Raw genomic sequence first — 60948 nt, 5'->3', positions numbered from 1 at the left:
CCATCAAAAGACTACCAACCAAGAAAAGCCCTGGACCGGATGGGTATACAGCGGAGTTTTACAAAACCTTCAAAGAAGAATTAATACCAATACTTTTCAAGTTATTTCAAGAAATAGAAAAAGAAGGAGCTCTCCCAAATTCATTCTATGAGGCCAACATCGCCCTGATCCCAAAACCAGACAAAGACATTTTAAAGAAAGGAAACTACAGACCAATATCTCTAATGAACTTAGATGCAAAAATCCTCAATAAAATCCTGGCGAATCGAATACAAAAACATATCAAAAAAATTGTGCACCATGATCAATTAGGATTCATCCCCGGGATGCAAGGCTGGTTCAATATACGGAAATCAATAAATGTTATTCACCACATCAATAGACTTAATGATAAGAACCACATGATCATCTTGATAGATGCAGAAAAAGCATTCAACAAAGTGCAGCATCCCTCTATGTTCAAAACACTAGAAAAACTAGAGATAACAGGAACTTATCTCAACATTGTAAAAGCTATATATGCTAAGCCTCAGGCTAGCATCATTCTAAATGGAGAAAAACTGAAGGCATTCCCTCTAAAATCTGGAACAAGACAGGGATGCCCTCTCTCACCACTTCTATTCAATTTAGTTCTCGAAACACGGGCCAGAGCAATTAGACAGACAAAAGAAATTAAAGGCATAAAAATAGGAAAAGAAGAACGTAAATTATCACTATTTGCAGATGATATGATACTATATATAACAGACCCAAAGGGTCTACAAAGAAACTACTAGAGCTAATAAATGAATTCAGCAAAGTGGCAGGATATAAAATCAACACGCATAAATCAAAGGCATTCCTGTATATCAGTGACAAAACTTCTGAAACGGAAATGAGGAAAAACACTCCATTCACAATATCCTCAAAAAAAATAAAATACTTGGGAATCAACCTAACAAAAGAGGTGAAAGATTTATACAATGAAAACTACAGAATCCTAAAGAGAGAAGTAGAAGAAGATCTTAGAAGATGGAAAAATATACCCTGTTCATGGATAGGCAGAACTAACATCATCAAAATGGTGATATTACCAAAAGTTCTCTATAGGTTTAATGCATTGCCAATCAAAATCCCAACGACATTTCTTGTAGAAACAGATAAAGCAATCATGAAATTCATTTGGAAAAATAAAAGACCCAGAATAGCAAAAGCAATTCTAAGCAGGAAGTGTGAATCAGGCGGTATAGCGATACCAGATTTCAAACTATATTACAGAGCAATAGTAACAAAAACAGCATGGTACTGGTACCAAAACAGGCGGGTGGACCAATGGTACAGAATAGAGGACACAGAGACTAATCCACAAAGTTACAACTATCTTATATTTGATAAAGGGGCTAAAAGCATGCAATGGAGGAAGGATAGCATCTTCAACAAATGGTGTTGGGAAAACTGGAAATCCATATGCAACAAAATGAAACTGAATCCCCTCCTCTCGCCATTCACAAAAGTTAACTCAAAATGGATCAAGGAGCTTGATATCAAATCAGAGACTCTGCGTCTGATAGAAGAAAAAGTTGGCTCCCATCTACATATTGTGGGGTCAGGCTCCAAATTCCTCAATAAGACACCCATAGCACAAGAGTTAATAACAAGAATCAACAAATGGTACTTACTTAAACTAAAAAGTTTTTTCTCAGCAAGAGAAACAATAAGAGAGGTAAATAGGGAGCCTACATCCTGGGAACAAATTTTTACTCCTCACACTTCAGATAGAGCCCTAATATCCAGAGTATACAAAGAACTCAAAAAATTAGACAATAAGTTAACAAATAACCCAATCAACAAATGGGCCAAGGACCTGAACAGACACTTCTCAGAGGAGGACATACAATCAATCAACAAGTACATGAAAAAATGCTCACCATCTCTAGCAGTCAGAGAAATGCAAATCAAAACCACCCTAAGATACCATCTCACTCCAGTAAGATTGGCAGCCATTCTGAAGTCAAACAACAACAAGTGCTGGCGAGGATGTGGGGAAAAGGGTACTCTTACATTGCTGGTGGGACTGCAAATTGGTGCAGCCAATTTGGAAAGCAGTATGGAGATTCCTGGGAAAGCTGGGAATGGAACCACCATTTGACTCAGCTATTGCCCTTCTCGGACTATTCCCTGAAGACCTTAAAAGAGCAAACTACAGGGTTACTGCCACATCGATGTTCATAGCAGCATAATTCACAATAGCAAGACTGTGGAACCAACCCATATGCCCTTCAATAGATGAATGGATAAAAAAAATGTGGCATTTATACACAATGGAGTATTACGCAGCACTAAAAAATGACAAAACCATGGAATTTGCAGGGAAATGGATGGCTTTAGAACAGATTATGCTAAGTGAAGCTAGCCAATCCCTAAAAAACAAATGCCAAATGTCTTCTTTGATATAATGAGAGCAACTAAGAACAGAGCAGGGAGGAAGAGCATGAGGAAAAGATAAACATTAAACAGAGACGAGAGGTGGGAGGGAAAGGGAGAGAGAAGGGAAATTGCATGGAAATGGAAGGAGACCCTCATTGTTATACAAAATTACATATAAGAGGTTGTGAGGGGAAAGGGAAAAAAACAAGGGAGAGAATTAAATTACAGCAGATGGGGTAGAGAGAGAAGATGGGAGGGGAGGGCAGGGGGGATAGTAGAGGATAGGAAATGTAGCAGAATACAACCGTTACTAATATGGCATTATGTAAAAACGTGGATGTGTAACGGATGTGATTCTGCAATCTGTATTTGGGGTAAAATTGGGAGTTCATAACCCACTTGAATCAAATGTATGAAATATGATATGTCAAGAGATTTGTAATGTTTTGAACAACCAATAAAATAAAAGGTCAATGGAGTAGAACAGAGCACACAGATATAACCCTAAACAAATAGACAAGTGAATTTTTTTATAATGATGCAAAAGGAATTTAACAGATGAAGGATAGCCTTGCCAATAAATGGTGTCAAAGCAACTGAATATCCATAGGCATATATGAATCTTGACCCAAGTCTCATGTGTCAACACAAAAATTAATTCAAAAGAGATCATAACTCAAATGTAAAATGCAAAACTATAAAATTTCTAGAAAAAAGGGGGAAATACTGCAAATTTAAGGTTCGCTTTTACACAAGGCACAATCCATAAAAGAAAAAATTGATTAAACTTCTTCAAAATAGAAAAAAAACAAACAAACTTTGTTCTACAGAAGACTCTGTTAATAATATGAAAAGACAAGCTACAGAATGGAAGAAAATATTTGCAAACCACACATCTAACAAAGGACTAATATCTAGAATATAGAAAGAACTAACAAAACTTACCAGTAAAACAACAAACAAAAACCAATTAGAATATGGGCAAAATTCTTGAAGAGATATTGTACCACTAAAGAATCTACAGATGACAAGCAAGATTAAAAGTTGTTCACCACCAGCCGACATCAGGAAAAAGCCACTTGCCACCATAATGAAATATCACCACACACGGGTCAGAATGTTTAAAATAGTGATAACACCAAATATTGTTGAGAATTCAGAGACACTGGATCACTGGATATTGCTGTTAGGAATGCAAAGTGGTATAGCTACTCTGGGAAACAGTTTGGCAGTTTCTTAAAATCTAAACATGCAACTAACCTACAACCCAATAATTGCATGCCTGGGCACTTATTCCACAGAAACGAAAGTCTGTGTTCATATAAGAACTTGCACACAAATGTTCATAGAAGTTCTTTTTTTTTTAATTTTTTAGTGCATTACAGTTATACATGATATTGAAGTTCATTTTGATATGATTATACAATCATGAAATGTAATTTGTTCCAATTCAGTCCCTAGTACTTCTCCTCCTCCCTTTTTTTATTCTCTTTCCTCTACTCTACTGGTCTTCTATTTATTTATAGTTTTTTTAAAATCAGTGCATTATAGATATACATAAAGGGAAATTCACTGTGATGTACATGTATCTTAGGAAAGTATGTCATAGTCATTCCACTGTCTTTCCTTTTCTTATCCCCAACCCTCCCGTTCATTTCCCGTTGTCTAATCCACTGAACTGCTATGTTACACCACCCCTTGTACAATAATTTAACAGTGTTATCATTGTGGGAAGCTAAGTAAAGGGTATATTCAATTTCTCTGCATTACTTCTTGCAATTGCATGTGTGTACACAAAAAATCATCTCAAATCGAAAATTTACTTAAGTAGGACCATTTCAAAATATTTTTACCACTGTATTTAATATCCTTAAACATATGCTTTCACATAAAATTACAGAATTTATTTTAAATGACAGTCTTTCTTTTTTTTTACTTTCCCTCCCCTTCATCCTCCTCATTTTCCTACCCACATCACACCCCATTCTTAACGGTTGTCAACAGCCTTCTACAGCAAAAATGGACCATGGAGTGTTAGTAGATGAATGATTGATTTGGAAGAATATCAATGATGTAGATGGCAGTTAATATCTTTAATTCTAAGAGATCTTATAAATTCACAAGGTAAAGATCAATCACCCAAATGGGCAAAAATTTTGAAGAGGTGATTCACTGAAGATCAAATTTTAAATGGTCTAATTACATGTAATAAGTCCCCAGCAGTCAGGGTAATACAAACTGAAGTGATATTGAAGTCACAATGAATATAACTTTATTTTCATCAGACTTACAGGAAGGAAGGAAGGGAGGGAGAGATGGAGATCACTGGCAGGGATATTAGGGCAAAAGGCAATTTAATTTCTTGCTGTGGAAACATAGACCATAACAATCAAGCAACATCTATTATAATTAAATATATACCCTTTAAAAATTCACTGAATCATGCAGGTCAGAATTGTGCACTTTACTATTTATAGATTACTGAATCAAAAGTAAATGAAAAATTTAAAAATATATCTAACCTTGCTCCAGTAAAACCTTTCTATAAATCTATTCCATGAATTAAATCCACCATCTACCCATAAAGACATTGTTCTGAAATGTTTATTTCAACCTGTTTCTTGTACCCAGAGAAAATGCCCACAAATGGAGGTTTGCTTGAATATGATATAACCACACCATGGAATACTGTACAGCTATTTAAAAAGTCAGAATAATATGGGTGACTTGGAGGTATTTCCCTATGGTATTGTTGAGAAAAGCTAGAAAAATAGAAAGTAGAAAAGCATGTATAATGTGGCCCCATTTGAGTTATATCTAAGGAAGCTCATGTATATGTATGCATGTATGTTTGTTTATATGTGCACATCATTGTTATCCCTCAGTGTCCATGGGGAATTGGTTTTGGGACCACTATGGATACCAAAATTCCCTTACATAAAATGGCATAGTATTTGCACAGAATGTAGGCAATCTTCCTCTATACTTAAATCATCTTTACTTATTATACCTAACAAAATGTAAATGCTATGTAAATAATCATTGTTCTGTATTATTTAGGGAATAATGACAAGAAAAAAATGTATGAATTCAGCACAGATGCAGTTTTTTTTTTTTTCAGAACTGGGGATTGTACTCAGGACCTCATGCATGCTAGGCAAGTGCTTTACCACTGAGCTATATCCCCATTTTCTGAATATTTTTGATCTTTTCTTTTTCTTTTTGATCTGAAGTTGGTTGAATTCACAAATGCAGAACCCAAGATGCAGAGGGACAAATATATTCTTGAATTTTTTCCTTCATTCATTTTTTTTCATTCATTATTTTTATTTTTTAAAGAGAGAGAGAGAGAGAGAGAGAGAGAGAGAGAGAGAGAGAGAGAGAGAGAATTTTTTAATGTTTATTTTTTAGTTTTCAGCGGACACAACATCTTTGTTTGTATGTGGTGCTGAGGATCTAACCAGAGCCACACGCATGCCAGGCAGTGCGCTACCGCTTGAGCCACATCCCCAGCCCCATCCATTCATTATTTTTAAAGTGGGGAAGGTTATCCAGTTCAAGTCCCAGAGACAGCTGAAGGTTTATCTGGGCTTGCCCCACTTCCCATACTGTGTATGCACTTCCCGGACTCCTTATGGGGTCTTGGTGGATTGGCCCCATGGGTCTGTCAGTAAATTCTCCAGGATTCTCAAGTTAGGGAAACTTTCTTGGCAGCACATGAAAGTCTGTGTTAATGCCACCCACTTCCTTGTGGGTAAAATATACCATTTCAGTGACTTAATGTCACCTGCAAGTAGCAGAAGACTGTGGAATGGAATCCTGTTGCTAAATTGTCTGCTCACCACTCTCTCCCTGTGGCTTCTGTTTTTACTGTCTCCTTTGGGACCACCTCCTTTTCCAACTCTTCTTAAAATGCATTGAGTTTCTATTTAAGGTTGTTTTTAAACGTTTTGGAACATTCTGGGGTAATAATATAATAAGCATATGTAATGTCTATACACGATAAGAATTTAAACATTGTCTCCTGAGTGGAGGTTGGAGAATAGAGTAGAGGAAGGAGGCCAAACCTGGACCAGCTGTTGTGGAATCAAGGGCTGCTAACCTATCCTTCCCACATGTCCTTCAGGTTGGAGGTGTCCTTCCTTGCAATTTATTCTTATGGGGAGTCCTGAAAACAGGGAACAACTTTCTCTTCCCTTCAGGGAAAATATATGAATGTCAGGAAAGATTTAAAAATTCATATTTACATCCAAAATCATTTTCAAAAGTTATTCCAAAATGAATTAAAATGCCACTTTACACCTTTTACAGTAGACCAAATTCAGAACACTGACAACATCAAATGCTGGTGAGAAGGGAGAGAGCAATATGAACTCGCATTCATTGTTGGTGGAAGGCAAAATGGTACAGCGACATTGGAAGATAGTGTGTTAGCCAGCTTTCCGTTACTGTAACATATACCTGAGGTACTCAACTTATAAAGAGGAAAGGTTTATTTTAGCTCAAGTTTTTGGAGATTTCTGTCCATGATTGGTTGTCCCCACTGCTTTTGGGCCTGAGGCAACACAGTATGCCATGGTGGCAGTGTGTGGTAGAGAACTGATGGAAGAAGGTCTTAGAAACCAGGAGAGTTGGAATAATACATCCATGGATAGAGGCGTGGTCACAGGAAGAGTTCCAAGGGCTGAATGTGAGACCCAGTAGTGTACTCATAGATTTTTCATGTACATCACTGAGACAATTTTCAATAGACCTTTCTCCATTAAATTTACCCTCAAATTAAAGATTTCAATTATTTTTTCCTAGTGGAATGGGAAAGAGGGCAAGATAGTACAGAACAACAAATCCTTTATATCAGTGTTTCTAATATTGTAATGTGCGAATGAATCATGTTAATTCACATGAATTGCCCATGAATCACCTGGGGATCTTGTTAAAACAGAGATTTGGACTCTGCAGGTGTGGGGTGAGACTCTGCATCTTAAAACAAGCTCCCAGGAGATACCAGTGATGCTGCTCTGCAGACCACACTCCAGGGAGCAGGAGTCAAAAATTTTAGACTTTAAATCATTTTTATGTAACTTTTAAATTTTTTGTTTGTTTCTTAAGGAAGATCTGAGTAGGAGACTGATCAAAACATTCTTATTTGCTGGTCATTATTTTATTGGGTCACATTTTGGCTAATGATGTCCTCATTGCTCTGATCACATTTAATCATGGCTAGCTTCCCCATGATGCTGAATTCATTGTTTATAGGTACCATGGCTCATTAACTATCACACCCCCAGAACTCAATTTCTTGAAGGTATTTAAGAAAGGTATGTCAGTGGGGTAATTAGGGACCAGTTATACAATGGTTGATTTGTACAGCAGAATATCAGATTTGTAGCATTAGGAAAAAAAAAAAAAGGTAGATATCCAAGCATTGCTGCCAGAAGACGATCATCTTACCCAGCCTGTGGATGATGTGGAAGAAACCCCCTGGAAGTCAAGTCTTAAAGATGAGTATTCAGGGAAATAAGAAGGAGTTCTTGGGAGGTCAGTGAGAACAAAGCATACATCACTAGCTCTCACACAGCATCAGCATCATCAGAAGAGTGTTCACTGCTGCATGAAAGACAGCAAGAGAATGCTTTTAGGCAGGAATGCAGCAATGGGCACAAGACCCCAGAGAACAAGGGGGCGGAGTGGAGAGATTGGGATGTTGATGGAGTCATCCAGAGACAAACGCTTCCATGCCCCTTAGGCTCCCACATTTCTGTGTGTTCCACATAGACCTGTTTGCCCTTCTGTGGGACGTCTCTCTAGACAGCGAGGTCTGCAAGTTTCCATCAGGATTTAAAAATAAACTGTGTTGAGACTGAAGAAAATGATCGCTTCTTCAACTCTCTTATTTACGTTTGTAATGGGCACTATGTTTCAAGGCCACAGAACTCAGGAATTGCAAAGTGGAAATTTCCTTTGTTTTATAAAAATGAACTTCATCATCCCAAATCTCTATATCAGACACTGTTGCTGACCCACCATGTCTCCTCGGTGTTGTGGAATTATTATTTCAGTGCATGCTAACCCAATGGCTTCCTATTATACCTCTTTACCTGAGAGTTTTCTCTGGCTATTCTCTGGCTAAGGCAGGTGGGAGGGATCAGGGAGCTGACCCAGGCAGGAGCAGATTTAACTAATGACTGACCTATCTGCTCGTTGCCATTGATGGTGGGTGTTTTATTTATTTTTTATATTTATTTTTTAGTTGCAGTTGGATACAATACCTTTATTTATTTATTTATTTATTTTAATATTTATTTTTTAGTTGTGTTGGACACAATACCTTTATTTATTTATTTTTATGTGGTGCTGAGGATTGAACCCAGGGCCTCACATGCGCTAGGCGAGCACTCTACCACTGAGCCACAACCCCAGCTCCAACAGTGGGTGTTTTAGTTGGCTTTTTCCTACACTATAAACAAAAGATCTGACAATTTTTTAGAGGAAGAAAATTTTATTGGTGCTCATGGCTTCAGAGGTCTCAGTCCATAGGTAGCTAGACACCATGACTCTAGGCCTGAGGTGAGGCAGGATACCATGGCAGAAGGGTGTGGAGGAAGAAAGGACATGACAGCCAGGAAGTAGAGACATTTGTAGGACATGTTAAAATACAGATTCCCAGACCCTACCCCAGACCTCAGAACCTCTGGAAACAGGGTCTGGGTGTTTGTTTCAATCAGCTCCCAGATGATTCTGAAGACTCACCAGGACAAAATATAAACTCAAAGACATGCCCCTGCGCTGTGACCCACTAGTTCCAGCTATACCCTACCTACCTATAGTGAATTAATCCATTCAAGTGGATTAATGCACTGATTAGTTAAGGTTCTCATAACCCAATCATTTCACCTCTAAAATTTCTTTCATTGTGGAGGACACCTCATATCTAAACCATAACGGTGGGTGATTACTCAGGGGATGCTCTAAACAGTCTCCCAGGTGTCTCACAGTTTGGGCCCCCATTGTAGTAAACAGTTCATTGACACACCCTTCATGGACTGCTTTCCCCTTGTGGTCTCACATCTCTACTCCCTCACCAGTATTTTATGAGGCCACGTGCAAGATAAATCACTTGCACTAAAATCTGTGCGTGAGGGTCTGCTTCTGGGGTAACCCAATCCAAGACAGCCCCTCTTTCCTCCTAAATACATAAAACTTAATCCAGCCTTGTTCAGGTAAACACAATTATTTTCAAAGTTTTTAGTCATTTCAGATATAAACTTATCAGTTTAGGATTTTCTTCCTCTCCATGTCTCTATATAATCCTGGATCCCAGAATTCAGGGGTCTAGAGAAGGTAGAGGGTCGGAGTGTCAACACTTTGTATGTAGTTAGATTTTTGCTGATTTTCCAGTTTTTACTATGGTATCTCCTACTCTCAACTATGCCTGGTATCTTCATTTTATTCTTTCTGGGTGAAAATCTTTCAGTTCAGATGGTACCAAGGAGGAGAATCTGGGTGTCTATTTGCTTTGTAACCAAACTTGACTCATCTGTTTTCAGCATCACACTCAATCCTGCTGCCAATAATACATGAAAAAATTGGGGTTTCTGCTTACCAAAGTAGATTGCTTCTTGGATATTTTTCCCATAGTCAACTTGGGATTCCATTTTCTTGAGTCTCCTGATTTAGTTACCATTCATCCTTCTACTTCCCAGATTCCAAAATGGCAATGGTTGGGCTGGGGATATAGCTCAGTTGGTAGAGTGCTTGCCTAGAATGCACAAGGCCCTGGGTTCAATCCCCAGCATCACAAAAAACAAAAACAAAACAAACAAAAACAAAACAAAACAAAAAAACCCAAAATGGCAGTGGTCACAGATTTTCTGCCTGTCTTTTTATTTTGTACCAAAAATAGCAAAAGAATAGAATAAACTATTCTTTTGCTGTTTTTGGTACATTTCATGGAAGGTTAGAGGTAATTTTTACATTAAGTTCACTATTTAAGTTTGAAAACTCCTTCTCACCAAATAGTTCTTAAAACTGTTCAATATGGAAGGCAGCAAGAAGACCACACAGTGACTATCCATCTCCCAGAGCGCTTGTTTTCAGTCCTGGTTTGGCCTTCAGAATCACCTGGGAGCTGATTGAAACAAACACCCAGACCCTACTCCCAGAAGTTCTGATTTTAGGTCTGGAGTAGGGTCTGGGAATCTGTATTTTAACGTGTCCTACAAATGATGCTTGAAGATTATCATAGTAGAAAAACTGCCTACACAAATTGCTGACAGATGGCCAGCCAGATCTTAGTTCACACCTTCATTGCCAGCCTGTGCAAACAGTGAGATGATTTTGAATGTTAGGAAGTGATCTAATACGTGTAGCTTGAATCTGTGTTCAGTGAACCTTCTGTCATTGTTCCTAGTTTTACTCCTTGAGACAGTGCCTCATATGTATGGTTGCTGTTTGTATGACTTTGGAAGCTTCAACTATTTTCATACCTCCCTTTGAGCTCCTCTTTACTTAGGTGCTTTACTAGTTTACTACCTCTTCCTGGAGCAGGTTTTTCAGTTGCTTTACTGTCCTGGATAGCTGCTTCTGGCAACCTAACTCCAGTTTATCAACATCTTTCATGGGAGCCAAATGGAATTCAATATCCTCAGTTGTTGAACTGGAATACAAGGTGGTTGTTATGTCCCTAAAATCAGACTTTACATATATTAATGTGGTCATTGATTGTATGATTTTGCTTCACTTTTATTTTTAAAGTACAGTATTACTGATGGTTCAGTTTGCATCTTGGACAGATGCCCTGTGGATCTTCCATCTAGACCTTTTAAGTCAGGTCCCCCACTGCTACACTCAATAATAGACTCAAACAATGGGTTGAATGGATAAGTAGATGAATATATGATCCTGGGAAGGAAGTGGAAGTAGGAGTTGAAGGGACATTTCTTGATGTTATGGAATTCTGGTGAAGTCCTAAAGGTGGAATAGTAGGTGAAATTAACCTTCACTTTTAAAGAGGGTACTAGAATGAACAAGGTGAAATATGTTTTTTTCCCCTTCAAAAGGAAGGTTCTAGACATGACCAAGACAGACTTACTAGGAAATATGAGAACCAACTCAATGGCCATAGACTCCTTCTATGACCTCCAGTCTTTATGAGAAGTCAATATATTTGCAATAATTTTGGGGAAGTCATTGGTAAAGGAGAGCTCAGCTTAGTGGGGGCCTCTATGGTTCCTTTTATAATCCCCCCATGTGGCCTTTCACTTCTGGTTGGTGGCCTGATGAGATGCAGAGTCCTGTGGTCCCATCTTGGTGCAGCCACAGGGAGGAGGAAGGCAGGGGAAACTGGACCAGGGAGATTTATATGAAACGAGGTCTGGAACCCACGTCTCACAGCTTGTGCTCATGACAGAATGGTTACTTGGCACTGCCTGGGACGGCAGGGCGAGGAGGTGAGGACTCCCTGTATTTGGCGTATTTGGTGTGGCAAGCACTGGCAAGTGGAACCATGGGTTGTAGTCGTCAGGTTTAAGTCATTTTGATGGGATCTTAACCCAAGAGGTAAGGGGATTCCGGCAGAAAGAAGGTTGGAATGGATTAGTGGGACAAGAATCAGAAAACAGGGAGACACATGAGGTTATGCAGGGAGTATTGCCCATACCAAAGGACTGCATGGTATGAAGCCTTGTGTGGAACACTTCCAAAGGACTCACAGACATACCCCACCAGGAGTAGGTTGAAAGCCTGATAAACACTGAAGGCCTCTCCAGCCTTCCCTAGTATTGTTAATCTCTCTGGCCTTGTCCTAGAGGAGGGAAGAAGTAAAGGAAGAGCAGGACAGCTCACAGTTCCTTTCTTCACTGCAAGCCCTCAAACCACAGGGTAGGCATGATCTGGAAGGAGAATTGATGCTTTAAATTGCATATGAGATTGGAGTTTTGATTTGGACTGAAATTGCTTTGCAATAGCTAAAATATAAATCATTTCAGAATGAGACTGCTCTTACTGGTGAAAGTGATTGATCTGTCTCAGATGTTTTCTACGGGTAGGACAGTGAACTTTTGAAGAAAAGAATGGATAGATGTATGAATCTATTTCCTGCTTGGACTTTAGGCAGCTCAGCATGTTTAATTTGAATTAACAAATGGATTCTAGTTATTGTCCAAATCCCATATAACTGCTAGTCTCTTGGACTCCTGAGAGTCTGTGGTCAGATCATTCATTCATTCAGCTTTTAGTTGGTTCTTGTTTTGTGCCTCATTTTGGGCTAAGTCCTTAGTGTCCTTGATGAATTAACCAGGCTCTTGATATTGAGGAGCTTGTTTGGCTTTTAGAGAAGGAGGGGATTCTGCTGAGCTCTGAGGGCTCAGACCTCTCCTGGAAGAGAAAAGAAGGTATTTGTTCAAAATAAGAGTGCTATCTCTTGGAGGTCAGTGTTCCTGATGTCTCAATCTGGCCTGACCTGGCTCATTGATTCACTCATCCATTCATTCAAGAAATATGTAATGAACATCACCTACTTGGTGTCTTTCTTAGAGGACATTCCCCACAGGCAGATTGTGCAGTATGACAAGTCTCTGTCTCATTCTCTTAGAAATTCAAGTGGTTTGGGATAGGTGTTTTGTAATCTATATTTTATATGTACTACTGTGCCTTCCCCAAGTTGCTCCCAGTGCTCTATAAACTCAGACCAAATCTGGAGAACAGGGCAGGGTCGAATTATGCTGGTGTTGCCTAAGCACCGCAAAGGAAATGACAAAGGGTCAGTGTCTTCCTATTCTCCCAAATCTGGGTACTGGGGGTTAAGTTGCTGGACAGAGTTGCAGTGTTTGGACATATTTGTTCCAGTACATGTTGTTTATCTGAAATTCAAATTTAACTGGATATCCCAAATTTTAACGCATAAATAGGGCAATTCTATTTGGGAAAAGCTTTCTCAGGATGGAGAAAGGCCATGTCTCATCTCAGGTTTTCAAGAGAACCCTTCTCCTACAGCTGGTCTGTGCTGTTGGCTTTCCTCACCTAGCCCTTAGGGGGCAGCACCCAAAGTAAAGTCCTTGAATGGAAAACAGGTTCTGTTGCACAGGACAGTTTGCCTCTCTGGGCCTGATTTTTCCCACTGAAAAAAAATCAGAGGGCTGAGAAATCCATGGGCCATTCCAACATAACAGATGGATTTAGCTTTAAGGGGGTAAACAATACAGGAGCATTTGGTCATTTGTCAACTCTGTACCCACTCAAAGCTGTGTGTGTAAAGAGGCAGGATGGATTAGAGACCCTAAACTTCCCAAGATAATGCAGGAAATGGCTTGTTAAGAGTTAACAGCCGTGCTTTTTTTTGATTTTGTAGTGTAGAAAACCACACTATAGGCAGTGGGAGGAAGAGGGAGCAGTTGGGGCCCTGCCTCATTTCTGTCTCAGTTTACCTTGCCCAGAATGACCCCCACTCCCTTCATCCCTCCTCATCCCTTGGAGGAAACAAAAGTTCTTTCTTCTGTTCCTGGCATCTAGCAGGCTGGAAGGAGGAAACAAAGACACAATGGCTGGTTGTTGAGCTGAGCTTGAAAAGGCCCTGCCTCAGGGGGCCCAGTGCCTGCCACAGCCCCATCTAGGAGGCTGCTCCTGGCTATTCATTCATTCAATTTTTTTTCCCTAGAACATAAGGCAAGGAGGAAGGGCAGAGCTCTACAGAACTGGAGGGGAAGCCATAAAAATGACTACAACAAGAGGAGAGAAAAATGCACGTGTCCCACATTGCTTTTGTACCTAACTCTAGGATCACAGAAATTTTTCAGGACAGAGAGAGACTGAGAAAAGTTGAACAAAGCTCTTACCAGAGCTGGGAAACAAACCAGAGTACCCCCAGAACTACGGGGAAGGACAGAGTATCTGGAGGGTGTAGGTGACTATTGCTCTGAAGCAGAACAGTGTTGACTCTTGGTTCTAGGAGAGAGGTTGGTATGTGTCATTGTCTTAGTCTGTTTGTGCTGCTATTGAGAAACTGATGTGACTCCATTTTTGAAAATAAATAAATAACAGCAGCTTCTACCTCAAGGCCTGTCCAAGGAAGGGGGCATGACCCTTGTCCTTGGAAAAACCCACAGAGCACTCCTAGGCACATACCCACCCTGCTGAGTTGTTTGTCTACAAATAACAGGAGAGGTCTGTGGCGCCAGGTATCCCAGACTCAGGCTAGGTGAGGACCCATAGCAACCCCCTAGCAACCTCCAATCAGGATGAGACAGGGAAAATACCTGGGATGCCAGATGACTCCCCAGTAGTTTATGGTAGTTGATAACATGTTGGGAAACCATGTAGTTGAGCACGTACACCCCTTGTGGCCTAAACCAATCAGTTCAAAGGAATCCCCCTCTTGTACTAACCAATCACCCCTACCCAACTTGTTCCCGCTATTGAATGTGCTAATCAATGTTAAGAGTTGTTGTTTGACTTTCCCGCAGTGTGGAATGATTTGCTGTGTGATGTTGTGATACATAGAGTATCCCCCCAATACCTATAAAATCTCACTGGACAAAGGACTGGGACTCACTCCCTGGGACCGCTGTGTCGGGAACAGTTGTGAGTCCAGGCTCAAACTTGCAATAAAGACTCTTGTGTGATTGCATTGGATTCAGCTCCTGGAGGTCTATTGGGGATCCCACAAATCTGGCATTACACTATCACAAAATACCACAAAAATAGGGATTTATTTCTCACTATTCTGGAGGCTGGGAAGTTCAAGATCAAGCTGCCAGCAGGTTCAGTATCTGCTTCCAAGATAGTGCCTTGAACATTGCATGTCCACCTGGTGGAAGACCAGATGACTGAAACTGTCCTTACCTGGTGAAAAAGCAGAAGGGAACAAACCTACTTCCTCAAGCCCTTTTTTAAAGTCTCTAACCCCATCCATCAGCATAGAATTAAGTGATCACTTCCTAAAGGCCTGACCACTTACCACTTTTGCGTTGGTAGTTAAGTACCAACATATGAATTTGGGGACACACATTAGATCATAGCAGTTGAGGACACCATTGTGCCACTTGAGCTTCCTGGGAACCCCTTTACTATATCTCTCTGTGTATCCCCCAGTTTTGGGTACTTTGCTGCTAGTGCTGTCATCTGTGCCTTTTGGAGGGTTGTCTTGGGTGGTTGGAACTGCCTTATCTAACAGAAGACAGAGGGCCTGGGGATTTCATGTTATTCCCACCAATTCCTCCCCTTCTAGCCCAGGACAGGTGTGGGAGTGAAGAAGCTCAGTTGCCCAAGGTGAGACCGTCTGACGCATGGTATATATTCCAGATCTCCCCATAAGAGCAGACTGAGGCTAGGGATCCATCTGAAATGCGTTCCTTGCATGACTTCTTCCTCTTCTGCATCCTGCTTCCTCCAATTTCTTACTGGTTTATCCTTATTACTTTTATAATTCATTAAGGAATTTATTATTTAATAATGACCACTTACATTTGAGTCCTGTTTCAGGTCAGATTTTGATTTGATTATAGCAGTGAAGCAGCCCTTTGTTTGAACCTAAGGAAGATGTTCCAGTTAACAGCCCAAGTCCTCAAGAAAGAAGAGAGTCAGAGGGGAATCAGCTTCAACCAGTCATGACCAGCCATGAGCAGAATTATAATTTGGACAAGACCCAGGTCTCCCATGGCAGGAAGAGGTGTGGATGTTTAAGAGCAGAATCTCCTGGAGGTTGGCATCATGATCTCCAATGTTTCTGTTTTCACTTCAGGATCTTTGAAATGATTTACATGAGAAAACCTAAATATATAGAACAAGAGTATTTGTTTTAGACTCATGTACCATTTTATTTTTAAAAAATTGTGTGTATTTAAGATGTACATGATGTTTTGACATACACAGTGAAGTGATTATTACAGTCAAGCAAATTAACATCGCCTCTCCCACATGGATACCATAAAGTGTAGCGTGTGTCTGTGTCTGGGTAGTATGAGCATCAGAAATCTACTTTTCAAGAAAATTTTTTGGTATCCTACGATATTATTAACTATAGTCATATTGCTGCACATCTAGCTGTACTTATTTATCTTATATAGCTACAACTTTGTGCTCTTTGACATATATAGCACCTAATTTCTCCCTTATCCCTGGCTCAGGTAACCACGTTCCACTCTGCACTTCTGTGTAGGTACATGTCCCACTTCCACATGTGAATACCATTCCTAGCAGTATGACCTGGAGCAAGTCACTCAACTTCTCTGAGCCTTAATTTTCTCATCTAGAAAATGGGGCTGAGAGCGACTCAGACCTCAGAGAGTTGTTGAGAGGGTTGTATGAGCTAATGTATATGCCTGACATGGTGAGTATGTTGGTTCTGGTGCCTGAGTGTCAGTGTTAATATAAAATAGAAAACCATCCCGTCTTTAACCAAGGTGTCTTTCCAAGGAGGGACATGCCAACTGCTAAATAATGCATCCAGCTGGTGAGTTTTGAAGAGAGTTGTTATGGCAACTCTATTTTTAAGTCATGAAATTGGCAACAGCCATGAATTTGGGAGTAGGTGACAACAAGAAGTGATGAGGATGACATAAATAAACTTGAAAAAAAGAAGAGGAAGGAACTAAGAACACGAGAAGCAAGTACAGAAGCACATATTAAGGATGGATAATTGTGAGTCCTGGTGGCAGTCAGGAATCTGTCCTGGTCTGCACAGAATGAAAGGCAAGCCAGGGAAGGGATTTGTTACATGGTTGTGGCTGTGGCCCTCCCTGTCAAGGTTGCCTGAGCCCTTCTGCTCCTTGTTGGGCACCCCCAGAAGGAGAGGAGAGACCATCTCCCTCCACTAACCCTGCTAATAGGACTGTGGTCCTGCTTTAAGCTCTTCATTCCTATGTTCTTCCCTTTTACTTCCATTCTACCTGCCTGTCTCTACTGGGAGCTCCCTGGGAGGAGACATTCCCTCCCTGTCCTCTCTCTGGAGGTTCCCAGTGACTCCCTGACATAGAGAAGTGCCAGGGATCCTCATTCACCCCCAGGAATGGGAAGAAGACAGAGTCATGGTCTCCCTGATACCTGAGTAGTGAGAATAGCAATTGGCATTGTGGGAACCATGATGCCAGGGGGACACCTCACGTAGGTCTTAAGGGAAACTTCCCTGACAGGAGGCCAGGAGAGCTGGAGTGTGGGCTTGCGAGAGCCAAAGCTATGGTGGTTGCAGGAGAAATGAAGGACCTGCCCCAAATTATCGGCTACTGTTCTGTCTCTCCACCCAGGTGCATACTCTGCCCGTCTCTACCCCAGAGGGTGACCCTATATATGGCACTATTTAGGCTCCCCTGCCAGCTGAATTCTGGTTGGGTTTGGCCAATGAGAGGTCCCTGGACTAGAAGGCAGACAGAAGGAGAGGACTAGCCTCTAGTGGCTGCTTTGATATGGCTCTATCCCTTTGGAAATGGCTTTTTGGCTCTCCAGCTGTTATGGTTTGGATGGGAGGTGTCCCCCCAAAGCTCACGTGTGAGACGATGCAAGAAGGTTCAGAGGAGAAATGATTGGGCTATAAGAGTCTTAACACAATAAGTGAATTAATCCCTGATGGGATTCATTGAAGCGGTAGGGTGTGGCTGGAGGAGGGGGGAACTGGGGCGTGGCTTCAGTGTATACATTTTGTATCTGGAGAGTGGAGTTTCTCTCTCTGCTTCTTGATCACTGTGATATGAGCTGCTTCCCTCTGCCACCCCCTCCTGCCATGATGTTCAGACTCACCTCAAACCCTAAGGAATAGAGCCAGCCTTCTATGGACTAAGATCTTTGAAACTGTAGACCTCAAATAGCCTTTTCCTCCTTACAGTTGTTCTGGTCAGACCCTTTAGTCACAGAAGCAGAAAGGCTAACCAAAACACCAGCTTTCACTGGGCTCCTACATTCCTTTGCTTCTCTTACCCTCAGTCCCAAGGATGGTAATGCTGCTGTCTTCTGCTGGTTTCTAGGAGCCAGATTACTTCTTATTGGTCCCCTTAGCCCCACAGGCCCAGCTATAAATAGTACCTTCGTTCAAGTTTGCTCATTTGAACCAGCTGAGTTGAATTCATTACTTACGAAGACCCTGACTGGCACATGGAGAGAGAATAAAGGCACCAAGGATCCTAATTTGTGTGGAATTGGTTTGCTGAGACAGCAAAGATGCAGACCGGAGTGGGAGAAAGAGAGTAGAATAAACTGGGGGGATACAGTGGTAGAGCCCACTTTGGAGAGCTGGATCTCATAGGTCCAAAGGATAATTGTGGTTCCAGCTGGTGCTGCAACCAGGGAGATATTCTTCTGTGAGGGGAGGAGGGAGAGGTGCCTGATTGTCTCAAACTTGTCAAGTTCTTTATTGATTTTTGCTTCTGGATCTTGTAGCTAACCACCTCGTTATATTCTTAATATTTCTATTTGTTTTTTTCTAGTTTTTTTCCCCATATAGAAGATAATATTATCTACAAATAAAGACAATGGATTCTTCATTTCTAATTTGGTAACATTTCCCCCTTCTCTTATTATGCTGACTTCCCTTACCTTTAGTCCCAAGGACAGTAAGGCCGCTCGCTGTCTGCTGCTGGTTGAAAGGAAGAGATGATACAAGTATTTGCCTTGTTCTTGCCTTAAAGCGATCACCAATTTCTCTTTAATTCTCATCTCAGAGCTCCCCACTCCAGGGATTTGTCTCACCTCCCAACCCTGCTTTCCCTGGTGCTGAGAGGCTCTGTCTGTGAGAATGTCTTGGGGGAATGGGTGGTAGCTCTTTCACAGTCTAGGGCCCAGAGGGCAGCCCAGGATTAACTCTTTCTTCCAGGTCTCGGCCACATCTACATATTTTGCTCGCAAGCCTCTCCATTCTTCACAGTTTCCAGTGGTATTGAATCTGGCAGAGAGTCACGTGACTGCCCACTCCCTTTCTCCCTTTACCCTCTTTCTTTCTCCAAAGACAAATGGTAACTGTCAAAGAGAGTTGCAACCCTCAAGGAGACAGAAAAACATTTTCCTTCTCACCCCATGATTTTCAAGACCACATTTCCTCAGTGGAGTTGAACTTCACACTTTGACGTGGAACATCGCCGGCTCCTTTCTTTTGTCTCAATCTTCTTGCGTTGTGCACCTGGGTCTGCTGGGAGTAAGAAATAGCACTACTTCTTAATAACTGTTCCCTCGGCTCGGCAAAGACTGACTCTAAAAAGCTTTGCAATTGCCACATAAAAGCTCAATTAAAGTCTTAGCCAAGGGTTACTCTCCTTTCCAGTTTGGAATAGGGAGGGTGTGTGGATTTCTTCTCCCTGTTCATAGCAATGCTATAGAACAGATGAGCTGTAGCTTTCAAGTGTTTAAGTGGGTGGGGGAAGCAGTTCTCCTAAGACATATGGTCCCCAGAAAGCGTGGGCTGTGGTTTGGTTATATGTGTGCATTTTCTTCTCAGGCCTTCCTTTCCAGGGGGTTTCAATTTGCATCAAAGTGGCAGACTTGGGTAGGAAAGAGAGGCGGCAGAGATGCTGCAAAAAAGTGACAGTTTGGTCAATTAAAATCTTAGACCATATGGTTTTCCTTAGGTAGTGTCCAAAGTTGTGTCTCATGACAAACAAGGTTTGAATTTGAGAGATTACAGTCTTCTCATTCTTCAACAGTAATGTTCTATAAGTATGTCTTGAACACCGAGTTACCAAACATTGAACAATTGCTCCTAAGGGAAGCACAGGGTTAGTTAGGTTCCTGCAAGTTACTGGTCACATTTTTGTCCCCTAGTCAATGCATAATGTTGTTTTATGTGTTTCTGTTCAAAGATTCATTATTATATATATACACACACACAGAAAGATTCATTATATGTGTGTATATATATATATATATATATATATATATATATATATAATGAATTCATTACCACTGAACTTGTGACCGACACCACTATAACTCAAGCTTGAATGAAGCTTCTCTAACACCCCTATTTTCTCTGTAAGAGAAATATACATGACAAGAACAACTTGGAAGACATCATCTCCTCCTCCTCCTCCTCCTCCTCTTTTTCTCCTCCTCCTTCTTTTCTTTTCCTCTTCTTCTTCCTCCTCCTTCTTTTCTTTTTGATAAAGAAGAATGAATACAGAGCCTCACACATATTAGGCAAATGATCTACCTCTGTACTTCACCCCAGCCCTTTTAAAATTTTATTTTAAGACAGAATCTCACTAAGGGGCAGAAGGCAGCCTCAAGCCTGGGTTCCTCCTGCCTCAGCCTCACCAGTAACTGGGGTTACAGATATGTGGCCCCGTGCCTGGAATGTCATTGCCTTCTTGTACTTTGGAACACCAAACATTACTTCAGCAGTACACTTGAGGGACATTTTAAACAGTGAAATCACCAAGGAGAAGCACAAAAGTGAAAAAGGTGTGACACTGAATAGACCTTGAAAAGAACTAGGAAGGCAGAGCATCAACTTGTTCCACCTCAGCTGAGAACATGTGCCAGATTTTTCACTATTTAGTTTGTGTACATGAATGACTGTGAAAGCATTATGAATATTGATTTGGGTTATCAATAAATTTTAGTGTGTGAGCAAATTCATGAATATGGAATCCAAGAATAATGAGGATATATACCAGTATGTATGTATGTATGACAAAAGACTGTTTTGTCCACCTATTGGACCATCCTGTGGCTGAGTTCAGTACAAGGATTATGTTGGGATCCTGCCTAGAAGCTAGGCTGTGTTAGTCAGTTTCCCATAGCTATGATCAAAATAGGTGACAAGAACAACTTAGAAGAGGAAAAGTTTATTTTGGCATGGTTTCAGAGGTCTCAGTCTGTGATTGGCCAGCTCCATTCATTTGGAATGGAGAATATCATGGAAGGCCATGATATTTCATGGCAGACAGGAAGCAGGGGTCAGGGAAGAAACAGGTGATAGGGACAAGATATAGTACTTAAGGGCATGCCCCCAGTGATCTGCTTCTTCCAGCTAAGCTCTATTTGCTTGCTTTACCACCCAGCAGTCCATTCAAATTATTAATACATCAAATTGATTAATTAATTTATGAGGTTATAGCCCTAATCATTACCTAAACACCCTACTACCTCTGAATCTTGCTGTACTGGGGACTGTGCTTTCAAAACATGAACTCTTTAGGAGACATTCAAGATCTAAACTATAACATAGATAGATCCAGAGCTGGGAACCCAAGGTCAGCGTTAAGTGAGATTTCAGACTGAATTCTTTCCTCTTAGCCTGAGAATCACATGTGGAATTTCAGTACAAGCACTCAACAAAGGGATGCAAGGATATTGCATCTGTATGGCTTTCTGTCCAAGGGTTGACTTCCCCACTTCTTGGAGGCAAAGTTCACTGCCTAATTCCCTGTTCCGTGTTAACTTTTTCTAAGTTTCAGTGAAACAGTTTCACCCCCTTTAGTTTGTTGTATCTGAAGAAGGTGCCAGACACATTTTTCTTTTTCTCTCCCTTCCTTTTTTTCTTTCATTGGGAACTTAACCCAGGGGAACTTTACCACTGAGCTACATCCCCAGCCCTTTTCATTTTTTTTTTTTAAATTTTGAGATAGGTTCTCACCAAATTACCAAGAGCATCTAACTATATTGACCAAAGTTGCATTTCAAACTATTGGCATGCCTGATGGCCTCAGGAAAAAGGGACTCAATAGCCAAAGACACTGATGACTGACCTACCGAGCCTCTCAGGAGTTATTTGCAGTCCTTACAGTCTTTGGTGATTAATGTGTTCACATCCCTGCTATTTGGAGAAGCGAAGTTAAGCTGTGCTTGAAAGCAATAAAGACATTTTCTATGAGAATCCAGGCTGTCCTGCTGACACACTGCCTGGGTTACTGATGTTTCTCCTAGCAAAGGGTTGAGAAGAAAGATGAAGATTAGCAAAGGGCATGTATCCCATTTAGTGGCACTACCACTGGACATACCAGGATTTCTATGTCCCGGTCCCTCTTGTGTCCATATGCCAAAACTTCTATCAGGGAAGGAACAAAGACAGAAGATGTATTTGTGCTACTCTTCAAAAGGGCACCATCAATCCCAAAAGGTAGGTATACCTTAGGAGGAAGACTGACCTCGTGACTGGGAGCATTTGGTTCCTGAGAAGCATGGGGAATGACCACTGCTCAGGCTAGCTGGTAGTAGCTTGTGTGAAGACTGAATATTCTGTCTTGGGTGACCCAGACCTCTTCTTGTCTTTGAATGCAAACATATCCCATCTCAACTGACTGCTTTCCCTGGGGCCAGGTTGCCTTTCATCTCAATCTACTTCCCAACGGGGCTCTAGCATTAGAGCAAATAGCCCCAAGGACATTTAAGGAGAAAAGAAAGGAAGGAGCAGTGGAGTGGTCCTGGTGGAATTCTCTCTGGTTTACCTGGAATCCTGGGTTCTAGATTATAAAGTTCCTTGGATGGGATGTACTCTTGGCCTATCAGAGAGAGGAAAGGTATCTTCCATGCAGCTTAAGATTCTCCTGGGAGGCCAGATACCATTTAAATGTCTTTTCAAGCATTCTAAGTGAGAGTCCACTCCTTTGGGCTCAGGTATACATAGTCACTGAGTACTGTTCACTGGCCCAGAGTTCAAATCTTGGGGCAATGTTTTGGCTCCAACATGTGTTGCCATGTGCACTAAAAGGCCTTTCCTAGCCGAGTGCCAGTGCACTGTAATCTCAGTGACTCAAGAGGCTGAGGCAGGAGGATCACAAGTTCAGAGCCAGCTTCAGCAAAAGCAAGGCTTTAAGCAACTCCGTGAGGCCCTGTCTCTAAATAAAATACAAAAATAGGGCTGGGGATGTCGTTCAGTGGTCAAGTGCCCCTGAGTTTAGTCTCCGGTACCTCACTACCCCAAGAAAAAGGCCTTTCCTGGTCTGGTATCCTGAGTGTGTGTGTGTGTGTGTGTGTGTGTGTGTACACGCACATGCGCGTGTGTCTCCTCTTCAGTCCAAGGGGTAGAGAATGGTTAAATTGGGAGGATGTTTCTGGTAAAAACAGAACTCATTTTAAGTTTTCTAATCACTTTCCACATGTCACATTCTCCCTTTTTTTTTTACATTCTTCCTTTTAACTCTGGAATTGTTTTTCATGCCTGAGGGCCTAAAGTCATCTTTTAATTTCTCCAATTTGAGAGGCAACTTACTTCATTTTTCTTGTTCTGAATGAGAAAAATGAATCTGTTCTGCTAAAGGAGACAAAATTTTCAATATATAATAAAAGGGATAAATGAGTGTATACACATATGTGTATATACATTTTTAATGTATATATATGTATATAATGTATATATGTGTGTGTGTATGTGTATATATATATATATATATATATATATATATATATATATCTTACACTTGCCATTAATTAGTCTTGAGAAGAAAAGACACAAATACAATTGATTTATTACCTTAATTTTGGATTGAGAGAGAAACAGTCTCCATGCAAATAGCAATAAACTTTCAAACAAACAAGGTCATTTTAAAACGAATGGGTAACATGGACACAGTATAGTGGTTCCCTGCTTATTTGCACACAAGAACACAGTCCTGGGCAATGAGCTTGAGAGATGTAACGGAGATGAGTCTGGTTGCTGGTATGAGCTTCCACTGCTCTAAAAACGTCTTTGCCAAGTTCTGTCTCTGTTTCAGGGTTGAGCTGTTTAAATGGCTGTTGCTTCATTAATATCTAAATATACTAACATGATATGAAACATTAGCAGGGAAACAAACACTGTGATTAGGATTTCATATGTTAATTATTCCATTGAATAACAACACAACACTTTTATTCACTGGCAAATCACAAATACACACTGATGTTTACAAGATTTTTTTTCAGTTAAAGTGAAAGGAGGATGGTACATTTTAGAATACAAAGGGAAAAAAGAGATGAATCTTGTTGACTGATATATGGCAAATATATTGAACTCGGGGTCTCATGCATGCTAGGTAAGCACTCTACCACTGAACTACATCCTCAGAACTTTTTATTTTCATTTTTTTAAATTTTGGGACAGGATCTCACTAAGTTGTCCAAGCTGGTCTCAAACTTGGGACCTTCTTGCTTCAGCCTTCTGATTTAGCTGAGATTATAGATGTGTGCCACCTCATCCAGGAAAGCTAAAGCATTACAATAGTAAAAATGTAGATAATCCACCATGCTTCCTTGCTTGGCTTTGGAATGCACTGTGAAACTCGGTGAAATCAGAATTTATAAACCATTTTGATATGGTGAGACTGCATTTTCTTAAATGTACAATGATTGGGTTGAAGATAAGTCTGCGGGGTGGTGATAGAAAACAATTGATTGGCACTTTGTCGTTAGGAAAACAAACCAAACAAATAATTTTAAGAAACAAGCAAGTAGGAGGTCTCATGAAAATCAAATGGAGATTAATAGAATAGAGGGAAAGGACTAGGGGAGGGAGGAGGGGCGGAAAGGGGGAAATACTGGGGAATGAAATTGGCCAAAATATATCGTTAGATTCTGTGCATGTATGACTATGTAGCAACAAATCCCACTGTTATATACAACTATAATGCACCAATTCAAAAATATGGGAAAAAAGAAATAAGCAACTAAACAATTCCTTCTCCTCAGAAAACTTGGAATCAACCAAGTATGGATGGTTCAATCTCAAACCAGGTACCATTTGTACAGTCTCTGCTTCAGTATGAGTCAGGAAGAAATGAGGATACATATATATGATCACCACAATTGTATAGTAATAATAATGGATTCAGAAATTCTATTTATGCAGCACTGTGGTGTGCTGAGGACAACATGCTGAAAAGACTGTCAACACTTCTAAGACCATAGCGATGCTGAGAGGCTACATTTTCTTGATTATATCCTGGGACAGGGGTGCCTTTTTTTGTGGGGGGTACCAGGGATTGAACTCAGGGGCACTTGACCACTGAGCCACATCCCCAGCCCTATTTTTGTATTTTATTTAGAGACAGGGTCTCACTAAGTTGCTTAGCTCCTTGCCACTAGCTTTGAGCCCTTGATCCTCCTGCCTTAGCCTCCCTACCTGCTGGGATTACAGGCAGGGATGCCTTTTTGCCCCACTTGAGATGAGTTTCTGTGAAAAGAGTTCAAGGGTCACTGGTCCAAAGAACAGAGATAAAAAAGGTGCAGGTGTTTCTCCATAATAAACCACAGTGCATGGAGTTTCTAAACAACTCCCTCCAAACAACCAGTACAATATTACTTATTCATTCCTTTCATGTGTATAGTTCAAATCATGTTCACATGCTGAACATGGGCTCTCCCAGTGGCAGGGAAGGCAGAAGTTTTGATTATTTCCATATCATTAAAACAAAATGAGACATCCACACAGGAAACCGGTAGGTCACATGAGACCTAGAACTCTGGTCTGGTCTTTGGGTTCTGAGCAGAGCTTCTTTTGTAAAAGAGAGTATGTTCCAAAAATATTCGGGTTTTAGCCAAATGGCCACACAGATTATGTTTATTACCAGTGGCAACCTTCACTCTTTTTTTTTTTTTCGTGCTCTTTCTTTCGGGCCCCAGAGCCCCTGAAATCCTTTACACTGAAGTGTATAAGGAACTGAATGTATTCCTCATCTCAGGATTGACCATCTTCACCCAATAGAGTGATGAGATTCCAACCCCGTCAGTAAGACTTTTTTTAGTTCTCTCCTTCGACATTACACCATTGTAGAAGGGCCATAAGGCTGGATGGACTGCAAGAAAAATTCTTCTTTGGCAGCCACAATCCTGGAGAACATATCAGGAGATAGTAGGAGCTAGGTTGAGGCTATAGACTCCATACTGATGGGCTTATCCTTACATTTTAATTATGTCTAAATGCCTTATTATTCTATAGCTTTGAGCATTCCTGTTCAGATAAAATACAGAATGAGGGATCATGGAGGGAGAGTCCAGATGCCATTGGTGGTCTCTTCCTAGCCATCTATATGTCTAGATGTAGTTTTGTCGACTCTGATAACTTCTGCCATTTTGATTTTTTAAATGTCATTGTACACAGTAGGTAGGACAATCCTGTTGTCTCTGTCTAATCTCATTGGTGTGGCTTGCTCGCAGTAGATATTCAGTCCATGTCAGTTGCTGCTACTTGTGTCTGCTCTTATGGTTGTGATGGTGTACTCAGCAGGCTAATGATATCAGCAGATATCAGTAAATGTCTGGGTTGTGGTTTGTGTCCAGCCTCATTATTTGTTATGACTTTGAAGCATCTAGCTCTGTAAAGACAGGAGGCATGAATATGATTGTTCTTTTCCATTCAGGCTGTGAATTTGATTGATGATGCTCTGAGTACTGGATTTGGGTTTTCAGTTGTGTAACGCTACCATGTCACTTCAGCCTGATACAATCCACCTCTTCAGTGGCAGGCACCCCACTGGTTTTGAAGTCAAGTTCAGCACTGGACTTGCTCCCATGGTGAGAGGGTTGCCAGTGAAGTAGCATCATCTTCTTGAAGTACTTCATGGTGTTGTTCTTGACTGTCACGAAGCACACAGTGTTAATCATGCTGTTGCTCATGGCGATGCACTCAACGACGTAGAAGGCGGTGAGGTAGTGCTTCTCTTTCACAAACACAGTGGGGAAGAAGTCGCGCACAATGGTGAAGCCATAGAAGGGTGCCCAGCACAGCACGTAGGCTGTAAGGATGCACATGAGCACCAGGACTGTCTTCCGGCGGCAGCGCAGTCGCTTACGGATCTGCTCTGTCTGGAACCCAGGGACTGCCTTGAACCAGAGCTCCTGGGAGATCCTGGCATAGCACAGGGTCATGGTGACCACAGGCCCTACGAACTCGAGGCCAAAGATAAACAGAAAGTAGGACCTATAATAGAGCTGCTGATCCACTGGCCAGATCTGGCCACAGAAGATCTTTTCCTGGTTTTTGACAATAAAGAGGACGGTTTCGGTTGCAAAGTAGGCTGATGGGATGGCAATGAGGATGGAAACCAACCAGACCAAAGCAATCAGGAAGGAGGCGGTTTGATAATTCATTCGTGGTTTCAAGGGGTGAACGATGGCAAGATATCTGGTGAGGAAAGACAGCAAACAATCATAATATGTTACAGCTTGGAAAATGATCGTTTTTTCACTAATTCCGAACACAGTGAATTCCCATGTACTCATTACCCAAATTTAACCAGCTTCATCTCATGTCAGCAACATCATTTTGCACTTGGAATAGTGGCATGGTTTAGTGGAAACAGCACAGGTTTTAGGTCAAATATGTTGAATAAATTCTGGCTTTCCAGACCCAAATTACCCAATCTCTCTGAGGTTCATTTCCTCAAATGCAACCTGGAATCAAATGATACCTGCTTTGCTGGTAGCTGTGAAGGTTCAATATGATAATATTTGTAGCCTGTGTTGTAGGTGTTCAATAAATACATGTGGTCTATTATTATTAATGCTCCTATTATTCTACCTTGGGTTTCAAGCCATTCTGCCCAAGAATACAATGCTCTCAAAGCTCTTCATTCTAAATAACTCATGGTTTAGAGATGAAGAAGGGCTGGGCACCTCCGAGAGAGGTCAGGCCTTTCTCAGGTAGTAGACAAGAACTTTTTCCTTCTCCTCCAGCCCCCACCACCAGGTATTACTCTGCATTACAGAAGCAGGAGAGTAGGGATGGGTTTGTGATGAAACTAAGAACCCTGATGAGAAGTAAATGTCTTGCTCAAGCTAGAATCATGCAAGCACTGGAATTCAGGCCCCTGGTACAAAAGCTTTTACACTCACCTCCCTGGGTCACCTCATGTTCAAATGGGAAGGTATATGAAGCTACCATAATATCTTGATCCCTGCTCTTTCTAATGAACCATATTGCCCAGGAAAGAAGTCGGAACCTTTTGTAGAAAGTGAGCTCAGCTGTGCAGATTGAATATCTTCTCTCCAGAGAGAGAGAACGAATAACAATCTATTTAGATATTTGGGTGCCCTGGAATCACTTCTGTGCAGGATTGAGTGGTAGAAGACAATGGAGAAAGATAAACATCAGAAGGGTCAGAAAAGAAAGAAATCAGCCATGGAAATAAACACGTAGAAAACTGGATCCAAACCTTTGTAAACCAGACCCTTTGATCACCTTTCCAAGTGTCTGATTTGACTATGGAGGTTTCCTTCCATGTTACTACTTTCCGTCCCTGACAGTATTTCTGCTACAAGTTTGCTTCACCTTCTCTTGCCTGCTCCTTGTTCATTGTTGGCTCTAACCCATTGAGTTTCACTAGCGGAACCCATGAGAGCATGGCTACCCCCAAGTTTGTGGCTTTCTGAATATCCAGGATGAAGCTGGATCCATCACAACCTGGATGTACTAATAGGCATGGCTGTTGCTGGAGTTCTCCGCACGTCATTTGATCTGGCCTTGCCATGTGAACCTGTATGACTGTCCCGAGTGGACAAGCCTCACGGGACTGAAGAGAGGGGCAAATGGGCTGGCTCACCCTCACCTGGAGCAGGGACATCTCACAATCACTGTCTCTTTGTAATGACTGGGAAAGAATTAGTTTTTTGTTGCTGCTATAACAAATGCCCACAGATATAGTGGCTTGAAGTGACACAATTGATTATCTTACAGTTTTTAGAGGTCAGAAGACTGGTGTGTGTGTGTGTGTGTGTGTGTGTGTGTGTAGTTCCTTTTCCAGGGCTGCCTATAGTTTTTGACCCATGACCCTTCCCTGTTCAAAGCCAGCAATGGCAAGCTGAGTTTGTCTCATTTTGTATTACTCTGACATTAACTCTCTGCCTCCTTCCACAATTAAGAACCTTTGTGATTCCATTGGCCCCACCTAGATTATCTAGTAAAATTCCCCTATTTTAAGATCAGCTGATTAGCAACCTTAATCCCATCTGCCACTTTAATTCCCTTTTGGCATGTAATATAATATGCTCATGGTTCTGGGAAACAGGATGTAGTTATCTTTTGGCGGGGGGTGGGGAAGGAATTATTCTGCCTACCGCAACTTAATCCAAAGTCCTTAGGAAAAGCAAGACAAATTCAGAACTTAATAGCTTTCTGGTTCTATCACGGACAGTATCTCAATAACCAATGCCAAATGAAATTTCCCCACATTCCTGCTTATTCTGTTGTTGTCTTTTAAATTCGAGTTTTTTATCATTTGTAACACTTTCCTCATTCTATGGGATGTTTCAAAATTCGAATAGAAAAGAAAGGAACACTACTAGCCTGCAGGTTATTCAGAAGGTCTGGCTCCAAGCTGTGAACTTGGATAAATCATTTATACTCCTGAGAATTAGTTTCATCATCTATAAAATGGGGATCATAATAACTTTATTGACAATCTCTCAGGATTTTTTTTTTAGGTTTCAAGAAAGTGAACATACATAATGCATGTTGGAAGCTATAGTACTTTACTTACATTGATCATTTCCCACAGTTCACTCATTGGCAAGAGACATCTGCAAGGTGTTTGTTGCCATTTATCTGCTTGGAAGTGTTTCTTAAGATCAGTGGTTTTCTTCAAGTCTCTGTGACTTGAAATAGCACCTCTTCTGCATAGACCTGGCTATTCTCTAGCTGCAGCATACACAAATGGCACCAGGTGGCCCTTATGATATTTCTACATAGTAGATATTTCTACATATTTGTCCTAGAGGCAAATGAAAGTACCAACAGAGAGATGTGTACTTCTCCCAGGGTATGTAGGTCTAATTCTGGGGTTGCGGTTGAAGTATCCCCCAAGCTCCCAGATACAACCCTGTTTTCCAAAATCAGTATCATCAGGGCAAAGATGAGAGCTTTCTATTCATCTTTCTTATCATTTACCTTATTTTTCAATTGGTCTAGACCCTGATGGCTCAGAGGGGTGCTATTTATTAAGCTTTTGTATTTTGAGGCTTGAATTTCCACATACTGCCTTTATATCTTTGAGCCTTATGGGACCCCAAAAGCCTAGCTATGAGTTCCCCTGTTCTTGCCGGATGTATCTCAACTGCTCCTCTTGTACACACCCAATGGAAAAGCCTCCCTGTCCGGCTGGTTCCTCTATCAGGAAGTGTAAGTATAAACTCACTGGGGAATGAGATTCACCAAATTATGTTATGTGCATGTACAAATAGGCACAGTGAATCTCACTATTATGTATAATTATAATTCATATAAAAAAGAGTAAGCCTTTCAGAGAACTTTTCCTTAAAAAAAAAAACCCTAGCATTTATGTATCAGAATCTCTCGATTATTCTTTTATGTCTCATAAATGCTAGTTCTTGTGTGGAAGAAAAGCTCCCTGAGGTCAAGGACTGTGTCTTTTCTACATTGTGTTTCCATATCCATAGTCTGGACATACAGCAGGGCCCAGCAACCCACTGTGCACCTACCAGGTTGGAGCAGATACAGTCAGTGCCCCATTCATATCCCTTTGCTGTTATCATGTCAGTGCATACCTGTTCACTTGTACCTGCCAATACACCTGCATTTCTTTGTCTAAAGGCTTTCTCAGGCTTCCAGATTCCTCTTGGCTCCCTGAACAGCATCCCTAGAGCAGTCCTCAGCAAGGCCTTATGCATAGTGGTGTAAAAATATCCCAGCTCCCTCTCACTGCCCACTCCTGGGAGATGTCTGAGTTGTGATCTACTGGCTCTAAGGGTTTCTCAGCAGGGATAAGCTCTAGTTACCCATAGTAGAATCTTGTTCAACAATGTATCCTGTATTGACTGTTTTCCTTCCCTATTTCACTTTCCACCTTCCTATAGGTTCTTCCTGGTGCTACATGCACAAGTATCCTTATCTCAGAGTGAAAACAACCCAAATTAAGACACAGGTATAAGGCTCTGTGGAGACAGAAACATTGCAGACCTAATTATTGTGCTTAAAATACATTATCTTTTGGATAAGACCATCTATATCTTCATACACAGCCTGAGTTTGGAAAGACAGATTGGCATCAGATCATAAATGCCCTGTTATGCTAGACTCAGGATTTGGCGTGTATCCTAAAGACACTGGAATTTCTAGAGGTCTTATTAGCAATGAAATGTCTTAGGAAGATCCCTCAATAGTGATATTCTGGTGCTTCATATGGATGAGTATGGATTTCAGGGCAGAGCCAAGAGCCTCTGGGGGCAAAAGACAAGTCAGAAGAGCATCATCATGGACCAGTCATAACTTGATAAGGAATGAGGGTAGAGGGAAAATTGCCAGGAGTTGGTGTAGGCCTGAACACAAAGGGTGGAGTGGGTAGGAATTGAGGGGGGAGAAAAGCAAAGGGTGCTGGTAACTTTCCTGATTGGGGACCAGGAAAGTGATGACACTGCTGATGGAGCTGGCAGCTGCCTGGGGAAGAGTTGGTTTGGGATGGGAAAGAACTTTTCCCTTGTCTGTTGTAACAGGGTGATCATGTCCCAAGAAACTCCAGTGTTACAAATAGCATATTACAGTGACACAGTCACATCAATGTTTATAGCAGCTCAACTCACAATAGCTAAACTATGGAACCAATCTAGGTGCCCTTCAATAGATGAATGGATAAAGAAAATGTGATATATATGATGGAATATCACTCAGCCTTAAAAAAGAATAAAATTATGGCATTTGTTGGTAAATGGATGGAGCTGGAGAATATAATGCTAAGCAAAATAAGTCAATCCCAAAAAACCAAAGGCTGAATGTTTTCTCTGATATGCAGATGCTGATTCACAATAAGGTGGGGGTGGCTAGGGAAGAATAGAGTTACTTTAGATAGAGGGCAGTGAAAGGAGAGGAGGGGGTATGAGGGTAGGAAGGATAGTAGAATGAAACAGACCTCATTACCTTAAGTACATATATGACTGCATGACCAATGTGATTCTACAACATGTACAATCAGAAAAACGAGAAATTATATCCCACTTATGAATGATATATCAAAGTGCAAAATATTCTGCTGTCATGTGTAACTAATCAGAACAAATAAAAAATTTAAAAAACAGACAAACAAAATCAACATCATGAAGACAAGGTTACAATGGGACAAGAGATGAGAATAGTGATCACTATCATTTAGTAAGCATAAAAATCACTTAAGATAGTGAATAAAAATTCAGATTCCTGGAACCCAGTGTGAGGGATTCCCATCCAGGAGACTGGAGTGGGACCCAGGAATCTGACTCTGAATCATTGCATCAGATGTTACCTTCTGCCATTTTCCCTGGGGAGTTTTGCGCAGTTGGTTGGTAAGTGCCCACTCCACAAAGGCTGGTTTCAGGCCTGGAGAACCTCAGAGTTGTAATAAAATTGTTTTTCCTTCAGATATTCTATAAAAGGAAGATGCATCTTGTACCTGTATGTGTATTTTATTACACCATAAATGAAGAATAATAAACTGGTTGATTACAAAGGACAGCAAACCTATAAACAGCACTGAGAACATGGGAAAAATTGAAGAGTTGAAAGGAGACAAAAGGGAAAAAAGATGATCCAGCACCTTAATCAAAATGAGTTTCAGCATAGCTCAGAAGGTGAATAGTAAGCAAGAAGACATCAACTGTCTCTCTCAAACAGAGCCACTGGTGATCTGATACTGGGCTGCAACTGTTCACATAAATTGTACATGTATAAGATTTGTCACTAGATGTGATAAATTTTACCTTATACATTTACAATAGAGCAAGGACTTCTGGAACATCTCATGCAAATGCATGCAAATGAGCACACATGGATATATGCAAAAGAACAAAAGCAAGCATGTCTTTCTTTTCTGCAAACAAATCCTGCTATCTCATTTTAAAATCAGCTCTGCAACAAAATCACTAAAACAAGTGATGATTCTTTTCTTAGGAAGTTAAAGCCTAGGCAGAATTAAATTATGATGATAACAATCAGATCACTGGTTGCTTAAGGGTTGGGGGAGTTGACTGGTTAGGGCACAGGCATTTTCTAAGTGATGGAAATGTTCAATCTGGCTACAGGAAAAACTTGGTGCTTATTGTCTTGACTGCAAACTTCCTTAGTTAACCCTCCCTTGGCTTTTAAGTAACAGCTGTCTGAATTTTCTGCTTTTGACTTTGTGTTTGATGCCATAGGCTGTCATTAATGTGATATGCTTGCATCTAAAGCAGATTCAGAGAGAGCATGGTCAGAACTGGGGGACTTAGGAGCCTCATATTTGCTCACATTTGGGGGAACAGAACACTGCTAAAGAAACAAAAGCTCCTCTTGCCCCTTAAAAGATCAATGAACATTCAAATATGGAGTAGTGCCAAGCCTGTCTAATTTGAAGTGAGAAAAATGGCAGCCTAGCTGGCTTCTGTCTTATACCCCTGCCAAGGGCCTCACCTGTCAACAGCGATGGCCAGCAGGGCATTGGTGGAGACGTAGAGGGAGACAGTACGCAGGTAGTTGACAGAAGCACACAGCACATGGCCATGTTCCCAGGAGAGCTGACGTACCACATAATAGTCCATCTCAAAGGGGCAACAGACAATGGCCACCAGGAAGTCGGAGATGGCCAGGTTAGCAATGAGCAGGTTGGTGAGGTTGCGCAGCTTCTTGTAGCGGGCAAGGGCAGCAATGAAGACAAAGTTGCCAATGCCACAGACTAGCATGATGCCTGCCAGTGCCACTCCAATGACGATCTTGGCTGCAAAGAAGGTCCGGGTCTTGGTCATGTCCTCATCTTCATCCAGAGGGAGGTCATAATCACCATAACTGAAGTTGAAGTGGAGGGAGGAGGCATGGTCTTGGGGTAGACTAAAGTTGGAAGCAAAACTAGTGTTTCTGTTCTGCACTGCCATGGTGATGCCTGCAGATGGAGCGGTATGAGGGAAGTGTAGGGAATACAGCACTCTGAGCTGGGGGGTCCAGATCTTCTGCTGTCACAGAAGATGTGATTGAGCCTAGTACCCTGCTCACATCCTTGGGCAGAGGTGATACACCATCTTGTTTCTGGAAGGAGACACAACCAGTGGATCACAGGAGAATGAAGAATATCTGGTAGCATTCCTCCAGAGTTCCCCAGGTACACACCCGCCAAACCCACTGCCTACCTGTAGACAGAACTACTCATGGTGCAGGGGAGAGAAGGCATGAGATCTGGAAGCTGGGATGCCCTCTACCACCTCTGCAGCTATCAGAAAGGACTGAATGCAAGGTGGATTGGACTTGCAAGAGACACCCAAGAAAAATGTGCACTTTTGTCCTTTTCCCAGGGGTCAGTGCTGGTTTGATGTCTAATTTATCCACCCACCCCTTCATCAGCTCCCACAGGTCTTCTGGAAGTTTCTCAAGGCAATTGCCCAGGCTTCTATGTTATCCACAATGTTGCACCATCTATTGGCCGGGAATAGGGTCTTTCTTCCAAAGTAGGGCACAGAGCCCTCTGGTCTAGCCAAACCAGGGACTCGGAAATCACCAAAACCATTTTCATATGGATAGGCTGAGTCATCCTGGACCAGTGAGTGATTCATGCTCTCAGAGCCCTAACTTTCCCTAAACAAACTCCTGCTATCCAGTCCAGATCCTGCATAGGCAGGGGGTACGGTTGGGGAGCTGGATAGGAATTTGTTGAATGAATGAATAAATGAGGATCCCCACCTAGATGCTGTAGGTGGGGAAGAGGAAATTCCCCTGATCCTTGGGAACCAGCTCTAGAAGGAATTCTCTGTCTCCCCACCTTAGTCCCACTACTTTGGGTCTGCTCCCTCCTGCCTTCACCAGGTTTCCAGTTCCCCACCCCAGAGTCACCCTGAGTAGAAGGCACCACACCCTGTCCTGAAGGTCTTTGTCCTCGGAAAAGGATGGCTGCCCCAAGACTTAACTGAAAATAGCCCCTAAGGGTGAAGGTCGGGGGAGGAGGGGGTAGAAGGTCACCTAAGACCCCAGAGGGCTCAAGGTGAACTGTCTGCCCTTCACTGGAAAAAGTCCAATGAAGGAGCCTCTGAGAGAAAATAAAATCTCTGAAGCATCAGCTCTCAGGAGATAGAGGAGCACAGGGCACAAGTTGTTGCTGAGTGTCTGGGAAAAGAACCAGGACCCTAGTGTCCGCAGAAAGGGAGCTGTCTTACTAGAGGTGAACCGCTTTCCTCCCAGACCTCTCAGCACACCTGGACACCTCTCCAAGTGTGGGGGCCAATGGATGCTGGTAGCAAGAAGCAATAAAATGGGTCAGGGAAATTTGTCTGCCCCTGGGAAGGCGGGACGGGAGCAAGGGTCAGGAACTGCCACTCTGGCAAGGACAAGAGTCGTAGTTGTGGCAGGAATACTATAACCTATAGAGCTCCCGCCTGCTGCGAGACTGAGGTGTAGAAACCCCCGACAGGTGAGGTTCAACTCACAGAGGCGTCTGCAGCCGGGGTGACCTTCCTGGGTTTGCCTTTCACACGGAATTCCAATCCCTGAAGACTCGGTTCAGCTGCGGACAGAGAAGCAGGACCCCCAGCTCTTCTCCTGCCGGGTTTCTAAGCTCCAGCCTCCAGACCCAAGGAAGAGGCGCATGCCCCGAGCGGGGGCAAGTCCCTGTCCCCGTCGCATTTTCGAGGGACGTACCCCTCGCGGGTGATCATCCCGTTCCATTACCTCCTCCCTTCCCCAACGCTGCCACGCGGTGTCCGAAGACTCCGCCCCGCCCCGGGCAGGAATCAACTAAAAAAATTCTTGTTTGAGAAACAAAGCCCGGGGGGCTTCGGGACAGCGGAAAACTAGGGCTGGGGGTTGGGGTTGGCGAGGGGACGATGAGGGGGCGAGAGAATTTTATCAGAGAGGTTGGCTCTTTTCTGCTCACCTTTCTGCAGGAGACCTCCCCCTGCAATTTGGCGCTGGCCCGCGCCCTCAGCCCCCAATCCCCGCCTACGGTCTCCTGCCAACCTGGAGGACCCAGAGGGCATTTCCCCGAATCAAATCGCTGCTAGCTTGGGGACAGATCGCCACATCCCGGGAGTGGCAAGAGGCTAAGGAGCCCGCGTAGCCCTGAGAAAGAAAGCGGGCGTCGGAGCCCCTTGTCCGGGCGGCATGAACACACAACCCGTCTTCCAACTGCGCGGATCTGATCGTTTACCTACCTCTGCACCTCTTCTCTTGGGGCACTCTGAGGTCCTGGAGGCCGAACGCGGGTCTTAGGGTGAGTGGACGCGGGTCGGGTCTCTGGTTCCCGCCTTGGGGACCCGGACTAGCACTTGCCGAGGTGAGTGTGTGTTGTCCCTATTTAGACCCCTCGCCTCAGTGCTCTTCTGCGCGTGGCGGTGTCTCCCCGACAGAGTCGGAGCTCCGCCTCCTCCACTCATCCTAACACCTCGGACCCGGCCCTGCGCGTCCCGCCCTCGACTCCGCCCTAGGGTGCCCCCGCCTGCCTTCAACCCTAGGCAGACAGTGGGCGATCTGCTCCCGCGCCCCGCCGCGCGCTGGGACTAGTGTGCTCTGGGTGCAGGACCTCTTTGGCTGGGGTCACAGGTTGTGGGGGCCTCCCTTCACTGGGGGTTTTCTACTCCTTGGCACCCGGGTGTGAATAGGACCTCAGTAGCCAGGTGTCAGTGGTGCGATTCCGCAGATGAGCACTATTGTCAGTTGCGCGGCTCCTGTCCTCTGCACCCTGCTAGAGCCTCCCCCCCCCCCCGCACCCGAATCGCCTGTACACAGGTAGAGCGCCCTGTTTTCTGCAGGTGCCCAGTGCTAGCATCTGCACCTGCTGCAAACCCAGTTGCAACCTCATCTTCGCAGAGGCAACACGGACCTTATGCAGTGGTGATGGAGGAGGAAGGCCTCCCATCCCCACCCCGGGGAGGAAGCTGGGAATGAGGGCAACTGGCCCTGCAAAAAGATCCAAACTTCAGGTCCTTATCCTAAATCTACCATCACCATCACTGTCAGATTCTTCGGCTATTCGGTCAATTCCAATCAGGCCTCTCAGACTCTGGTCGGTAGGCTCTGGCCGCTTTGCCTTCAGCAGACTTGGGCTTTAGATAACTTTTGCTCATCCTTAGAATTTTTAGGGTTAAACTTTAGAGCTGCGAATTCAAGGCCCAGTCATTGGGAAGATCTGAGTATACAGATTTAGAGCTGCAAGCTGTGGTAGGAGACTGAAGGTCTAAGGGGTTCCCCATTGTGATTGACAGGTCAAAATCTGGACTCCACTTCACCAGATCTTTCTGTTTTTCAAGAGAATCTGGAATTTGCAAACTTTGTTAATTACTCCGTTGGGCTAGTTAAAACAAAACAAAAACCGTCTGTTGGCCAAGGAGAACATATCACAGACTGAATATAGTCCACTGGGCTGCCAATTTAAAATTCCTGGATAGATGATCTGGAAACTGGAGTTCTATCCTTCCTATTTTATATGGAATTAACCCCATTCTTCTGCCCTTCTGACAACATCTATCTACCCATGTAAGATCAAAAACAGGAGACCCAGCTTTCTGCTGTCCTCAAAGGGAGGGGCTGCCAGCTGGTGGGTGTTGTGGATGGTGAGGACAACCTCCAGATGTGGAGGCAGGAGAGGTTCTGTTATTAGGAGTAAGAATGACAGGTTACATGCCCTGACAGAGTCTTTTGAAGACTTGTAGCAGATATATCACCTTCAGCTAAAGGCTTTACCCTTCCTGGACTAAGCCCATCCTCCTTTTTTATGGGGCAAATGACCCTGGGGACCTTCTGCTCAAAAGTGCTTTCCTGGAACCCTCTAAGATACAGTTATGACTGAGTTGATTGCACACAATCTGGAAACCCATAAGTGTCATTTTAATAAATTGAATTCCTGATTATCTCTTATGGTTTGCATCTTTAATGTCACCTAAAAAGTTCATGTGTAAGGTAAAGCAGGAATTATTAGATTATGAAAGCTATAACCTCATCAGTGGATTAATCCATTTGATGGATTAATAATTTGGATGGACTACTGACTGATAATTGTAGGCGGGTGGGGCAGGGCTGAAGGAAGTAGCTTACTGGGGACATACTCTTGGACTATATCTTGTCTTCTGCTCCCCTACTTTTTTTTCTCTCTTTCTCCCCCTCTACTCTCTCTCTCTCTTCCTCTCCCTTTCCCTCTCTCCTTTCCACCCGCCATAAGCTGAGCAGCTTTCCTCTGTCATGCCCTCCTGCTCTAATGTGCTGCCCCATCTCAGACCCAGAACAATGGAGTTGACTGACCATGGACGAAATCTCTGAAATTGTGGGCCCAAATAAACTTTTCCTCTAAGTTATTCTTGTCAGGTATTTTGATCACAACATCACAAAGATGACTAACACACTACCCACAGCAGAGTAAGGGTTTTACCTGGGGATGGCCATGAAGTTCCCAGGGAGACAATGAGGACAATATAACAAAGTGCTACAGGGAATTGTCTTAGTTCATTCAGGTTACCCACTGAGACTCCAAGACAAAGATTTGAGTGCAGGTAATTTACTAGGAGTTGATCCTGGGAAGCAGAAGGAAGGTACAGGGAAAGTGAGGCAGAGAAGGGAGAAACACCAACGCATGATGTGCTAATGAGCAGGGAATGCTGTGGCTACCTGGGGCTCACTCTACCCGAGGCGCACTCTGCCTGAGAAACTATGTGGAACCTGCCTCCTGATTGTCCACTACAGCACAGGGAGCCTGGGACATTCAGCCACTGAATGATTCCTATACCTTCACTGATGGACAGTTTTCCTGAGGGTGAAAAGAAGAGAGCTTCAAGACTTGGGTAGGAAGTATCAGAGTTCCAAGAACTGCACCTGCCAGTTAATTCAGGTGGGCAGAAGGGACATGGGCAGGTCATTAACCCCTCACAGCTGTTACAAGAGGGGAGCAGAGGGACATTGCCTTGAATGAGTAGGATTAACACTGGAGTTCATAGGCTAAACCGGGGGGTGAGCTCAGAGAAATCTGAGGGTGGGTAGGATTTTTAGGGCTAAGGATTTTGCGTAATTGGAGGCAATGTTATGTCCCCATTTTGGCTGACAAAGCTGGCAAGAAGCAGGGAAGTGGAGATTCCTTAGTCAGACAGAATAAAAATTATTAATGAGCTTCCCACTCTGGTCAAAGAGAGTTCTCGAGTTGCCAGCTCCAATTCTCTTCTCTCTGAAATCTTTCTGGGTGGGAGAGGCTTAGCCAAACTAGGTAATAAAGTGCTGAGGGAAAGGGGAAAGAAATAGGGGAAGAAAGAAAAACTGTACAGGCTGGAGTTGCTGCATTTACTCAGAGGAGAGGTCATGGATGGAGCAACTGAGTGTGAGGAAAATGGATGGTTGAGAAAAGGAGGCTTTAATATGGGGCCTGGAAATTATATATTTGAATCTACTTTAGAGGTATTAACAGTAAAAATTTGAGTAGGTATAATATGTTGAAAATATTAAACCTGAGTGTTTTCATTGCCCTTCCCTCAATTGGTCAAGCTTTGTTATTATAACAAAATCCCTGAGATTGGGTACTTTATTAAAGAAAAGGGGTTTAGTTCACAGTTTTGGAGGTTCAGCTCTAAGGGCAAGGTGATGGCCTTGGGAGGTGGGGGAGAGTGCTGTTAGAGCAAGAACTGCACAAAGTGGGACAAGAATGAGCTCCCAGGACCCATACTTGCTTGGCTGCTAAGCACATGCCAGCTCAGATGGCATGGTATTGTGCTGACCGGAGTGGCAATTCTCAGATTGGAGCGTGCATCAAGAACTTTCTCAATACTCATGCCTAGGCCCTGTGCAGGTAGGTTCTCATCCTGCATGTTGGTAAGAGTTCCCTGGCTTCTTTGAGTGTTCATTCTTTACCAAAGTTCCCACATAAACCAATGTGAAAACTAAAAACACCCTGATGGAAATCACCGACTGTAAGTAGTGGAGCTTAATGAATTTTGCTTCAAAGCCAACAGAACGTCTTTTCAGCACAGTGGTGTTTTGTTTTCTTGCTTGTAATGCCCTGTATCAGCCAAGGTTGTGTGAATACTTTTCTTTTTTTTTGTGTGTGTGGTGGGGTGGACTAGGGGTTGAACCCAGGAATGCTCTATCACTGAGCTACATCCCGGAACTCTTTATTTTTTTCATTTTGAGACTGAGTTTCACTAAGTTGCCCAGGCTGGCCTTGAACTTGCAATGCTTCTGTCCTAACATCCAGAGTCGCCGGGATGACAGGCATGCTGCACTGTAGCTGGCTCTTTCTTAAAAAAAAGAAAGAAAGAAAGAAAGAAAGAAAACAAAAGAAAGAGAAAAATTCAGTTTGGGGCTTTTCCCCTTATATTTGATTCTGTTTTGATATATATTTTAAAAATACCTCTACAAGTTGGAAGTGTCTCTAACACACACACACACACACACACACACACACACACAAATACCTCTACTAGTTGGAAGTGTCTCTAACACACACACACACACACCAGGAAAAGAAAGTTACACTTAGTGACAAATTCAGTATGCTGTTTTTGAATCACAGCTTTCTGTAACACACTTTTCAGGGCTTTGAAAGGCTTTGCGAGGTGCAGCCTGGGATGCAGCTAATTTGGAGCCAGGGTGGGGAAGGTGAGAGGTACCAGGCTACCCAAAGTTACAGCTTGTTCAGAAAACTGGTTGTAGACTTGGAGAAACTATATAGCCAATAAATGACCTGAGTCACAATTTTCTTTCTTTTTTTTTAAACAGAAGGCAACTAACATTTAACTCCAGAAACAGTTTTATAGGGATAAGCACCAGGAGGTACCAAGTAGACTGCAGCCTCACATTATCTTGCTGGTGACACATTTTTGTTTTTTGTATTCCTTTGGCTTGAATTGGGAATGAAGAGGACTGCAGTTCCAAAACCTTACTCCTCCCATCATAAACTTCTTCAGTGGAAGAAGTAAATAACAGATGTCCCTAAATAAAGTCATCCTGGGGCATGGACCACTAGTGCTGTTGTTCTAGGTGGTGGTTGTTGAAGGGGTGGTGGGTAAGAGTTGGGGCAGGGTTTGTGCCCTCAGAACTTCACGCCCACTCCCAGCCCTGTCTCCTGGTCCTGCGTGCTCTTCCCCATGGGATGCCAGCTCTGCACCACAAGGGAACCTTTAGAAGAAATGATGGGGATTACGTCACAAACAGGGTCCCTAGGGGCCGAAGGGCATCTGCACAGTGAAGCAGGGGTTGATGGAGGCCCTGTGCAGGTACGCAGTCTTCATTGGCGGAGATGCAGCCTTCCAACGGAGAGAACCTCAAGCAGTTGGAATAGAAGAAAAAGAAGAGAAGGTAGACAAGAGATAGCTAAAGTGAAAGACTATAAGTAAATCATGTTATAAACCATGAAAGGTAGTGCTACTGTTTTATGCTGTCCTCTGAAAGTTGTTAGAAAGTGAACTCCCTAATTCACATGTTAATGGAATTTGGAAGTGGCCTTTAGGAAGTCATTAGTATTAGATGACTTCATGAGGGTGAGGCCTCCATCATAGCACTTTTAAGAAGAGGAGGAGGGACTGAGTTGGCATACTTGCTCTGTCTCATCGTGTGACACCCTGCGCCATGTTACGATGCAGCAAGAAGGTCCTCCCCAGATACTAAGCAAATGCCAGGGCCATACCCTTAGACTTCCCAGTCTCCTGATTGTGAGCCAAATAGACTTCTATTCTTTATAAATTATTCAGTCTCAGGTTTTTGTTATAGCTACAGAAATGGGACAAAGACAGCTAGGAAGTGAAGATAGTAAAAGTCCTCTGCTTATTTTTGTTATTTTCGCCATTGTGTGTCTATTCCCATAAAAGACTTTTTTGCTTTGAAACCTGCAGAGCTGGAGTTCAGACTACAACTTTGCTGGTGTTTCTGGCTGACTTGTTCAATCTACTTCAGTGGATATCCAATTGCCCTGAGTCCTAGATTCAGCCTCTCCCGATTTATTTTCAGGCACCTTTCCAATCTGATCAACCTTTCTGAGGCCATCTGGTGGGCTTGAGTTTTCCAGGCTGTGCCTGATTTCTACTTTACATGTCTTAAGATAGTGATTCCAGCCATTTTTCTTAAAGCAGAAAGTGTTCTTAAAAGAGAAAAATATTTTTCTTTTTTCCTTTGCAGACAGTACTTTAACACTCTAAGGGGGATTATTAGACAATTGGACTGGTTTAGACAAGTCTGGCAACTCACAGAACTGAATGACACAGCGTCGCCTCAACGCCAGCACAGCCCCCTCGTTGGACCTGATGGTTGTTCATATAGGTACCCCAGTAATGATTTCCCCCAAGTGTTTTAGTCTCACTTTAAAAACTTATAAATTAAAATGGCACATTAAGGCAAGCAGGCTCTACAAGAGAACAATCTTGTAACAAAATGCTGATTAAAATCCAGATATTTTAGACATGTGTGTGTGTGTGTGTGTGTGTATGACAGAGAGAGAGAAAAGCCTAGAAATGAGAAACTGCCATGTGTTAGAGGGATTATCTCCCAATTATGAAATTGGAGGGGGGAATTTTTAATATGTATATTTAAAAATTGACCATAGAAGACATGGATTACCTGGGTAACAAAGAATACACTTAAACAAAAGAAATCCAAAATGTTATATACGGATATTTGATACAACAATGACATTCCATTTTGACACATTCAATGTTTTTGAAAAGTTAATTGAGAATGAATTAAAACAAATAGTTTTGCATAAAGGTTTTTTAATAGTCAAGCAACTGGTTAAGAACCTTCTGGTCAAATGGTTAACCAGCACAAAGTCTTCCTGAGGAGAAAGTTAAGTTGGTGAGTCTTGCTTATATCAGGGGGCCCCAAGAGTAGAGAAACATCAGGGGAAGTTACACTGGCCAGGCACAGGACTCAGACCGACCCATCTCAGGGTGCCTTGGGAGTAGCTTTTCCTAAGCAGAAATGCACTTAAACCAACCCCAGCTGAGGAAGGGAATCTGGAGAAAGAATCAAGTCAGGACTCTTGGAGGCTGGAATCACAGAGGGTTGTCCCTGTATCTAGTGACTTTCTGGGGACCCTGCCTCCACGTCTCCTTCTCTTTGTCTCTGGGCCAGATTTCCAAATTTTAAAGTCCAGGAATCTCCAATACCTAGGAAAGAGAATTCAACAAACATGGCTTGGAGCAAGCATTTAACCCAGTGTGACCACTAATAGAGGTGTGTTTGTGTTATCTGGGCACCCAACTCAGGTTTTTTTGTGCCCACTCACTTTTCTCCTTGTGCAGTATACAGCCCAGACAACAATATATGGCAGCCCTAGTATCCCCTGATCCAGTCAGCTGTGGATGGGATATACGGTAGACAGAATCATATAATGTCCTTCAAGTAGATGGAGGAGGAGAACAGCACTCCTCTCCTTGGTCCTCAGGGTCACGAACAGCTCTAGCATTTTCTACCTTCCCTTTCTCAGGCAGATAAAGTGAAAGTGGAGCTGGATGTCCTCTGTCCTGGCATATTCCATTAAGAAATTGTGACCTTTGTTTGTAAATTTGGAGAAAGATTGGAAAGAAGTTGATAAATGTGCTTTTGTATATAGCTAAGAAAAAAAAAATAGAGCTCATAGGGCTCAATTTATACCACCAAATAACAGAGTGAAATCAAGGGTAATTTTGGGGGGGCTTACCAACGCCCCTTCTTATTAAAGGAGGGAATATAAATTCTTCTTTGAGAAACTTTCATTTGAGAAACTTTTGAAACATCTGGCTGGCACCGGGTTGCGACTGCCAGGAGTGGGAGCAGATCTGATGGCTTCTCCAGACTCCTGAATCAGAATACCCAGCTCAGAGAAAGCAATCAGAATTTTCCTCTTTTGAACTCTATTCGAACTCACTCCCTATAAACTGGCTCACGGTTTTCTGAAATCTGTTTGTAATTGTCGACCTTGTTCCCATGTTGGACATGAAACCCCATCTGCACTTGTGGAAAGCCACAGGCCTCCCTTCATCTGCTACTTTTTTTTCCCCCTTCTCCAACACTTGTTCTGTCCTGTGCTCAAGGAGACCCCAGAACCCCCTGGTTCTTCTCTCCCTGAGAGCAGGCTCACCGGATGGGTCATCATTATTCACTTGGCCTTCTCCTCTCTGCCCTTCTAGTGATATGGAATTTCCAAATTTCCTTTGACCCCCAGCTGCCCCTGACGGCTCCTCCTCAGCACCTCCCCATCAAGTTAGACCCTGTGTAGATGAAATGTGTCGCTGGGCACACATTTCATAAGTCATCCCATTAGCCTTTGTGAGATGACAAGACATTTTCTCCTCTTGTAGCTGGAGGTCAACATATCTATAATTGACCTTAGAATCCTTTTAGAGAGCAGGGGGCTCTTCCTAGGTTTTTTTGTTTGTTTGTTTGTTTCAGGTTTTATTGTTGATTTTCTGCTATGAAATAACTACAGCTTGGCTCAAGTCTGGGCTGGATGGGGGCAATCATGGCAGGGGTGTTCATGGGCATAAATGTTGAATCTGTCCCTGTAGCGTAAGGAGCAGGCAAAGGTTCCGAATTTCTTTTAAGCCTTTCTAGCACCAGGGTGTTATCTATCTTCTTTTTCAGAGAATATTGGGCTGTACATCGTGTCTGATGCTGTAGGTGTGTTGCGACTTAGGCAACTATTCAGTGGTGTCTTGGAAGGTTTTAAAAGTCTAGAGAGAAAAATAGTTTGGCCCCATTTTAGGGATTTTTTTTTTTGGTTCAAAATGCTACAGAGGATTTGTGGGAGCTAAGTTGTAAAATGTTGACGAAATCCCCCAGCAACAAATGACCCTTACGGGAAAGTCACGGTGGAGACAGAACGACTGTTCATGCACACAGTTTAGGAGTCCTTTGGTTGAGCCATAAAATCGTTGGGCTGCAGGGGCCAAAGAACTGGGAACAGCAAGCCAAGAACAACCTTTGCGGGGAGATTGAAAACTATGCTCTGCAGGCAGGAAGAGACAGAGTGGGGAATCCTCAGGGTGGAGTGGGCTGTTGAGAAGATGATCAGACTGTTTAATCCTCTAATTAAACAGCTGGAAAACGTCCGCGGGAGTTGGTAAATGTCCAACTGAAAGAGAAAAGAATCTAAGTGCTATTGGATAATTGTGAAGTGTGGTCATGGCAGTGTTCATTTTATATCATCCTTACTAGGATATGATATGGCTGTGAGTGGAAATTGGGGTGAATGGATGAATCTTCCCATGCTTTTGTGGTAGAACATGCCGTAGTGAGTGGATCACGTACTGTAATGTAGCCTCTCTCAATTACCCAGGCTGCAAAATGACTTACATCTGCCAACAAACACACTTATAAACAGGCACATGCAGTGGCTCTGGTCTCAAGCTTGGCTGTACGCTGGAATCACCCAAGGAGCAGTTAAAAAAAAAAATACTGATACCTGAGGCTTAGTCTCAGGGATTCTGATTTAATTGGTCTGGAGTGTGGCCTGGGTGTTGGGATTTTAAAAGCTTTTCCAGATGATTCCCATATGCAGTAAAGTCTGAGCACTCCTGTATGTTTTTTTTTTCCCTTACTACTTTAAATATTTCTCCAACAAGTTTGCTATTTAAGTTTGGATTAATTGGCCTTCATTGAGAGTTTCTACTGAGCAGTGTGTTTACGTTACCAGCTCAACCAAAGAACATTGCAATGTTCCAACATATTCTTCAGCTGTATATGTCTCTCATGTACTAAAGTAGGTATGGATATGGAGATTCATAACATTGGTTCAATCAAATTTAGAATTGGCTGTAATAATTTTAAATCATGTTATTTTGAGACCCCTGATAAGGGTTCAGTGTAAATTTTCTTTTGACAAAGGTTATAATCTGTGAAAAAAAAGAGAAATCTGATTAAAAACAAACAAATCAAAACCAAACAAATAAACAAACAACAACAACAACAACAACAACAACAAAAAACCACCCCAAAACAAGCAGCAGGGAAACAGTTTATATCCTGAATGAACATTTGTGAGTTAGAATGGTTTCTAAGCGTTTCTTAGCTTTTGCTACATAACAAGTTGTCTGAAAACTTAGTGGCTCGAACCAAGAACTGTTTACTATTTCTCATGAGTGCATGGATCAGCTGGGCAGCTCTGCTGATCTGAGGCAGACTTAGCTGATCTGGTGGGGGCTTGCACATATGTCTGCAGTCAGCACAGGAGCTGGGTGTGTGCTTGTTGGTCTAGGATGGCTTTGCTCATATGTCTGCTATCTTTTCAGCTGTAGACAGAGGTGACAGGGGACAGGCCATGAGGTCTCATCCTCTGGCAGGCTAACCTGGGATCACTCCCATGATAGTTTTAGGGTTCCAAGAACAGCAAGAGGGCAAACCCTAACATTCAGAATTTTTTTTTTTGCTGTGTCATTTGCTATTATCTCATTGACCAGAGTAGTTCCAGAGCCTATCAGAGGATACTAACATAGGGCCAAAGATACAGGGGACATGGGTAAATTAAGTTCATCGTGTAACAATCTACCCAGGGTATCTGATACTTTGATACCACTGATTTTTCTAGACTTTTGGGTTATCATTTCCTTTAATGTGAAAATATAATGGCTTAAACCCTCATCCCATAAACTAAGTATCTCATTATTTCTCTTCTAGTATCTCCAAGGAACCATGGTGTGTGTGTGTGTGTGTGTGTGTGTGTGTGTGTGTGTGTGTAAGGGGAGTAGTGGACCTCTTTTCTTCACCAACATTCTAGCATTAATTTTCTCCATTTATAGAACTGTAATGGATCATGATTTTCATTTCACCTCCAATAATTGCTCTTTCTCCTTCTGACTTCAGTTTGGGAGTACCAGCTTTCACATTACAAAGGAGGAAAATAGCTTTGCAAAGCAGTTATCTAAGAGGCATCACTTCAGCCAAGGAATCAAGCTTAATATTCCCAACCATTGGACTAAGTGTCACTATGCGTCCTCTGATGTGATACATTGAGAAGGGCGTAATGTCACTTCCATGGTGTTCCTGCCCCAAATGTATATTGTTAGGAGAGGAAAAAAAGTCACAGAAAGAGTCAAATTGCATTGGGCTAAATAGCTGGTTTGGATCCTTCAAAATGTTGATATCATGAAGACAAAAAATGGCAGGAGAATTTTTTTTTAATGGAAGATTAAAAACACATGAAAATCAAATGCAATATGTGATCCTAGGATGAATTCCAGAAAGAAAAAAGAAGTCATAAGGATATTGTTTGGGATATCTAGGAAATTTTTAATATGAAGTTTACATTTAATAATATTAAATTCATATTAATTTTCTGTTCTGTGTTGTCTAGAAGAATGCTATTAAAGAATACTTAAATATTTCAAGTTAACTGATTTCTACCATTTACATTCAAGAAGTTTCAGTGAAAACCATGTCATTGTGACAAACTGATAATTGGTAATTCTGGGTAAATGGTATTTGAGTGTTTATTGTACTACTCTTTTTCATTCTGATGGTTTGAAATTTCAAGATTAAAAAATTGGAGAAAGTATTTTGAATATTTTGTGTTAAAACTGAAACAGCAAACTTTTATTGTTTATCAGGTCTGAATTTTCTGAATTTGCCAACAACAACAGCAACAACACAACAATCAAACAACAATGACAACAAACACAAGAACAAATGCCAAAATCTCAGGTTTTCTCGGAGGAAATGGGAGAGTGCCATTTGCTAGGGTGTCTTTGGAAGACTTCCAAGAGGTTTGGGAAAGGAGAGCCTCAGGAAATTCACTTCTTCCCTCCTAGGACTTGGGTCTACTTAAAGTCAGGACTTCTCTGCCACACACAGGCCACCAGGTCTGAGAGGCCACTCTGGTTTTGAAGTCAATTTTCTCTCAGTCGCCGCCCTCTGCTTCTTTCTACTGCCCTTTCTGGGAATGTCTTTGTGTCATGCTGCTTTGGTACTCTGTGCCTTTTCTCATTAAGCCACAGGAAACATGGGAACTGTAATTATCTCCCTCAATCCCTCTGCTTCCCAAACCACTCATCTTAGGGTCTGCTGGGAAACAGGAAGCTGATAATGTTTTATGAAATTATTACAGGTTCCACTTTGGATCTACTCCAGGCTCATGTATTCTATGTAGACATGGCATGGAATTTTTACAGAAAAAAAAATTATTCCTAAGCAAGCCCTAAAATTTCCTATTAAAAAAAATTTAGAAGACGGTGGAATAGGAACGACCAAAAATCTCTCTTCATCTAGATAACAATCGCATGGGCAGAATTGGTCAGATATAACTATTTTGGAACTCTGGAATCCATTGAAGGCTTGAAACATCCAGGAGAAGGCTTAGGTGGTAAGTCACAATTAATTGTAGTTGACTTTAGTTCTTAACACAGTGCCTCTCTCCACCCTCCACCCTTCAGCCAGCCCCTTGGCAGGGAGTTGTACATGTGTTCTTGGAACAGCATGCGGAAGCCAAGATGGGCAACAAGGACCCTGTGTTCCAAATATTGGAGATTTGTGCTCTAGTCACTAACTGCTGCTTCTGATCATGGAGGTGCAGACGAGGGTGTGGAGGTCATTGTTGGTGCATCTGCCTTCATGCTGTAAGCCTCCCTCTTCTGACTAAAGTGATTTCTAGCCAAAGGAACTTTACTCTTTAATTTTCTCCTTTAAGTTTTCTTTTTTCCCCTCCAGACATGGAAGACTAGGATATCCAAAAGCAACTGCACATATACAGGAAATGAGAAAATAACCACAAATGTCGAAGGGAAGACATAAGTTCAGAAAAGACTGGAGAAGACCCTAAGTTTCACCTCCAGTTGATCTTCAGGTCAGAGACATCTGACAACAGCAATATAACCACCACAACAAAACCTAGCAAATGCTGGGGAAGGCGGAAAATCTCATTTCCAGAATTACCATATTTTAATGTTGAAATGTACAGTAGTTTTCAACAACAACAGAAAAATCACAAGGTATACATACGTTCAAAGATAAAAAGGAAATTAACAGACACTCTCTCTAAAAAAGACTTGAGGGCAAAGACTTTAAAATAATTGTCAGAAAAATACTTAAATAACTAAATGAACACAGAGAATATCAAGAAAATAATATATAAATGAGACAGAAATATCAATAGAGAGAAAACCCAAATATAAACAAAGAAGAAATTCTGAAATTGAAATGACAATAACTACAATAAAAAGCATTCAAAGACAGAAGAAAGTTTGAGCAGATGAGATTTAGAGGTTCCCAGACTTTATTTGTTCCCCTTAGAATAAATGCTGTCTCCACATCAACATTCTACATTCTTTCTTACTCAGTCTGTTCTGCCATAATGGGACAGTTGGTGTCCTAAGATGACTTGAATTATAAAATTTTTATTAGAAAGTGATTATTCCAATAGGGACAAATGTAGTCAGAGCTGAAAAGTTTACATACATTTTTTTTCTTGAAGAATTTCAATTACAAAGACAGCTAAACATACCCAGTAAGCGTATGGCAGTAGAACTTATCACCAAGCAAAACTGCTGATTATTTTTAGCTGAATAAATGACAAATTCTCTTTTTTCTTCCTTGTGCATTGTTTTAATCAACTCAGTATATTGCTAGTCTATTTTGCCAACTTTCTACCACTGAAAAAATATCTGAGTAAACAACAATTTTGCCAACTTGGCTCATGATTTCTGAGGTTCCAATGTATGGTGACTTGGCTTCATTGTTTCTGGGTGTATGGTGAGGGGGACATCATGGTGGAACTGGGGACAAGATACATAGAGCCTTCTAGGGCATGCTCCCAAGGACTACTTCCTCCCAAGTAGGCTGCACTGCCTAAATTTCTATTACCTCCCAATGGCCCATTAAATTATGAACCCATCAATGGTTTAGTTTCTTGATGAGGTTAGAACTCTCATGATCCAAAGGTCCTACCTCTGAACATTGCTGCATTGGAAACCATGTCATCAACACATGAGCTTTTACAGAATATTTCAAATCCAAAGCACAACACACTCCAACAATATAACTTGTCCCCACCTACAGTAGGATATGAGGATTCTTGCTGTAGGGGAGATGCCCAGGGAGGACACTTTTTTGGGAGTTGTTACCTCAAACTGATCTTAGATCCTTCACATAGCTATAGAAATGCTCTGAGACTGTAGCCATCATATTAGGGCCAAGAGCATGTGGTGGCCCTGCATTGATGGACTGTCTGTGTCAGGAAAACTAGGTAGAGGAAGTGACTCTGAACTGGTTTTGAATGATGAGTTGGTGGCTTTGTGAAAGGAAAGATGGGAAGGAGAGGAGATGTCTCAGCTGGCAACTTTTGGTGTGGAGGTATGAGACAGCTTGGCTCATCCTGGGATCCACAAGCCATCTGCAGGAGCTGGAGAACAGGCTGAAACGGAAAATGTGGCAGTGAAAGAGATTGACCCAAAGAGGCAATCTCACTTCCTGGCACATGAAGGAATTTCAACTTCATGTTTAAAGTCAGCAGTTTTCCATTTTTGTCATTTGTGAATCATTTATTGGATGCTATTACTCCAGAGGATTATAGGTGAATTAAGAAAAAAATGATTTGACACAATCTTAAAAAAATGCAACTGAATCGTGATTTAAAAAAAAAGAAATAAAAATATTGTTTTGGATCAGTGAGATGGTCTTTTCTGTGTTCTTGTCAAAGCTCAACAATAGAAAAGTTGTGCCATTGATTTCTTTTCTTAATCTTGCTAAAATTAGTGATTCCTAAAGCACAATGCACCCTGGGAATGGTCACCAATATCAGTCTGCTCTTTCAGATGGATCTGCATATTTGGATTGAACAGAGAAAAAAATTATAGGAGATTCTCCCAGATGACCACATTCAGTACTTTGTCAGATGCAAAGTCAACAAGAAATCATACTCAAAAGGTGGAGAATCTTGCTTTTCAGCCTGAGAAGGAGCCGTGAATGGATTCATTTCCATTCTTGGGTTGAACTCAGTTCCAGAGCATTTTTCATTTTCTGTTTTTACATTTGGGTATGGTTTTAAAATATGAATTATCATATGCTATTGATTTCTTTCTCTGACAAGAAAAAAAAATCATCAGACTTGGCCAAGAATCAAATGCTCAAGAACTGAGCCATTTGGACAACACTTCAATTTGATTCAAAGTAATTTTTCTGCAGCACTCTGAATATATCTATTACTCATGTGTCTTCTGCAGCCAAGTTGCTAAAGACAAACTGAAGTCAATCTGATTCTTGGCCTTTGTAGCTCACCTGCTTTTTACTCTGATTGCTTTTGGATTTTTATCTTTGTCCTTTTAAAAAAATAAGCCCCAGGAGGAACCCGAGGCTGCAAGTGCCTTCGAAGTGCCAAGGATCAATGTGTCCTGCATTGTACATTAATTCTCACAGCTAGCTGCATTCATCGACACAGGAACTAAATGACCCAGGGCTAAGATATCCTTTTGTTCTGAAGTTTCACTGTGATATGTGTGTGTGCAATTAAAAAAAAAAAAGCTACACTTATTTTACTAAGTGCTTATCAGAACAATTTAATCTGTAGGCTTCTATCTTTATTTAATGCTGATAAATTCTCAGCTATTCTCTATTTAGAATTTTTGCACCATTTCCTTTTTTTTAAAATCACTATTATTTTTCTTCTACTTTCTTTGAGCTAATGCTGTGTTTCTGCTTTCTGCAATCCCTGCCTTTGCGTATGCTATTTCCTTCATCTGGAAATCGATGCCCCATCACTCCTGGCCCCATTTCTCCAAGGTTCAACTCCACCAACTCCACTCCTGGGGAAATCTCTTTGGATCCCCCAACTAGATATATCCATTCCTCCTTTGTGCTCAGATCATACAAGATTGTCAGCTCTCTGAGGCTAGGATGGTATCCTGTTTTTTTTTTCCTCAAAGGTCCTGGTACATTACAAGGACCTTTATAAGATCTTGGACCTACAAGATGCAAGGAATTCATGGCCTATTGGTTGATTGATTCCAATTATCTTTGTCCTTTTTAAAAAATCAGTCCCAAAGGAACACCAAGCTTCAGACACCTGCAATTTACATGAATTCTTATAGCTAGCTGCATTCATGGACATAGGAACCTACTGACCCAGCACCATAAAGAGGAAAAAATAGACTTTTTATTTAGGGGAGGAAGGAAGTGTAACATGGGTCCTTACTGGATAATTGGATATACCGCCTATATAAAGACATAAATTATGTGAACAAAGAATGTCTGCTCTCAGAAATAATGAGAGCCATCTATCGGTTTGGCTGCTATAACAGAATACTATAGACTGGTGACTTAAATGACAGAAATTTACTTCTGACCATTTAGGAGGCTGGAAATTTCAAGATCAAGCAGCCAACTGATCTGGTGTCTGGTGGAGGGCCTGCTTCCTGGTTTGTAGATGGCTATCTTCTTAACCATGTCGTCACATGGTAGAAAACAGGAAGATGAAGTAACCTCTCTAATGAGGTCTCTTCTTATAAATTCTTCTTATAAGGGCACTAATCCAATTCCTTAGGACTCCACTCTTGTTTTACTCAGCTTTCTCACTGCTGTGACCAAAAGACCTGACAAGAACAATTAGAGGAGGAAAAGTTTATTTGGAGACTCATGGTTTTGAGTTCTCAGTCAATAGATGGCCAACTCCATTCCTCAGGACCTGAGATATGGCAGAACATCGTGGCAGAAGTGTGTGTGGGGGGAAAGCAGCTGGGCGCATGGCACCAGGAAGCAGAGGAAGAGAGAACCCTGCTCACCAGGTACAAAATATAACCAGAGGTACACTCCCAATCACCTACTTCCTCCAGCCACACCCGCACCTGCCTTCAGTTACTACTAGTAGGGGATTAATTCATGGATTGGGTTAAGGCTCTCATAACCCAATCATTTTACTTCTAAACCTTCTTGCGTTGTCTCACACATGAGCTTTTGGCGGGACATCTCAGATCAAAACCATTAACAACCTTCATAATGTAATCACCTCCTGAAGGTTGCTTCCTGATGCTATCACCCTGGGAATTATGATTTCAATATAAATTTTTGAGGGGGATGTGAACATTCAATTCATGAGACTAGATAATATATTTCTGAGTGTCCATTGTGTGTCTATTCACCATTTCAGTTTATGCTTAAAAGAGTGCTATCGTGGAGGCAATGTGATTGTCATCTTTTGAGGGAGACACTGAGGCTCAGAGGCATTGAGTGATATGTCCAAGGGCACTCAACTGAGGCACAGCTGAACTAGACTGACCTAGCTGACCTCGTGTTACAAGGACTCCCCAAAGGCATTGGTGGTGTACCTAGAATCAGGTCACTTAGCAACCATCAAACATTCAGAGTGTGTTGTTTATCTAGAGCCACAGCTAAAATTTGCTTATATCCTGTAAATGCTGATTTCTATGGCAACTTGTGGCCAACTCTAAACCAAAACCATTCTTGGTGTTTTGGGACAAGCTTTCGGCCCTTACTTACATAACTGATTACTTAAAAGTGGAGAGTAGTAAATGTATTTACATTTGAAGTATTATTCACAGAGTTCTTGGGAATATTAGAACATTCTTAGATTTCTCAGAGATAATTTATAAAATGTCACTATGCCAACTGTCTGTCCACATTTATATCTTTTTATTAGAGAGGAGGGGCCAAAATTCCTGCAAAATTGTAAAACCTCATTATTTATGGAATAAAAATGAAAACCTGCCAGAATTTTCTGGTTATAAAAAAATTTTGTTTTGGCTTGATTTACTTTTTTCTGGTATTTCAAAGCCTTGTCATTTTTCTTACAAAGTAAGAATTACATGATAGCAAAATGCTCTTTCTTTGCAATTTTGTAAAAATGACTGGGAATAAATTAGGGTAGGGGATGACCACTTTCCAAATGTGGATTCCAAGGCTATGAGTTTTGTTTTGTCGAGTATTGGGGTTAGAGTAGGTGGGATGAGTTTTCTCAAAGTTGCACAGGAAAACCGAGACTACCAATTTCCAAGGTGGCTTCATTTGGGGGTAGTGGGAAGGAAAGTGAGAAGGACACATATGGAAAGGTCATACTAGGTGACAGTCACCCTTCAGAACACTCTAGCTTGCCTGCCTAAGACAAAACCCCCTCCTAAAACATTCCTGCAGTGTTATGGTTTGAATTGTGCCCCCAGAGAAAGATATGTTGAGGTCCTAAATCTTAGTATCTGTAAATATAACCCTATTTGGAAGTAGAGTTTTTGCAGATATAATCAAATTAAGATCATTAGAGTGGGCTCTAATCCAGTATGACTGGTGTCATTATAAGAAGAGGAAAGTTTAGACAAACACACACACACACAGTAGCTGGCCATGTGAAGTTGCAGAAAAATTGGGTTATACTGCCACAAGCCAAGGAATGGCTAGAACTATTAGAGACTGGAAGAGTCAGGGAAGGATCCTCCTCTAGAGGGTTGGGAAGGAGCACAGCCATGTTAATATCTTAACGTCAGACAACTAACCTCTAGAACTATGAGACAATAAATTTCTGTGGTACTTTATTAAAGCAGTGTTAGGAGTATAATCAGTGACTTTCAGTACCAGCTGTAATTTAGAAATTCAGGGAGAGCTCATAATAATACTAATGCCTGCCCTGTCCCATTTGAACTGGAATTCTGTTGTTTCACTCTTGACCAGGCTATTTTTTTTTTAAATGTTGTCAGGTAATTTTAATGTGCCACCAAGTCTGTGAACCATTAATCCAGGTCATCATTATTGTACCCCAGATTCCTTGTGTTAGTCAGCTTACCACCACTGAGACAAAATACCCGAGAGAAATCCACTTAGAGGAGAAAAGGTTACAGAGGCTTCAGTGCATGGTCATCTGGCCCTGTTGCTTTGGATCTAAGACAAGGGAGAATATTATGGAGGGGAGTGAGAGCAAAGCTGTTCACCTCATGGCAGCTGTGAAGCAGAGAGACTTTTATAACAAAGCCTCTTCCTCCCAAGCCCATTAAGCCATGAATTCATAAATGGATTAATCCACAGAGAACAAGGACTTTGGGTTACTTCCCCCAACTGTGCCCTCTTTTAGCAGGAAGTAGCTTGAGGATGTTGTCACTCATTTTCCCATAGAAATGGAATGTAGAAATTTATGGTGGGGAAATGTTACAGTGGTCCACTTTATACTTTGAAGATAGCCCTTGCTGCTTTGCCACTGCAACTTATTTTTAAAATGTACATGTTTCTTTCTCTTCCTCTCTCCCTACTCCTCCCTAATCTCTCCCCATCCCTAATCTCAGGGGAAACAGGATTACCTTTCTTCCCTCTTGTAGGCAGAGTTATCTGTCCTTAAGCACACACCAACCACAGGAAAGAAGTAATTGAGACTTAGAGATGGTATCCAAAGATCTCAGAAATGACTATCTCCCAAATTAACAAGTGAATTACAACTCCAACAGAGAACAGATTGAATGTAGCCTATGGATCACCTCCTGCTAATGTGCAGAATCACTGCCTCTGGGATAGGAGTCCCCTGTGTTTCTCTTTACTAACAAAGCAATAAACCTTTTTCCTTTTTCTCAAAAAAAAAAAAAAAAAAGGATTAATTCAATCCTGAGGTCATAACCCTCGTGATCCAATCATGTCCCAACAGCACCAATTCTGAACACTGTTGCACTGGAGACCAAACCTTCCATATATGAGCTTTTGAGGGATATTTTAGATGTGAATCAGAATACCCCTATTTCTCAGGCTACAAATAAAGAGGCCAATGATTGGCCTCTGATATTGAGGCAAGTATGATTGGGCCTTTGAAGTGTAAGAACTCTACCCAACAGAAAATCCTACAATCAAGTGTTCTCTATGGAGAATTTGAATGTAAGATAGCGTGCAATATCAGCAGATAGTTAGGGAAGAGAAGGCAGTGAGAAGCAAGAGGAAGCAAGAGAAAGAAATACAAGAGAAGCCCTAAGTTAGGCGGGAGGCATAGGAGCAGAAAGGTCAGTGATGAGGGACTAGGGAAGGAATGACAGAGAAAAGCAGAAATGCAGGTGTTTAGTCTGGGCTTCGAAGACTTCTTAGATTGCACAGTCCCTAGAACTTCCAATAGATACTCAGTGCTGCTGCAGTGTCTGCAACAGCCTTGTAACTGCGTGATTTGTGGACTGGCAGCTTTAGCACCTTCTGGGAGCTTGTTAGAAGTATTAGCCCCACCTTTATCCTCCAGCTCAGGATCTGCATTTGATAAGATCCCCAGGTGATTCATTTGTCTATTAACTTTTACAAACACACCGTGTAGGGCTTGGCTGAGTAGCCACCAGTAGCATTTCCTCAGTCTCCTTACTCTTTGTGTCTCCTTATAAAAGTCAATTCACCTGAAGGAAACGGAATGGGTCTCTGTTTTGTAAAACCTGAAAAATCTCCTCCCCCAATGGAAAGCAGAAGCCATTTTCTGTGTAAGAGCTCTATACCATTAGAGAGATTGTGCAAATGAGTCAGGGCATTGAAGATTGTTGGAGGCTGCCTCTGCCATTCATCTTGTGATGCTTTCTGTAACAGTTGGTGCTATCAAGGCAACACTTTATAAATATCTCTAGTTCAGATATTCTCATTGGACAAGTAATTTCAGCACTAGCCAGGAAACTAGAAATGAAGATTCCCAGGATCCACTCCAGACCTACTGAATCAGGTAATCTTTTTTTGTGTGGTGTTTATAAATTCCTTTATTTTTCCTGAATAGCTGATCACAATTTTTGAATTTCCTTTGCTCAAAAGAGAAAATTGATGTGAAAATATCCTGAAATTCCTAAATATATGTGTATGTACATATTTATTATATAAATGTATGTTGTATATATAGAAATATATATTTATATTATACAGTAAGATTATACATATTCATACAATATAAATGCTTTTGTGCCTAGTTTCTGTCATTTGACATTTTATCTGTGGCTATAAACCATCCATTCTTATTGCTATATTCCTTTGTGTAAATATCTCACAATTTGTTTATCTGTTCTGCTGTGTGGCACTCAGGTTATTTCCTGTTTGGGATTATTACCAACAGAGTTGCCCTATCAGTGTTCTTACCAAAAGATTAGACATGACATGCCTAGGGCATTTGTCCAGTAATCCTGAAGATGAGCAAATCAGTGGCATAAAAACCATAAACTAGAGCAATCAGACTCAAATGCTATCATGTCCCGGAATCCCTCGGAAGGCTTGTTAAAGCACAGATTATTGAGCCCACCCCAAGAATACCTGATTCACGGACATAACTTTCCTATATTCATATAATATACCACGAGTGTAACTCCACATTCACGTACAGCCACAGAATGGGATCCTAATTTAATGGGAACACTAATTTAATCATGATGAGCAATTACAACAATGCCTTTGAGATAAATATTGCCTCATTAGCATTGATTTTGTGTGGATTATAATGACAAACAATGGTAAGAGATCTCTAAAGCACATAAACTAGAAGATCAAATCTATTTTTCCCACACATTTAATTTTAGTGTTTATAAAATCTGTGAAATTTTTTTTGTGTATCTGTGTAATCTCTAAAATTAGGGAGTCAAGTTCCAAAGCATGATAACAGTCACAGGGACTAATGTTGAATAGCAGGTGACACACACTGCAGGACCCTGGGGAAACACAAATGAAACATAAAGGAAGTCCTTGCTCCCATGGAGCCTGCTATTTAGATGGGGAAGAGAAATTAAACCCAGTGTATCAGGAAACACATATAATTTCACTCATCAGTTAATGCTCTCAATGAAAAGAAATGATCTATAAAAACAACTCATCAAACAGTGGTTTCAAGCTTTGGCGTGTATTATAATCATCTGGTGGTTATTTAAAGCAGATTAGTGGATCCTAACTCTTTGGTTTTCCATATCTAACTGCTCCTCAGATGAAGATGACACTGCAGGACCTACGACTGAACTTTGGGAAGCACCGTCATAAAGAAATCTCACTAAAATCAGGTGGTAATAATTCTATGTTTGTATTCAGCATGCAAAACAATCTGACCCATGAGTGTTCAGTGAATATCTGCTGACTACATTATGCACTTCCTGTAACATGACCTTCTTAGCACCTAGGCTTTCATTCTTATTTTTTAAAAAAATTTTGATTTTTTTCTTTTTAGATATACATGACAATAGAGTATATGTTGACATATTATATATACATGGAGTATAACTTACTTTAATTAGGATCCCATTCTTGTGTATGTGAATGTGGAGTTACACTTGTGGTGTATTATATGAACATAGGAAAGTTATGTCTATGAATCAGGTATTCTAAGGGTGGGCTCAATAATCTGTGCTTTAACAAGCCTTCCGAGGGATTCTGGGGCATGAATGCATTTGAGTCTGATTGCTCTAGTTTATGGTTTTTATGCCACTGATTTGCTCATCTTCAGGATTACTGGACAAATGCTCTAGGCATGTCATGTCTAATCTTTTGGTAAGAACACTGATAGGGCAACTCTGTTGGTAATAATCCCAAACAGGAAATGACCTGAGTGTCACACAGAACAGATAAACAAATTGTGAGATATACAAAGGAATATAGCAATGAGAATGGATGGTTTACAGCCACAGATAAAATGTTGAATGACAGAAAGTAGGTACAAAAGCATTTATACTGGATGATTTTGTTTGTGTGAAGTATGAAAACAGGCTAAAATAATGTACACTCTTAGAAGCCAAGTTTTGCACATGATGTACCATCTCTCTGGGACAGTGTCCCTCCCCAGCCCGTCCTATTGGTCTTCTCTGTCTAACTCCTATTCAAGCTGCCATTCTTGGCTTGCATGTATCTTTTCCAGAGTCTTTGCCATCTCGTTAAGATGTCACCTAGAGAGGGTAGTGCCTGGAAAGAGGCTTGATGGTGGTTTGGGGAATTGTTAATGTTCTGCTGCTTGCTACAGATGCTTATGATGTTGCTTTTGTTGTATGGTTACCATTTGTGTACTTTTCTGAATTTGCTATTTTAATTTCATAAAAAAATTAAAAGCTACTAGTCAGTGTTGTAGAATGTTTGAGTTCTGATGTGATTCTCCTACAGTGTTTCTAAATAGCCTATAATTTGGGATTTTGGTCCAATCTCTTATTTTTGATGTGTGGGATCTCGAATGTAGTGACCCACATTGTATGAATTAATCTCCGAAAACTCACTTGGAATAGAATGTTAACATTGGATACTGATTCAAAGTCTATGAAGTGTTTAAAATATATTTGGATAGAATTTCAAGGTGAGTTTGGAACACATATTTTTTGATTAATTAGTGACTCCCCAGGATTTGGATTTCTGAAATAGTTGTCTTACCCTCTTTTTCCCGCTTCCCTGGGAAAATGGTTCTCTTAAATCACCTTTGGTTTCTGTGGAAGAGAAAAATACCTGTGATTATTTGTTTTCCATATGCCCACCTAGTAAACATGTGGACAGAGTTTTTTGAGGAAGCAATTTTTATTAGAATGAATATGTAGGAAATGTTATAAATCTATTTTATTACTAGTTTTTTCAGTATTGAGGATTGAACTCAGTGGTGTTCTATAATTGAGCTACATCCCCAGCCATTTTTATTTTAAGACAGGGTCTTGCTAAGTTGCTGAAGCTTGCCTCGATCTTTCTACTTCATACTCTAAGTCAAAGGGATTATAGGTGTGTGCCACTATATTCGGCAGATATTATAAACTTATAATGAAGATATCTAGAAATAATTTCAGCTTCCTTTCCAAAAAGCACAAATACTTATTATTTATGCACAGTCTAACCTGCATTTTTTAAGATAAGTATTTCAGAAATGAGGAAAAAATGGAAAAACATACCAACATTATCAGCATTTATTCAAAATGGCACAGGATTACCTCCGCTATGGTGTTTTAACTGACAAAATAGTTCAGGAAAGAATAATGCTCTCTTCTGAAAGTTGCACGCCTTGGTTTTATTTCTCCTTCCCAGTTTGTGGTTTACAAATTAGATTCCTGGGGCTTTGAGGTTAATGGAACATTCAAGATCCTTTTGTGCAATCTACTTCTGTGACAGACCAATGAAATGAAGCCCACAGAGGCTAAGTGGCCTTCCTTTAGCTGCATTCCTGGGTGGTGAAAGAGGTTGGCTGGGACTCAGTGTGTGAACAAGTCAGTCTGAGTGTTTTCCACAGAAAAAGGGACAACCTAGCAGGGAGCTGGTCCTCATGAAGATGGAGGGAAAGTGATGGGACCTGAGGCAGTGTTAGCTGCTCTCAGAGTGGCATAGGCTCATAAGGAAGACTGGGGCATTCCAATCTGGCCTCCCCAACTGTGGTCCTGAAGCATGCTCAGATGAGATCCTTTCTTATCCTAGGCATTTTCTTCTTCCTTCTATCTTTCTGTACTACTTTAATGCAGAACACTCTGTGTGGGGAGTCAACCATGCACCAGGTGTAGAGTTAGATGTAGAGGAACACTCTTCCTATTATCATGGTGCTGAGCAAGAACAGATATTAAATAAATCATCCTAAGGTAGAAATGCAGGGTGTTGAGAGGTGGATACCAGGGTATTGATTTAGTCTAGAGTGACAGAGAAATGCACATGAGAGCTTCATCTAGGCCAGAAATGGCAGGATGAATCAGCTTTAGACAGGGAATAGCAGTGAACAGGCTGGGCTGGGGACAGCGTCCAGAGCAGTGTGCAAAGCCTGGCTTCAAGAGACACTGTGAGGCCTCTACATCTTTGCTCCTCAAGGCTTGAACTAGTCAAATCCCAGGAATGTGAGCCAATACATTTTTTATGGCTAATCTTCAAACCATACTAAACATATTCTGGAGATAAATAGAGAAAACCCACAGTTATTTGCATAGTGG

General features: G+C 41.6%; 1 protein-coding gene and 1 non-coding gene across 2 annotated transcripts; one reads left to right on the top strand and one right to left on the bottom strand.

Moving 5' to 3' along the window:
• Nucleotides 1-10133: 10133 nt before the first annotated feature.
• On the top strand, nt 10134-10207 carry Trnas-aga (transfer RNA serine (anticodon AGA)). Its single transcript has one exon. It is a non-coding gene; the product is annotated as a tRNA-Ser (tRNA).
• Nucleotides 10208-24786: 14579 nt separating this feature from the next.
• Nucleotides 24787-35846, bottom strand: Prokr2 (prokineticin receptor 2). The gene is made up of 3 exons (XM_046433657.2): nt 35665-35846; nt 33668-34276; nt 24787-27421 (listed from the first exon to the last, which is right to left on the bottom strand). The coding sequence occupies exons 2-3, from the start codon at nt 34123-34125 to the stop codon at nt 26725-26727; spliced, it is 1155 nt and encodes a 384-aa protein (XP_046289613.1). The 5' UTR covers nt 34126-34276; nt 35665-35846; the 3' UTR covers nt 24787-26724.
• Between the last annotated feature and the right edge of the window lie 25102 nt (nt 35847-60948).

This window comes from Marmota monax, unplaced genomic scaffold, assembly GCF_021218885.2.
Source record: "Marmota monax isolate L192 unplaced genomic scaffold, Marmota_monax_Labrador192_F-V1.1 WCK01_AAM20220418_F8-fsc00014, whole genome shotgun sequence".
Taxonomy (NCBI): domain Eukaryota; kingdom Metazoa; phylum Chordata; class Mammalia; order Rodentia; family Sciuridae; genus Marmota; species Marmota monax.
This window is presented reverse-complemented; position numbering and strand designations above follow the sequence as displayed.

What these genes read in the sequence shown, in the direction of transcription:
- Prokr2 (XM_046433657.2), bottom strand. Translation starts at nt 34,125, where the DNA reads ATGGCAGTGCAGAACAGAAACACTAGTTTTGCTTCCAACTTTAGTCTA. An exon ending in CTGGCCATCGCTGTTGACAG is followed by an intron (nt 27,422 to 33,667) that starts GTGAGGCCCTTG and finishes TTTCCTCACCAG; the next exon opens with ATATCTTGCCATCGTTCACC.